This window comes from Corapipo altera, unplaced genomic scaffold, assembly GCF_003945725.1.
Source record: "Corapipo altera isolate COAL_440 unplaced genomic scaffold, ASM394572v1 66, whole genome shotgun sequence".
Classification (NCBI taxonomy): Eukaryota; Metazoa; Chordata; class Aves; order Passeriformes; family Pipridae; genus Corapipo; species Corapipo altera.
Window position 1 is genome coordinate 1,972,471 of NW_020884924.1, and position 72,089 is coordinate 2,044,559.

Consider the following 72,089-nt stretch of genomic DNA (forward strand, 5'->3'; position numbering starts at 1 on the left):
AGTACATACACCTAGGCTTTGGGTCAATTCTGTGATCACATCACCCAAATATATACTCAGACTCTGTCATGTGTCAGTGGAAAATTGATTTTCCTTTAAAGACTGAATTAAAGCCATCAGCTTTACATATTACCTGAATGTCAATGGAGTTCTCAAGTGCGTGTCTAAACTCAGTTCTGTCTGCCTTCTTTACTGGGAGACATGAAATATGTGATGAATTAAAATGATGTTGACTACCAAAATTCTGTTGCATTCTCAGAAGTCATTTTGAAAGAAAGATGTTTGAAGCTAGTAAGACAAACTTGGGATCAAAAGAAATGATAGCTTGCTTGCATTAGACAGGTATTGTGCTGCCAGATCATGACACTAACTACTGCTTTACTAAAGAAAACCACTGCTCTCACCATCTTTACTCATGTAGAGTTTATGGAACTGTGGAAATAAGTAAGTTGTCATTGAAGAAAATGCATCAACATCAGAAGGGATCACAAAATTGATGTGGTCAATCTTGATTTCAAAATAAATAGTAACTCCTAAGTATCTTTCTATGAGTTTGTGGCCTCGAATTCTTTGCGAAAAGGCTAGGTAATTTGTCAAAGATAAATGATTTTGTGTTTATATGACAATGGATAATCTAATATCATCTGACTTTTTTGACAGTTATTAAGTCATCTCTGTGATCTGTGGTACCTATTTCATCAGCCACTCACAAAATACAATTTGGTTGCTCTTTTCAATGATAATGGATAAAAAACATTGGGTTGCTACTGTCATCACTTCCATTCTTAGTTTAGGGTTAAGGGACACCTAATATGGTATTTCAGATTCTCATTATGCCTCAAACCTGGCCTGGTCAAGCTTTGTAAATTCTGAATGCTTTCTTAAGCATATTTCACTCCCTATTGCAATCCAAAGTTTATATGTTAAAAGACATGTATCTGATTAGAACTGATTTGATTTTTCTTTTTTTTTGTGTTTTGTTGTTTTGGGTTTTTTGTTTGTTTGTTTGTTTTGTTTGTTTTTTTAATTATGATAAGATTGTTTGGATATAATGAAGAAAAGAACTATATTATTGTGTGTCAGTACAAGCATACTCTGTCTTTGAATGGGACCAAGACATTTCTTTTTTCTATAATTTAATCACAATACTAAACTCTATTTTCTATTTTATTTTCCACTGCCTTATGGGAGGTGTAGTTTCTTTGTCATAAAGAAGCATGTAAATCTACTAGCCAGAAATTGAATGCAAATTTCACAGCCAGGGACCTTAGGAGTACTATTTTCTAGAAAAGGATGATTAGTTGTTGCTCTAAACAATAGGATCATAACTGTGTGATTCATTTCTCCCTATAATAATAATTAGAAATCCAAAATGCAACTGAAAAATACAAAGACAAACAAAAGGAACAGAAAAGCAATAGAAAATTCACAAAGAAAGCAAATATTGCATAGAGATTTGGGGCTTGGGTTTTATATTTTCTTTGTCTCAAAATAGAAAGGTACAAGCATTTTCTTTCAAATGTATAATTATTTGAAAGCTTTGCTTTTCTGCAACTCTAATTCTTTTAACTGGCATTTGAATAAATATGTATGGTTAAAGGCTTTTCGTACAATTGATACCTTCTATTATTTTGTGCCACACTTCCATGTTTTCATCTTATTTTCTCTTATCTTTTTAAATAAAATACTCTTTCTTACTTGTGCTTTCTAACACTTCTAAAAGCAGATGACACCTGGTGTAACAAACTGTATTTCCCATAGCTTGTCAGCAGTGAGTCTTGAATTTTACTGATCTTCAGCTCTTCAAAAGCTATCAGTATTCCATTTTCTTATATCTAATGAGAATTTTTGTTTGTAAAAGATTATTTTTATTTCCTATTTATAGAAATGCATGTAGTTGAGAAAATTCTTTTGAAATTATTTTAATAAGAATATAAAATTAACAAGATAGAAACTTTTTCATTGAGAAAATGCTTTCAAAACACTTAAATGGGAAGAAACAATAATTCTGTGATTACGAAGGAAGCACAAAAATGCATAAAATTGATAATATTTAGGAGAATGCACCTTTAGCTCTCCAGTCTCAATGTCAGAATAGTTCTTACTTTTCTACCTAGTTTAGAAGAAAGTATGTTCATTAATTTTGTTGAAGATTTCTGTAGATGAATATGATACATAAATATTTGTATTTTATAACTGTTTCTGCAGTAGAATATTAGAAACAATGAATCTTAAAAGAAAACTATATTGTGTAAAGAGCAAAAATTTACCAAATAGATGCAAGAAGTAGAAAACACTCTGAAAACATGCTTTCAGGGAGAAAATACTCCTGACACAAGCACAGTGATCTTTTTTATCCTACAACTGTTATGAACTGTCAATTTCCTTGGAATTGATTGCAGGTGAGGATATTCTTAGTTGCAGGTGAGGATATTATTTGCATTATTTTAATGGTAAATAAGATTAAATTAGTTAAATTTATAAATAAATGTTCAGGTCAATATTACAAAGAGTGTATGTATAGAAAAGATTTTAAAAAGTGTTAACCTGTGTATATGTACATATGTGAAATTCTCCTCTTGGCACTTGTAGAAGCATAGTCCTGCTGCAAGACATTTCTTGACCCAGTGTTCAATTTCCTGTCCCACTTTGGATAAGAGTACAAACTGAGTATATACTATGCTGTAAATGGCAGTAAATAAGTTTCCTGACAGTTTTACCTAAAAATACAATGCCCATATAGAATATATCATAGTCTGGAATGAAACTGTCATTAGATTCTCTGATTTGCCTAAGGGAAGCACCATTCAAGAATAAGTAAATCCATCTCGGTCTCTGCCAGTAAATAAAAACACTTCTACCGCATCTGAGTCTTTATGTCTGCACTTATTGACTGCCTTCTTTAACTGCTAAATGCTTTGAACAGTTAAGAGGAAGAAGCAAGGCAGACAAGGGGCAGGCATAAAGAAGGCTTTATAAGCTATTTTTAAGACCTTCAATTCAGCTGCTGCACTGTGCCCCAAATGTTGCAACTAAAAGCTATTTCCATTTTCTGCAGACAGCCCTAAGAGACCATCAAAAGCAAAGAGTTGTTTGGGAACTTCTTCCTTCTGAAGGTCCTAATTAGACAGATCTTTGCATTACCAGGCTGCAGCAAGACTATCCCTTGTTCTTTCCCTATTAAAAAAAAAATAAAATACACTGCAATAGAGTAAATGTATATGGTGAAGTATCAGGCAGCACTCTAATTGGATTTTGGAGAGTAAGAGCAAGCATACTCCCAACCTTTTTCCATTATTTGTTCACTGAGTGCACAAATTGCACTGATTTGGTCAGTGAATTTTGTCTCAAGGTACAAATTTTAGATTGTATTTTAGCATGTGAGTTTAAAAATGTTACTGAGGGAGTCTAGAAAAACAAAATCTGTGCAAAGCATAACCAGCATTTCCTACCCTATTCACTTTTTGAATCATAGCAGTTGTTAAGAAATAATAAGACCTCTTTACTGTAATCATTAATATATCTTTACATCCTTCCAATGAAATCATGTAACTGTTCTTGTTAGCTTCATTAGTAGAACTCACACACAAAATGGCTAAATCCAAAATTTCTCCCACAGCTGTTAGGGTTATGTCTATACTTAAATGTATGTGCTCTTTTTGACTGGGGTGGAGTGACTGGGTAGTGCTTAGTTGACAACTGTAGCTACACCATAACAATATATATTGCACAATACAGTTTACCTAATTTATATATCATTTCAACTCTGTAACATTTAACATTCCTTGCTTGAAAACAATTTTATTTAAACTTTTTTTAAAAATTTTAAATAGTTTTCAAATAAATTTAAATTTATTAATATTTAATTTGAAATAAATACTAAATATCAAAATGTATTAGTTACAACTAGGCTTCTGCAAAGTGTTATAAAATGTGTTAGATTCATCTCTAAAAAAATCACTTTTGAGCAATGAATAAAATATCTTTCATTAAACCATAATTCTGTAAGACCACAGAAGCATGTGTGCTTTTTACAACACCTATGGACACATCCACACACACGTGTATACACACACACACACATATATAAAAATATAACCATTTACTTGCAGCAGGTAAATATCACAAAATTAGACTCATATGGAAGGAAGTAGTTTTGAATTTTTTTTTATTTGTTTCTTCTTTGTTTTTCTTGAAGGGGCACAGACTTCAATAGCTTTTCTACTTTTAGAAAACTTGTTCTTTGCTGACAGTTGGGCTATAACTATATTTCACAAACTCTAAAGCTCACAAGTTGCTGGAAATAAATTGATTTTGTGAAAATATCCGACACATAGGTTTTCAATATGGGTCCTGAACAGCCCGTCCCTAAAGTAGTTATTTCCATTTACACTCCTGACCTGCTGGTGTCTTTGGTGGTGCTGTAGTTTTTCATGTACTTCAAAAGTCACAGATCTGTTTCCATCCTTCTTAATTTAATATAGGCTGCACATGCTTCTATCAGTAAGAACTTTCATTTTTATACTTCTTCGATTTCATGACACCAATGGTTCTATATTTCACAGTGTAGGGAGCAGAATGAAATTACACTGTTCTCAGACTTCAGCAATATCTGGTTTATGTGATTCAGGACCTCAACACAAAGAAGAGGTCATTCTCAATATTTCTGTAAATGGTTCTTTCTGAGGGAATATGCACAGTAAATCTGGCAAAGTGTGATTTGGTTGTTGTGTATAAAGTGGGGCAAAAGCCTCACACGCTTCTGTGAGTGTAATAAAATGCAGCTGCATAATTCAACACTAGTTAGGTTGTTTTGACATAATTTCAGCTTTTTGGAAAGTCTCCTTTTACACTGGAGAGTAGAGGCTGGCCTTATGTCTATATATGTTCCACTAAATGACTGTTGCTATATAGAATGTGAACTATCAGATTAAATTTAGAAAACTGTTTTTGTGTACCTAAGGAAATTGATATTTGTACTGAATATTTTAAGTTCTTCAGTGTGTACTTTCTGAGCTCAGGTAATACCTCAAGAGTCTTTACTATAATTGGTTCACTACAGAACTGTGATTTCTATTGTTTCAATCCCCGCAATTCTCATAGAGATTTCCATCCTCACTCCAGCCATTGAACCATTGTGATTCTGACAAATGAGTTATTTCTCTCAGTAGACTGACTTATGCGATGATTCTTCCACTACAGTGACAAAATAAACAGTGAACGCAATACACAATAAGAAAAATATTGTATCAAATATTGGCAGGAACCTATCCGTTAAACAGAAAGGGTGAATTAGTCACAACACCACTGAAAAGGCAGAGGTTCCCAATGCTTTCTTCACCTCCATTTTTAATCTCTCTTGCACTGAGGAACCCGGAACTGGACACAGCACTCCAGATGAGGCCTCACCAGGACAGAGTGAAAGGGCAGGATCTCTTGCCATGCTGCCAATGCTCTTCCTAGTGCACCCCAGGAAACCATTGACCTTCTTGACCACAAGGGCACACTGCTGGATCATGAACAGCTTGTTGTCCACCAGGACCCCTAGATCCTTCCCTACAGAACTGATTTCCAGCACGTTGGGCCCCCAGACTGTCCTGGTACCTGGGGTTATTCTTCTCCAGGTGCAGGACTCTGTATTTGTCTTTGTTGAATTTTAGGCAGTTCTCTGCCCATCTCTCCAACTTGTTGAGGTCCTTCTGAAGACCTGTATAGTACTCTTGAGTATTGGTCACTCCTCCCAGCTTTGTGTCATGAGTGAACTTGTTGAAGAGGCATCCGCCCCATCACCCAAGCCATTGATGGATAAGTTAAACGATACTGTACCCAGTATTGAATCCTAGGGGTCGACCAGTAATAGCAGGCCAACAGCTAGGCTGTGCCGCTGATCACAGCCCCCCGAGACATGGCCATTTAGCCCATTCTCAATCCACTTCACTGAACACTCATCCAGTCCACACTTCCTGAGTTAGCCTATGAGGTTATCATAGGAGACAGTGTCAAAAGTCTTACTGAGGTCTGAGTATACAGCACTCACTGCTCTTCCCTTATCTATCCAGCTGGTTGTCCCATAATAGAAGGCAACCAGTTTGGTTTAGCATAATTTCCTTTAGGTGAATCCATTCTAAGTATTCAGTCTTTTATGCAATTTTGTTCTAAATCTTGTTCTTACACACTTTTCATTTTCACAGAAACACAGAATATGTTAAGTTGGAAGGGACCCAAAAGGATCATCAAGTCCAACCCTTAGCCCTGCACAGGACCATCCCCAAGAGTCACACCATGTGACTATCATCCAAATGCTTCTTGATTCCTGTCAGGTTTTATGCTGTGACCACTTCCTTGAGGAGCCTATTCCAGCACCCAACCACCCTCTGGGGGAAGAATCTTTTCCTAATATCCAACCTAAACCTCCTCTGACACAACATCAGGCCGTTTCCTTGGGTCTTGTCGCTGGTTCTGGATCCCTTTCCCCACCCACGACATGGGGCGGCCCAGTTCTAGTTCCATTTCCAACTGAAGAACCATTCCGACGCCTTGAAGGATGGGGAAAGGGAACTCCAGAGGTTTATTCAGGGGGCTTTTCAGGCCCTGAGCCTGGAGGGGAGAGGTGCTCCTCCCTCCCCCCCACGCACGTGGTCCCATGGCCGGCAGGGAGAAAGGACACCAGGAGTGGAATGGAGGCAAGAGAGAGTTTTATTGTTGGGGATGCTACATTTATAGGGTTTAGGAGGATTCACAGAGTAACCAATTAGAAGTCTCAAGGGGCTTACAGGGACACCCAGTCACAGGAAGGAGTTAACAAAGACCAATGGGAAAGACCTCAGGACACCTTCCCAGGACATTCCTGAGATAACATTACCGTGGGGGGTGTTGGGAAGAAGGGGCAATGACTCTGCAAAAAGGTAAAAGCCATTTTAAAACCTGTTTAAACCACAGTTTTCCCATATAATCAGGTTTAGTGCTACAGTTGGTCACCACAGAGAAGTGCTCAGTGCCTGCCCCTTCTATTCCTCTCACTGGGAAATTGTAGACTGCGGTGAGGTCTCCTTCAGTCTTCTCTTCTCCAGGTTGAACAGACCAGGTGACCTCAGACACTCCTCATACGGCTTCCCCTCAAGGGCATTTACCATCTTGGTTGCCCTCCTTTGGATCCTCTCAAACAGCTTAATATATTTCTTTACCAGATGCCCCCCAGGACACGGTTGGCCCTCTTGGGTGCTGACTTATACTCAATTTGCCATCGACCAAGACCCCCAGGTCCCTTTCCATGGCACTGCTTTCCAGTATCTCATTCCCCAGTCTGTATGTGCATTTGGGGTTGCCCCATCCCAGGTGCAGAATCGGTTGTTTTCCCTTGTTGAACTCCATATGGTTGGTGATTGTGCATTCCCCTAATTTGTTGCCGTCTCTCTGCAGGGCTTCCCTGCCTTTGAGGAAGTCAACAGAGAACTCATCTGGCTGATTACAGTGTTAGCTACACAGATGCCAATAATCTTCTGTTAAACTCCAATAAGCCTTGGGGCAGCAGTGTTTTGATCTTTCTTGAAACTGAAAGGATTATACTTAAATGTCTGATTGGAGATAATATTGCATAACAAAAAAAATTTAGATAGAAATTCTACCTACATGTGCAAATTCTGAAGGATAATTTCACGTTCCCCACACACACACACAAAAGTAGCATCATTTTTTTCCCAAGCCTTTCCCAATTACATTTCTTAAGGTAGGTCAATGGAGTCCTTCCAGGCACAATTCTGCATCTATCATTTGTCTATTTGTTCACTACCCAGTGTGCATTTAATGTTCTCAGTGCTCAAAATCATCTGGTTGTACCTTTGACGTTTAACCATTTTTCTATTATTTCTGTCTTTCTGCTTGCAGAAGCTCATTTGATATTTTCAGAGGTATTGCTGCAAAATGGGCAGTAATATTTCATGTAGTAACTTCCACTGGACTTATGTCAGAAGTTTCTGGAAACCCAAATGTTACATTCATGTAGTGATTAGTGGTGTCTGGAGAAGGGTCAGTAGAAACAATTGCAAAATTAAAAATGAAGTTTGAAATCAGAGTGGATTCCAACGTCATGAAGGATGTTAGCACTCTTAAAGGAAGAATGACATTTCAAAAAGAAAAAAAAATATGTTTCATCTTAATATGTTCTGGATAAGCAAACTGAGCAGACAAAACACCAAGAAATATGGTGGTCATACTCTAAGTGTATGCCACTCTCGGTTACAAAAAGCAACCGGTTTTCTCAACACCCATGAAGACAACCATTTTTCATGTTTTAATGGAGATTTTTAATAAATAAACTCAGAAATTTGATATCTAATTATGAGAACGTCTTCCAGTCTTGTTCAATACACTTAATCTAATGTAATCTCTCTCTCCTTGATATAAAAATACATACATCAAAATAAGAGAAAGAATCTTTTTCACATATTCTCTGTCATGAAAATGATAACTTTTTATCTGATATGAGGCAGTTGTGCTCTCCAGTAAAAAGAAGGAAAATATTTATCTTTTCATTTCATTATGATCCAAAGCAGAAAGTTACCCAGGAAGATTTTGTTGTTTGCATTAATATTTATTCATATAATCATGATCTTGGTGATAGGTTTAGCTTATGTTCTCAAGGCACAGTTTTAAAAAAATTCTATTAGTAAAGTAATTCCTTCTAAATTTTTCTTCTATTAATTAAAGAAATTATAAAAGTGACTGTAATCAATCTTATCCATTAATAATCAGTTCTATTTCAAAAGTATCTCAAAGAAGAGAAAATTTTTACCACATATATTTAATGAGTTTCTTGTTTCATTAATATGTAATGTTGGATCCCTATAGAAATCAAAATACACTGAAATGCAGTCTATCAGAAATGGTGTTATATATACTGTTTTAAATTTCTGTCACTGAATCACAGAACCATGAAATGGTTTATATTATAATTCATGGTATGGAAGAAGAAAGGAACAAAAATAAATAATTGTTGCAGGCTTCTGAAAGGCTTCTAAAGTATGTGTGATTTGTAAAATGTTCTGGCATAAATTTATGACTACAATTGAGTTACTTTTTTGAGAGAAGACATAAACAAAGGAAGAATAACTGGCATTTCAGGGTCCCTCTTTAATCTTCTGAGATATCTATTCTGAAAGAAGCTTAAGAATATTTTGTTGGCAACCTCCACCATGATGAAGGTCAGCATATAAAGTCATTGAATAAGTTAGTAGGTAAATAAGAGAGAATGCATGTCTCAATTTCTATTTTGAAACTTCAAGGACAGTTATGATGTCTTCAAAGGTAACCATTGATATTCCATTTGCATTATATAATGCAGTCAATAAAACATGAGCTTAAATAAGTATTGTGACCAAAGCAAGGAGTAGTTCTCTGAAGATTGCTTCCATTGGAAAGAATGTAACATGCAGAACAGTTTCAGCTGCAAAGTGAACAACTCGAGAAAGAAATTACTGGCTGATAACTGAGAATGGAATTAAGTTTTGAGATATAAATTAGCACTTTTGATTTTATTGTGATATTATACAAATACTTCAATGAGATGTTTATGTATTTTTTTTACTATTCTTATTCCCAAATCTTCTCTATATGTAAAATCTCTGTATAAGTGAGCAGGTGCTGGACACTACTTTTCTGAGAACAGTATTTTCACACCAAGTTGTATACTCACCAATTATCATGAACTGTTAGGAGTTCTAGTATGGTGGACTGAGATCTCATCCTCATGACAGGACCAGTTTGGGAACTAACAGCCACAAATTTGGAGAAGAAATAGGTGGTCAGAAAAGAATGTCTAGAACATAGGCATGCATTCACTAAAAGGCATGCATTCATCACAAGCACACGTCTAGAAATTGTCTGTTTTAATATAGAATCACATTATTTCAGTTGACAGATAGAGATGGCTTGTGGAGGACTTGCCATTTTATGTTCACAGTTAAATTAAAAGAGCTGATTCTACTCATATTGAAGTTAACAGCAAAATTCCTGCTTATTTCAATGACAGCTGTATTGGTCTATAAATGTCCCTTTGTTATGCTTATTCTGCTCTGCATAGTATGTTTTCCTTTAACAACATTCTGTAATTAACAACAATTTGACAGACTGTAAGATCCCACTGTTTTGTACTTGTTATTGCTCCACAAAGCTGCATTGTGGGTTTTGTTGATAGAGGGAAATTGCAGTTAAGTGAAATGTGCTCTCTTTCCCACAAAATAGCTCTTTGAGTATAACCGTATGATGCTCATACAAAATAACAACTTACTGATTATATATTCATAAGATTACCATGCTAAAGAGTTTTTACTGTGCAAACAAGAGTATCCAGAATTTGCTGAAATTGGCAAATTCTGACTTAATTATACGTTTAAAAAAACCCTTAACATTCCCTCCTCCACTCAGTCTTCATCATAAGTTCACACTACGTGTTTTTTCTAGGTGTAAAATTAAATCCTTTCTTTGGATAACTATTCTATTTTGTCTACCTGGCAGGTCAAACTACCATTTATCCAGTCAGAATTATTTAGACAATTAGTGATTGAAAAAGTTAATTTAGTATCTTTTTGTTTTATTTCTTTAAGACATCAAGGCCTTGTTTAGAAAACCTTTACCTTGTTTGGAGAATGTATTCAAGAGCATTAAAAGGAACCAACTGACAAGGATTTATTAGTATGGATTTCTTAGTACAAGTTTTTTTACCTTTTACTTGAAATATGTTTTGCTATATTTAATTCAAAAGGCTATCCAATATAATTTTCTTTCCTAATATATTTACTTGCAGAACAAATAAGTAAATTACAGTCCTCCACTCATATTTGAGCACATCTAAGTCTAATTTGTTGCTAAAAGATTTAAGAGAAGTTGAGTGCTTATATACTCATAACATTATATGAAAAAAGGCTTAAGTATCAATATATATATTTTGAAACATCCACCATTTGTTTGGATTAATTAATCAGATTAAAATGAGTTTAGACACAAATTTTCAAGCAATCCTTATTATTAAAGATTAATAAGTACTAATGTAATTTATGAAAATACAGAGGAATATGAGATATTTTTATGAGTATACAACTGAAAAATATTGTACTGTAAATCTACATATTCCAGCATTTGGTCTTAATTGATATAAATCAGAATCCAACACTAATAATGTCCCTTACTTCTTCATCCACATGTTCCATTCGGTTCTTTGAATCAGGCCTAGTACCCTTTCAGTTAGCATAGGGAAAAATTCACAAAATTACCTAGTTAAAGCATATAATTTATTTTTTAAAGCACCTTTCTAGGGACCATTATGGTCAATATGAATTCATATTTTTGCTGTTGATAAAACAGGAGAGAGAGAATATATAAGGTGGTATGACATGAGAGAGTAAACACCAATAACTGACTGGATTTAAAGAAGTTTCTGTTATTGAGCTTTGCCATTAAACACCAGAGACTCCACCCAGATAATAAACATTGATTACACGAAAATACCTACCTCAAATATAGAAACTCCAATAGGTAATAAGCTAGATATTTGGCAGTTCCACTCTTTCTGGAGCAAAAGTCATTAAACAATGACTTCCCTGCTCCAGAGGGAAAAAAAGTCTGAAATTTATCAGAAGACTAGTTTTCTACTGTACAGTAAAGTATGAAAGTGGAAAGCTTTGGTTTTGAAAATGAACTTTTTAATTTCTTTAATTTTAATCCTCACAGATAAGAATTTGGGAAGATACCAAGAATGCTAAGTCAACCTCTAATATTTATTCAAACTGCACCTTGATTAAGAAACAGTCAGCTTAAGTAAACGTTTCAACTTATTTAGGTACATTTTACTCTAAAATAGAGTCCCACTCAAGCTTCTGTTCAAATCTGGAGAGGTGTTATGCTTTGCTCCTGAAGACCAAACTCCAATTGTATAATGAGAGAGCTCTGTACCATTCTTTCTGTCAAAACACCAGTGAGACTAAAACCAAGCCTTTTTCTCCTGAGAGAATGTTAACATTTAACAACTCAATGATATCTTTCCTCTTCCAACATTTTTAGAATCATGAGGATAATTTACCATATCTCATTCATATTTGTCAATCTCGTGTCTTGTTTCTCAAATGTTCTCTTCATCTATCTTCTCTTTATGACTGTCTACTCTTGCAGAGCAGAGTAGATAACATTTAGGCACTCTTGCAGAGCAGACAGTGCCTAAATGTTTTGGTTTCAACTAAAATAACTGTGTTTTGTGCAAATATTTAGATTTAGGACACTCCAGGTCAGCCAACCTGACCTTGATTACTGGGAAGGTCATGGAGCACATCCTCTTCAAAGCCATTTCCAAACATGTGAAGAACAAGGAGATTATTAGGAGTAGTGACTATGGATTTATGAGAGGAAAATCATGCTTAAATAGACAGGTATTCTACAATAAAATTGCTAGCTTAGTGGAAAAATGGAGTATCCCAGGCCACTGGGTCTAATACTGTTCAACACCTTCATTACTGAACTGGACGAACCCTGAGTAAATGATACAAAACTGGGAGGAGTGGATGATACACCATACAGATGTGTTATCATACAGAGGGACCTCAACAGGCTGAAGAAATTTTTCAGTGACTGATCACTTTCTCTGTGAAGAACCTTTTCCTAATGTCCAATCTGAACTTCCCCTGATGCAGCTTCATTCCATTAACTCATGTCCTCTTGCTGATCACCAGAGAGGGGAAATCAGAACCTCATCTTCTGCTGACACTCTTGAAGAAGCTGTAGACTGTGATGAGGTCACACCTCAGCCTTCTCTTCTCCAGGCTTGAGAACACACACAGGTGACCTCAGCCCCAGCTTGTATGTCTTGCCCTCAAGACTTTTCATCCTCTTGGTCTCCCTTCTTTGGACACATTCTTATAGTTTTATATGCTTCTTATATTGAAGCTCCTGAAACTGCACAGAGTACTAGGGGTGGGGCCATATCAGCATAGTGTGGGACAACTACCTTTCTTGACCAATCCCTGACAATAGTGAGTGAAGAAGACAGAGACAGCCTGTGGTGTCCTGTGACAGGAGAAGAGGCAATGGGTAACAATTGAAATATAGGAAACTCCATTTAAACTGAAGCTTAAACAGTTACTGTGAGGATGGTCACATATCTGAAACAGGTTACTCAGAGAGGCTGCAGAGTCTTCAGTCTTAGAATTATTAAAAAAAAAATAAATGACTGCTCATGGTTCCACTCAATCTGATTTAACTGATCCTACTTTGATCAAAGGTTTTGATTAGATGGTTTCTAGAGCTCCCTTCCTATTTTGTGATTCTGATCTACAGGTCACACTCATTTTGAACAAATTGTATATTTCAAGGAAATTTATACAACCATTTTTTTCTGTGCTAAATGTCAAGATACATATAATCTAGGTTTGACTCCGATATTCAGAAATTTAGTATAAGACCAAAAGTATGACTGTTCTGGGGCAGACCAAAGATCCATCTCATTTCCTGACTATTGTTGGACAGTGAGTAGGGTCTGAAGCCAAGCAGAAAAGTACAAGAGCAGTCAAGACTGCAATAACACTTCCCTTGGTATAATTCCTCACACTAATTTGCTATATTCTCTTTTTTTTTTTTTTTTTTTTGACATCTGAAGACCCTCTATAGATGCTAGATAGGATTTAGCCCACAGACAGAAGCCTAGAGGTAAACAAGAGATTGGATAGAAGTGAATCAAAAGACTAAGATGACATACACTTTGAAACATTGATAATTCAAACTGTTGCATGCTATGTTCTTTGATGGTGGTTTTCCATCATCTGGAAATCCATTTCCTGCACAGTTGTGGAATGGGGTTTACTGAGCCTCAGGTGAGTATCCTAGTGAATCAGTCTCTGCATGAGAAGGGTGTTTCTTCTCTTTTGGATGCTGGAGTTTGGAAGCACCATTTCTTCCAAGGAACATTATCCTTTATTCCCTATCTGCATGGTGAGTCTACATATTTTAAATGGAAGAATGATGTCATTATGATACCAGATTTGGTGAGTGCAGTACTAGGTTTTAAATGCTTATGATATAATGTAATTCAGATTCAGTAGTCCCAAAATTTGTGTTTCCTGACTTGCATTTACTTGCAGAAACCTTATTCTACAGTGATCACTTTACATGCAGACTTTCATCTTTGTAGATAAAAGTCAGACAGGGTATGTTAATTCTGGTAACAATCAGATTCTATTTAAGGATGTAATACACTCAAGTTATTGTAACAAAGTCTGTGTATGTAGTACTAGAATGCTTACCATTCAACTCCAGTTATACCCCAAGGGAAAAGAAAAGCAAAACTGTAAGACAAATCTTTGAGCCTCACTGTCATGGATCACAGAAATGTCTAAATTATTTATTTTGTCTAACTTAAGCAACTAGGATTGGATCTACTTGATAAGCATATAAATCTACTTGAATTGCAGTAATACCATATTGCACTCTGCGTTCAATAATCTCAGCCCTGAATCAGTGCTGATCTCTAAAAATTGTTCAAGGTACACACGTTGCTAAGTGCAGTTTTTCTGAATGTCATGGGAAATGTTAATCCTTCTTCCAAAGGCAGAATGATGATGCTTAGGCACATAGTTCTTTATGTGGTACCATGATGAATGCAGCAAAAGTCAAGTATAAAGCTCAAGACACAAAGTTATGATTTTGGATCATAATCATAAGTCATTGTGAGTTGTGGTGGAAGTACTGTTTTCATACCAACATGTATCTGCTTCCCCTTTCCCTGTAGAAGACATCTAAAATGATTATTCATAGGGAGCGAGTATGTGTATGAGGAAGTAACTGTTTCCTGACATATGGGAGTAGCTTATTTGGTCTGCTGTGCATCATTAACACCTTCATAAAGTTGCTTGTATGCCATCAATTATCTAATTGCAAATTGGCATTGAAAAGATTGATATCATGAAGCCAAGTAGTATGTTAATTTCCTGTCAGATAATGTAATGATGATACACATTTCTAGACTTAAAGGCTCTTCTTTCCTAACATAAATCTTTTTAGTACAAATGTTTTCCAAGTACCCTTTAAATATAAAAATACTAAAATATATATCAATGAATTAATATTCACTATGAAAGGGTGCACATTATTAAAGAAAAATTTTAGAAGTTTTGCATCACTGCTATTAACAGATTTGTCTGCAAGCTGATTTCCTTCTCAAATTCCTGAAGGGCAGCATAGCTGATTGTAAATAAGTGGAATTATTTCTGAGTAGAATTACAAAGCTCATGGCAATGTGTACTTAACATGAAATATGAATGCCTCAGGAATTACACTTCTACTACCCTGAGGCACTGATACTTAGTTCTACTACAACACTGTAAGGAAGAAAAAGCAGTGTATTCTTTCTTAACTTGATCCTTTAAAGTTTGTCTTTAAGAGTTTTCAGCATGACAGATTTTCACTAAAACAACTTGGCAGCTCAAAAACTTTAGAACAGTTTTAGTTGCAAGCAAAAGATGGAGATGTGAAAGAAAGTACAATTCCCTTCTCCTTTGTTCACATTGTGACACATCCTTGCAAAACACAAACTTTTCAGAAAACCAACCATGTTCCTCCTAAACCCAAATTGTTACCCTGTCAAGGCAGTCAGTTCCACTCTTCTCAGCAGAAACTCCAGAGAGAAGATAAAATATAAACAGAAGAAAAAACATTACACTCAGTTTCTTTTCTATCATGAGAGCAGTAATGTGTTTCATGCATTATAGTTTTTTAATATCTGAATACTGAAAATATGTCTCTCCTATTTATTCTGGATTTTAAACTCCCAGTTCCAGATGACCTCAAGACGAGGTAATATATCTTCATTAACCCACAAACACTCCGATACTTTTCGCCTAAATTGTTTCTTTCATCTAGAAAGTGCATCAAAGTATCCTTAGTGATTTCTGAGGAGTTGTTAAGTGAGATGTAATATCTCTAGATTGCAAAAGAATTTTCTCTTTAGGGCTAAAAAAAACCCCAACCCAAAACTGTGTTCATCTAACACCTCAGAATACCATTGTACCTGCTCAAAAATTACAGAACTTTTTTTTTCCCTACAACTCAGGGTGCAATTATCACTTTTGTTTATTACATACATCAGTAATCTGAACTACTGTGGTATGCAGAATGTATATCCAGTGTGTAAAGACAGATACACAATTAAAATACTCATATTTTCTCTATGATTAAGGGGTTTGAAAAGGTCAGTCAAACCTGGCAAGTCAACAGATGATTAGAGGACTGGTACCACAGTGAGGGGTTAGGCTAGTTAGACCAAAGGACTCACTTCAAGAAATACAGTCTACTGGGGACTGATGGAGTCCGTCTGTCAGAAAGGACAATAGCATCTTCAATAATAGGCTTGTTGAGCTGGTAAAGAGGGCTTCAAACTAAAGTTACTGACACTAGGCTGTGTGACGTGTTTGACACACTGAAGGGAACTGACGCCATCCAGAGGGAATTTGAGAGGCAGGCCTACTCAAAACCCATGAACCTCAACAAGGACAAGTGCAAGGTCCTGCACCTGGGCTGGGGCAATCCCAAGTACAAATACAGGCTGGGCAGAGAATGGATTGAAAGTAACCTTGAGAAGAAGGACTTGGGATGTTGATGGATGAGCAGCTCAGAAAGCCAACTGTATCCTGGCCTGCATCAAAAGGAGCATGATGAGCAGGCTGAGGAAAGTGATTCTACCCCTCTGCTCTGCCCTTTTGAGACCCCACCTGGAGGACTGTGTCCAGCTCTGGGATCCTCAATATAAGAAGGATGTGGAAGTAAGAAGTAAGAAATACCTACATCTATCTGTGAGGGCAGTGAGACACTGGCACAAGTTGCCCAGAGCACTTGTGGATCCCTGGAAGTGTTCAAGGCCAGGTTGGATGGGGCTTTGAGCCATCTGGTCTAGTGGAAGCTGTCCCTGATCATAGCAGGATGGGGCTTTCAGCTAGAGGACCTTTAAGGTCCTTTCCAACCCAAACCATTCTATGATTAAGAAAATTCAAAAGCCAAGTGACTTGTAATCCGGAAACTGCACAGCAGTTAAGGAGGGTACTCAGACTGATGCTGGCTGTTGTCCTGCTAGCTTTAACAGTAGGGTAAATGATGATGGAAATGGCTCAAAAAATCATCTATGCAGGGATAGCTGCAATTTAATATTTTAGATGAGAATACACGAAGGGACTTTGCACAGATATTTTTTTTCACTCCTACCAGAGAAGTAATGAGTTCTCTTGGGATGGATTGGGGCAGAAGACTGTGAGGAAAACAACAGAGGAAAAAAGGGAGAAAAGAAGTCCTGGACTCCTTGATTACATGTCAGTGCCCAGGAAAAAGACATAGATCATAGAAATACTACTGTGTGAAATTCTTCCCAGTAAATTGAGAATGTGTATTCATGGTCTGGTTTGGGGCTGTGGTAGCCTCTCTTGCTCTATGGGGAACCCTCATTCCCCTAGAGAATAAGTCAATTGCCTTCATAATTCAAGATCCGCTAGTATCTGCAGCTGACTGACAGGCTGGCAGAGAGCTGAAGAGCCAGCTGCCCTCTGCTGCTGTTGAACAACTTGAGAGGTGTTAGAGCTGATATTTGACATCTGGGGACAAATCTGTCTCAGACTCAGCTGCAGATGTCCATCATGGCATTGATGTTTAGTTTAAATCTCTGCTTGAGAGGTTCAGGAAAATCTAAGATTTATACAGGATCCAAGGATGCGGGTAGTTTCTTGCAAGACTCACTCTCAGAGATCCTCCAAAGAATGGGTGGTAAGGACAAGCAATAAGTGTACAAATTTCCTCCAGAAGTAGGGAGGAAATTTTGAAGAGTCATAAGCATCTTGAAGTCTTTACACAAGAAATGTGGTGTTCCTTGTGGGAACCTGTTCTACCTCACTTCTGGTGTACATGAAGAGCTATGTTTATAGATGTCCTTATGTCACCCTACGTCCTTCTCTGGACAGGCAGGGCAGCATGGGGCACTCAGTGGGCATTCCTAGTTCTTGGGACACCCAAGGTTGGAGTTTGTCACATAGCAAGGACTGTGGCTGCTTACACCGTTGCTACAGATGGTACCATACAGCCGCAGCTCACCCCAGGGAGGTGAGAATTGTTCATCTCCATACATACAGTGTGGCCTCCCAGATCAGGCCCGGGATGAGGCCCTGCAGGTCCCAGATCCTGCACTCCAGGGCTGGGGGCTTCTGTTATTGATTACAAAAAATCACATTGTACCACGTTGCTGGCAGTATTCGTACTGAACTGATGGTCCAATGCTCCCATCCAGCCTTGCTCACTCCATCCTGGCCAGGTACCACAGCAGGACCTGAGCTGCAGGGTGGGACCAGGTGAGAGGGAGTCAGGAGAGGCTTGAACAGTGCTTCTTCCTGTGCTTGGAAGCCACCTCAGGATCTCTGGTCCTTGGCCTTGCTCAGCTCATTGGAGTGTAGTAGCACTTTGCCCACTGGGGAGCAGAGGGCACAACTCCTGCCAGCCCATCTGGTCTATGCTCACCTCAACACCTAAAAGGAGTACAAGTGATTGGTGCCTTATAGACAGAATAATATTCGTAAACACCTGCTGCAAGAGGGAAAAATCACAGTCTTACATTACACCTCTAATTTTGCTTGCTGAGAGCATAGCTGTGAGCATGTACAAGTCAGAATCAAACACGCATTTTTTTGCCATATTCCTGAGCTAGTTTTGCTGTATGTTGAATCATAGACATACTGAGCCTGATACTACCTGTTACATTAACTGTTTGACAGAGTGGTGATATATTGCACTAATTTATTACTTTTTCATGGAAGTTGTGGCAGTAGCTTAGGAGCAATATACCATTTATAGCAATATACCTTTTAAGATACCAGCTCAAGGAACAGAAACTTTATCAACTTGTAGTACATATGGGATAACTACCCCTACCCACTCTTTGCTGCCAGTCATAAACTTCCTACTGGGAATTTACGTTTAACTCAGAATTTGTAATGACAGAAAGATGGATGAAGTAACCCTGTTGCAATGAGTCATGGCTTTAGTGACCTCAGAGGTGGACAGAGAAGCAGGATGTATAAATAGCTATCCAGTTGTTTCTGTTGAACTGATTAGTGGGATTGAAGGAAAATAGAAACAGTGAACTGGACCATGCCTGAGTTTAGCTAACTTGTAGCAGTTGAAAACAATTATTTTTTGTCACCACTAATTGCTAGTCTGCATTGACACATCTTTCTGATTGTTTTAGTCTGTCACATACTGTAAATATATCTTGATGTCTTGGACTGTTTTACCTGTTTTGCTCCCTAGACTAAGAGAGTATCATGCCTCTTATTATGTCTGCTGCTGTCACATTCAAAGTACTAAAAATTGTATCTAGACAGACACCACATGACTCAGAGCTTAATACCCAAAGAAAAATTTTCTTTTTATTCTGTTAGTATACAGAAGATAGGGCCCTTAAAGTCTTCAGTTATTAACCTAGATGTGTGGGGGGAAGTGGCAGGTCCACCGAACCCCTGGAGTTTGAGGAGCTTGAAATATTAAGTGATATAAAGCCTTTCCCATGAGAACAGTGAGGTTAATTAAACATTCCCATGGACACAGCAGCCTGGAGTATTAGGAAGTTGGCTAGAAGATGATAAGCAGTACAAGGACAGGCCTGTTGACTGTGTTTTGGAGTGCAGGTGTGAATTCCTGAGTGTTTTTGTAAAAATATATTTACAGCAAGTGTGTGGGAATGTCGGGGCCAGCTACCTGAATAAAGCTACAGGCTGTGCTTTATTGAGACCCTTGTCTCATCTCTATTTGTGTGAGTGTGTCTTCTTTCTCTACGGACCAAAACCTAACGATACGACAGATACCCTGCGACATCAATGTGTATAGGAAAATTATGCAAAGAATTTTAAAAAATACTCTAAAGAAAACTAAGTTTGTAACAACAAAGTCTATATTTCTACTCTACTTTTAAAAGCTACTAAAAATAGAACTACGGAATTGTCAACGAGGAAAAATTCAGTTACTTCTGGACTAAATTATTCTTTTTTATTGTCAGTTAATAATTTACAGAAAATTCAAACACAGGTTCCTTATTTTATGTCAATGGAAATTTATTGTCTTCTGAGATATGTTATCAGGAATAATTCTGCAAACCTACTACCTTCAACGGTCTTCACAGGAGTAGATTGATTGAAACTTACAGGACAGGTCTCTTGCTGAAGGAGGAAATACACAACTGAAATTGTTCTCTTTTAACTGTGCTGAAAAAAAGCTCGGAACAAAAAGCATTAAAGATTCTGCAGATGTGTTTTTGCTTCTGAAATCAGTTAACAGTTCTGAGTAGATATCATCACTTAGGTAATGATAAGGTAAGAATGTTTTAGATGAATATCATGTCTCTCTACAGTTTCATTAAATCTTGAATGTTCTCTTAATTGCAGTATTACAGATTATTTCCTCATTTCTAAAACTTTCACATTAGTCAGTCAAATGTACATGTTGTTCAATTCTAGGGACAGGAAAGCCCCGTAAATTTTCAGGCAGCTTCTTAAAGAAATTACATTTCTAAGATTAAAAAAAAAAAGAAAATAATTATATATTTATGAATTTCTATAAATTTTAAACTCTAAAAGCATATGGATTTACTCTTAGAGAATGAAAAGTAAACACATCAATTTCTAAATAAACAGAAAAGTGATTTCTTCTAATGGTGTCATTTGAAGTTTTATTTGCTTATTTGAATCTTAGTGTACCTTGAGTTCTCAGTACATTAATTTATTTCAGTCTAATAATTCTGCATTGATTGAAACTTTGACACTACACACAGAAAAGAATAACTCTATTTACAGTAGCAGTGCAATTTAATTTAGTTGAAATACTTAGACTGTTGATATGAATTTCAACAGTATTATACAAATTAGCAAATAATTTTTAAACATTCATAAATATACAAGAATGTGCTTAATTTTACATGAGATGTGTGGATAGTTATTAACATATCAAATTCTAAATTTAATTATATTTGCAAATATTTGTTTCTGCAATGAAAACGTTTTACCAGAAAGGAAAGAAGTTTGAAATAATTGAGAAAGATAAAATTATTACTTCTGTCACAAATATGCTTTGAATTATTTAGATGATATATGGAAAAGCAAACCAAAGAGGAAAAAAGAATCATAGATAACAAAATATATTTACTTCCTTTTCACTGAAGCTTAGGATAACTCACACTGTAGGGGACAAAAGTCTTACTGGAGTAGAGGCTACCAAATCCTTCTCATCTGCAGAGAGCTATTACATTTGCTGTGTGTCCTCACCACAACACTGCTTTGCTACTTATTCTCTGATCTTGACTCAAAAACTCTCAGAGCCCATGTTTTAGGGGCTGCTTTACTCTCTTTCTCATATTTTATTGCCTGTCCTTTCAGAAATTTCTGACAAAGTAATTTTGTTCTTGAGAAAACTTTACGTTTCCCCTCTTTCTTCTTCCCACGTCCCTAAAGTGAAATTAATTATGTTTTGAAGCACAAATTCTGACAGCTGTCTAAGGAAAGAGAACACAAAAAAATTAGCTTAATTATCTTGTTATTTCTTGATGAGTTACTGTCCTGTTGTTCATGCAAATAATGTACTTATAGTTATTAGTTATTGAATCTTGTAAGTTTTTCATTTTAGTGTCTGATATGTGTTTTGAAGGTTTTTTCCCATATTTTTGAGACAATAAGATATAATCAATTACTAGGATTAACCTCTGTGTAAGCAAAATAGTGGACCTTAGCAAAAAAACCCTTTTTCTTTGGACTTTTCAGATACCTTAGAACTTCTTTTTATCCCTTCTATTTTCTCTCCTTGTAGACTGCAGTAATATAATATATAATTTTAATAGTTGCATATGCTAATATTCTATTAACATAAATGTAACTGATCTACTGAATTTCCATAAGCAATGACAGAACAGAATATAACCATGGAAACACCCAAGACTTCCTTCAGATATGCTTAAAAGGAATAGATTTCCTCACTCATTTAGCTTTTCTCAGTATTCCCTTGTGTCATCTCAGTTCTTTGCAGCTTTATTTATATTACAAGTAGAGAGAATTGATAATGGAGAAAAAGATTTAACATAGAATATTTGTCATTTTTGATTGAAGACCAAGGAATTAGATAATGAATACTGCTATTTATACATTACTTTATTCATTATATAATTTAGAAATTAGTTATGTGATTTCATTATCATAAAATAATCTCAAAAAATTTGAGTCTCTCTATAACAAAGCTTTAAACTTCAGGAAGAATAAAAACACTGGATTGTACTGTCTTTAAATCTGACACTCTTCAGTCTATCACTGAAAAAATAACCCCTTTGAAACTTACAAGCTTTCTATTGTAGGATTTAAATATAACTTACCATTCACACTAATGTGAATACTACACTTGCTTTCTGGTGAGTTACTGTGATGGTGTTTTTTTCTAATGAAGAAAAGACCTATTGTTTTCATATATACATTTATTTCTGTTCAACATTATTTGGTTTTATTGTAGGCAATTTTTACTATTAATCAAAGACCTGGAATTTATAAAGCACTGTGTAAATGCCTAGTACATTCTTATCAGATAGGTCAATAGTATCATACTTATTTTTAAAGACAAGAGATTACTGAGGAAATGTTTCAAACCAGTAGACTCATCTTTTTCGAGTCTTGATTAAAAAAGAAACAAAAAAACTTTGTTCTTGATCAATTTTAAAAGCAGTTGAATGTGGATCTTGAATGCCAGTGTTAAAGACAATAAATCCCAGGAAATGGAAAACATTTATTCTTGTTTGGGCTATCACTATAATTAGTCTGTTTTAATAGGAAGATTCCAAATTTTTTTTATGTTATATTTATTGGTTTTGCAAACTATCTTAATCTAATTTAATTGTCTCTTTTGCCAAATTTGTGATTTTAATCAAAGTATTCAGCCATTTTGAAGCTGCTCCTTATCTTACTGTAGATTACTTTTGTACTACACAGGTATAATTCTTTCTGTTTTCTCTACCTGTACTATGCTACATTTGTCGTTTTGCATGCTTTGTATTTTTGCAAGTTTGATCTGCCTTTCCATCTGCAATATTCCCCTTGAAAAAGTTCAGGTGCAAATCTTCAGCATTATTTTTACATAAGAACTCACTAAGGGCAAAATATTTTTACAATTTTGTCATCATATTATCTGTCCTGTATGTCCAAAGTTGTCTATAAAGCCTTCTATTGTATTTTTAGGCTTTCACCCCTTCGGCAAATAAATGCAGTTATGTCTCACATTTATATTTGTATGAATTATGTCCTACATTTTTTCCTTGAGAATGAATCAACAAGTTGGGGACATTTAACCATTTTCTTTTGTTTCAGAAAATGATATAATGTTGTTTAGAAGTGAAAGATCCTGTATCATCTCAAAGATTCTTCTCTGAGAGAAGAGAAAAGCTTTGCAACCAATTCAAGTACATATGTACAAATATTTTTCCAATATCTACAAAAATAGGAAGTGAAATAGTAAATACATTTTCCAGTAGAAGATCAGGGTTCATGGTCAGAAAAGGGGGTAGGGCTTTTCCTTTCTGCAAATAAATTGAGGGTAAATAAACTTCCAAGCTACAGTAAGTGACATAAAGCTCTTAGAATCGTAGAATATTCTGAGTTAGAAGGGACCCACAAGGATCACTGGGTCCAACTCCTGGTCCTGCACAGGACAACCCCAAAAATCACACTGTGTCTGAAAGCATTGTCCAAACACTTCTTGAACTCTTAACATTATACTCTATGAACTACTACTAGGCAGCTCAAATTACTCATTTTCAACCAGCCCAGGTATGTTATGCTTTCACTGGTTCTTTTTCACAAATCCTAGGACACAGCGAAGAAGTAAAAAGGAAAAAACAAAAAAACCCTATACAAATAACCATGCAAATTTCAGAGCCCAGAAGGTTCCTTTTCATTGGTTTACAGCCAGAAAACTGAAAAAGATCTATTGATCCAGAGGATTCAAGTATATTTTCATATAACTTTCCTGAAGATCAGCAGCCTAAAGACACATTTTTCTAACACTTTGTGCTCTGCTGTTGTTTTAGCCATTGTTGGGTAGAGCTTACACATCATAAAGACCTTTTCCAATTCTCAGATGGCCCTGCCAACCATTGGGCTGGGGTTGCAGAAAAAGTTGGGAGGGGACACAGCCAGGACAGCTGATCCCAGCTGTTCAAAGGGAAATTCCGTACCATATTGCTTCATGTTCAACAATAAAGGCTGAGGAAAGTAGGAGGAGGTGAAGACATTCTTAGTTATGCCATTTCTCTTCCCAAGTCACCATTATGTGATGGAACCCTAGTTTCACGGAGATGGCTGAACACCTGCCTGTCCATGGGAACTGGTGAATGAATTCCTTGTTTTGCTTTGGTTGTGTGCATGGCTCTTTCTTTCTTTTCTTATTGAACTGTCTCAACCCAAAGTTCTCTGACTTTTACTGTCTCCATCACACCAGGAGAGAGTGAACGAGTGTGTGTGCTTACTGGGGTTAAACCACAGCAAAGGTTTATGTAATCCACATACAAAGTCAACACTGATGCTCATCAGACCCATGCAAAGTTAGTGTTCTGTTGTTCCTTTTCGTCTGAAGCCATCTTAAACTCTATCCTGCTCAGTGACAAATTTACAAAGTGATATATTTTGTCTACAGCCTGCAAAGAGAAGGAAACAAAACAAAACAAAACAAAAAGACCAGTACGAGTAACACTAGGGAAGCTGTCAGGTACTCTGTTGCTTGACTTTAATAGATGGCAAAGTAGGACACAGGAAAAAACTTCCTCTCATTACTGTTTTTTTCTTGAAAAACAAAGTAGAATTTTGATTGAACAGTTTGAGTGGAAAATTGAAAACTTACCAAATGAAACAGAAACCTTCTACAACAAATATTAAATGAGGATTTAAACAGAAAGTAATTTTATTATCAACACTAATTTAAATAACAATAACCACAAACCTGTCTAAATTTAAAAATCAAAGAGAAAAGCAAAAAACTGTGATGATTCAAAGTATACTGTTTTTGGAAGAGATAACATCTATCTTGAGCCCTTTTAAGTAAAATACTTCAGGAAATTGCTTTTGGATTTCTGTTAAGTGTGATATAAACAAAACAATGTCTTCAGTATGTGAAATGGTATGTGTAAGTGGTACTTGTCTGACAGCACTGTGGTAAATTAACAGGTCCAATTAACAGCAAGGGGCACCTCTAGGATTAATTGAATATCATTAGTTTATTTATTGGGTTAGTTTTAAGTACTTGAAAGTGGATACTGTATGAATTCTGGATTTCTCTAAGTGATACTGTAACTAAATGGTGATAAGTTGTCTTTTCAGTGTTTTGTGTTGTTATGGTTTATACTTTTTGCTGAAAGGTAAGATACTGATGTGCAGATTGTGCTTTTAATTGCTATGCTCCCTAAGGAGACTGTGCAGCTCTTAAGTTTAGCATACCTGCTGTAATAGAGAATGGAATAAAACAAGTCTCTTTTAAAGGCTTTGCATGGTATGATCAGCAAATGCCACAGTAATATAGTCGGTACAGGTACAAAATTATGTTTACATATGCGTGGGAACAGACACATACACAAATACGTATGTGACAATAAAGACATTTGGGTAGCAAATATCTCAGAAAAGATGTAAACTTTGTACACATAAAGTTGACATTCTTTATGTAACATGATAAACTGTATACACAGGAAAAGTCTGAAGTAACAGCAGGCACTGAAACTTGAAATTTTGAGACATGAAGGTATAACTATGCAGTAACATGGAGTTTTGGTCTGTCTTGGAATGTGTCCCACTACGTAATCATAGTAACTTAAGATGGAATTTTACTAAGAACTTCTACTTAACTGGAGCTTACTTTTAAGCATTTGTGAAAGAAGACAGTCCTGCTTTCTGGCTCCAGCCTCTAGCCTGGCACTTATTACATTCCTGTGTCTGAGCACCAGAAAGTTATGAAGCTTCTCAAATCATGGAACTGATCCCTCTCAGAATAATTTTGCTTCCTATTTTGGGTTGTTAAATATTCATGTCTGTTTATACAGACACAACAGCCGCATGAATACAAGACAAATCCATGCAGCAGCATACCATATTTACACCAGTGAGAACTGGGTAAAGAATTTCAACATGAAATGCCACACAGCCCAACCAGAATGCTAAATGTGATTAGGTAATACTTACGACTCTCCACATTTTCAAGGATAGATTGGTAGCAATGAAAGTAAATAATCATTTAGGTCTGAGATATGAACTGACAGGGAAGTGGTTATGTATTTTTGTGGCTTTATGGATAAGTCCAGAAAACACACATCTAATGCAAATTTCATAATCAGGAATTTTAGGAGCTATAACCAAGAAAAACTCAAAGTTATGGGCCCATGTGGCTTCAAAAATGGTTAGAAGTATTATCAGTGTCCATAATAATCCTGTGAAAATAATGTGCCCACAGATTTGCTTTAAGTACTAAAGTATAGTATACTAACTCAGGGGTGTTCAGTCTTCAAGAGTTAAAATGATGATTTAGGAGGTCTTGGATTTTGAAACTATTCAGGCATTTACAACAACACATTAAGGCAAGTATATGCAGAGATGATCACTACTACATAACTATAGAATTCATTAAAAATGAAATCATTAAACAGATCATACAGGGTGGTATTTTACACCAACATGTGTGTTAGGTAAGTTATTAGTTCTGGCAATGTAAATAAGTGCAGATAGTATTGAAGAAAAATATTGGGGTTTTGCATAAACTGATGTATGGGCCTTCAGCGTTACTGTTCTGGAAAGTATGAAGGCAGTGTGGCATATCTGAACCTAACTACTCTGAAGTCGCATGGTGAAACGCTGAGTAGTCATCTACAGAAAGAACTTTATTAGGTGAGAAGCACATGTCCCTTTGAAAAATACTATCTTAAAGGTGTTTTCTATCCAGCACAATTCTGTACTACTGCTATACTACTCCTTTTACATAAGGTTGCAAAAGACCCTTAAGACCATCAAGTCCGACCATTTACCAAACACTACCAAGTCCACCACTAAATCATGTCCCCAAGTGCCACAGGTATACATCTTTTAAAAACCTCCAGGATGGTGACAACCACTTCCCTTGGCAACCTGTTCCAATTCTTGGTAACCCTTTCATGAATAAATTTTTCCTAGTATCTAATCTAATCCTTCCCTGGAGTTCATCAATACCTATAATCCAAATACCCAAATATACATCATCCTATCCAAAATTATGCTGTCAAAAAAAAAAATAAATCTGAAACCATGTGTTTGAAAGATTTACATTTGAAATATACAAATTGATATACATTTGAAATATTTGTCCATATTTTTGTTGTATCTTCCACTTTTAAATCTCTTTCTTTCTTTCATATTCCTTTGTATTGTAAGTGTCCTCTTCTGTGGAAATAGAAATATCACAAAAATTAAATTAACTATGAAATAGAGGTAATCATTAAATTCTTACTATTTGTGTATAAAAGCACCTAAAAGAGGGCAGATATTTTTTGTTAAACAAGTAGTACAACAGGCTATAAAAATACTGAAGAATCTAAAATATATGGAAAAATTATTTAATGCGCACCTGGTATTTGAAAGTCCAGAAATATGGCAAAGGAAGAGGACTATTGCAGTAGCTGATGATTACAATGGTCACAGAATAATGAATATAACTCTGAGAACAAAAGATTGGTATGGTAAAATTGTAGTAAAATTTTGGTGAGTGATTTAATTAGTTTCCAAAATAATTTGCTTTGTTGAACAATGAAAGGGTGAAGTTACTTCTAATTTGGCACTTTATGTCCCACGTTAGCACTACCATAGTTTTCTGACCTCTATGTTAGAGAATATGAACCACGAAAATAAAAATATTAATGGTTGTTAAATTCATCTAGTGAACTTTTCACATACTGTTATCTTGGAATTTGCATTCCAGTATCTCTGTTTGAACAAGGAAATCTTAAGAATGGACCTAGGACCACCTAAGTCACAAATATAACAGTCCAATGATAGTTACCAGCATGAGTTTCCTCCAAATGGGTCCACAAACTGTCTGCTTTACCTGACCTTTTACTTAATAAGTTGAACACACAAGAGCCATCACAGTCACCTATATTTAACCATCAAAAGTTTCAGGATCACAGAAAAAAAAGCAGGTTGTCTTAAGGCATTCCCCAGATCACAGTTTCCTGAAATTCCAAGGAATAAAGTTAGAAGAAAATTTGTGTATATTCTATACCATCTGTGGTTCTCTTCCAGTAAATTGTAAGCCAACAAATAAAGAGAAACCAAGTATTTAAGATAGTCACTAATAGAGAGACAAAATATTGGTATTAAATTTAAAAATAAATAAATAAATAAAAGCTGAAATTAAATAAAGTAGAAACTGAAAATGAACTTAGAGAGCATGAGCTTCCTAGATTGTATCACATACATACACAAAAATGTATTTGACATTCCCCTTATGAAGCCAATAAAGTAATATTATAAATGAACTGGGTATCTTTTAATAAAACCATTTAGATTTCTGTGCCCAGTTCCTTTTAGACACAAAACCAATACTAGAAGTCTAATATTAGAGGCATACTGTTCTCACCAACCACACTATATCACTCTACTTTCATGCAAGTTCTGTGTTCAATTCTGGTAATTTTTGTCTTACATTTAAAATATGATACACACCAAAAAATTATACTGTTTGATGAAATGCTGATGGTACTTAGAACATTAGCACAAAAATTTCATTCACTTTAAGTGGAATTTTACATTCACATAACTAGATATATTTTTAGGGAATCTAGAGATGTGACCCAAATAGAGATTTTTGTTCAATAAGAGAGGAAATTTATTTTATTGTTTATGAACCACGAAAAATTCCACTGGCATGTTTTTTGCCTGGAAAGTAGACAAAAATTCAATGATTTATCTTACTCTTTTTTCCCCGTGCGGATTTTTCAAGCTAAAATAAAAATGCCCCTTAAAATTTTCAATCAACGAAAATAGCTTTTATTGTTTTCCAGCAATTAGTTCAGAGAACACTGAAGAAAGATTCATGTTAACTCACTTAAGCTGAAATAACACTGTGAAAGAAATAAGCACCGATGTTTACCAATATTTACAAATTTAAATGCTTATCAAAACTGTTGCTAATTAAAACCATAAAAACACTGCCAAAATACTCTTTTCTGTCTTTTTTTGCCCCTATTACATAATTTCCACATAGTTAAGAATTCTGTGAGCAGACTAGAAGAAAACAAGTAAGCAACTAAGATACCAGATTTGTGCAGGCAGCAGTAGATACTATTTTAGAACTCAAGTAATTATAGGATAGCCAATGGCAGCTAGGTTTTACTTCACAAAAGTGATGTTGTTGTACATCAGCTCCGGCATGCAGTGAGGAAAAGTTCACTTGCCTCAGGTGTCCTAAAGGTTGTTCGTCATTTAGGTCACTCTGGAGGTTGGTTAATTCACTATTCACTCTCCAGAGGCCTTCAAGGAACTATTACTACAGGGAAAATTCAACCCCTATTAAGTTCTTTATGAAAATAAAATCAGTGAGGATGGACAACTTGGAAGATTTAAAACCTATCATTTAACAAGCACATTTTATAAAGAAATTAGATTTCTGAAAACCTTGCTCTGCATCCTGCTAGTATGTGTGACAAACTTTCTTTTATGATGACCTTGGGAGAAAATAATTCACTAATGAAAAGTCAAAATTTGTGTATTTTATGTTACCTTAAGGACATGCCCAGTGCTGTTAAGATTACTAGACCCCATCTTAAGACTTTGGATATTGTTATTCTTGATTTATATGTACCATATATTACTGCTGATTTGGTCTTTAGAAACACTCTTTCATATAATTGGAACAGCATTACATACTTCTTCACTTCTCCGGGCATTTCCATCAATCAAAAACTTTGGTCAACCCATGTGTGAAACAGAAAGGAGTAAAAAAATTGAAGATTGGGTAGCAAAGAACTTCCTTTGTTATGATGTTAATACATTTGACATATCTGCTTTATAATATTTTGTGTTCTACATTAACATTCATTGAAGGTTTACAATTTTCAGTTTTATCCTTTCCTATAATGTTCTGCTTTATGGTCCCAGTTGGAAAAGTCTTTAGGTGATCTGTTTATATTTCCAACAGAGAACTATGACTGAAACTGCAAGACGGTTGGACATACTAGCTCTAGGCTAATTAATAGAGGAGATGAGCACAGTCTCCAGAGGCAGACAATCTCAAACATTTGGAAAAAAAAAAAAACCGAAAAGGGAAACCCAGTACTGTAAGTTTGTTTTTTTTTAATCACATTCCCAACCTTTGCTTTTCCCATGGTTGGTCTGTATCATTAGATTCCACAAATGTTCAATTAAAAATCACAAATGTTCAGTTAAAATATTTTTTCAATCCCTTGCTTGTGCTTCATCACTTCTGCTTTTTGTTGCAGTGTGGAGCAAAATGGAATGTTCCAATCTGAAACCAGAAAATGATTTTGCAAATATTTCTTTCAAACTCTTGCAAAGACATTGTTTTTATTCAAGGATAAACTCTATAATGTAGGAGAAATGGTATCTCTAAGGAAAAAACCAAACTAAGTTTCTTATGTCATTCCTTTAAGATCAAAACTTCAACACAGGGAAACTCTACATAACCAGTACATAAGTGGACCCCTTAAGTACACTGAGAAGGAATTTGTGCAGTCATTCAATGCTCAAATACAGTTTCAACTTGGCCATTAGTCAAGATAAGGCATCTTGGGAGGTTTCCAGTTTCACAAAGTAACCCCTGTGAAAGCCCTTTAAAGTAACTGTGTCTTAGAAAAGATCCACATAAGTAACGCCTTGATCCATAAATCAGCAGAAAAAGTGAAGAATGGGAAGCTCAGTTTTATACTTAACAATAGTCTCTGATTCGAAAAATCAGGTTGGGGTGAATTCAGAAAAATATATATTCTGTCTCAGTATGGGACCCTTTGAAACATCTATGCTAACATCTGAATAAAAAAGATTACTTTAAAATAACCCACAACACAAATATTAAAAGATTATAAATAATGAAAAATAGCTTCTCTTTCTGTCTCAGAATTCTCTTTAAACTCTTCTAACATTCTAGTATGTTATGGTGTAAATGAGAAGAAAGGAATTCCTCCTATACTTTTCCTACAGGCTTTCTCTTCAGAGAGAGAGAAGGTTTCTGTAAGAACTGATTTTGCTTTTCTTCACATTTGTGGATGCTACTGAGAAATGCCACAAACTTTGACAGAGTTTTTACTGTGGTCATGCCAGTCTGATGTGTTTTTTCATGAAGTTACCAAAAAGGACCTGTTGTACCGTACTGCAAAATTGTATTTTTCTTGCCTATGGTCTTAACTGAAAACAAATTATCTAGCTGTGAATCCTAATTCCCCTCTCTTCATCAAAAATAATTATATAGAACTTTTACTGTGCTAAGCTAGTAGAACACAAGAAATGCTGGTGTGTTTATAAGCAAAGCATGACAGTTCAAAGGTCCATCTGAAGTCACTTAACAGCTCTGCACTTATTACACATGCAAATGCAGTTCTTCCTGTGGCTCAGCACACCTCAGCACACTTGTTTTTCACTTGTACAAAGGCTTTTTCATTGAGAGAGAAGGGTGAAGGGAGCAGTATACCATCCTCCACGATAACCTACATAGCCAAAAACTAGCTTTCTACATGGTAGGCTCTTGCTCAGCAGACAGGAAGGACTGACTCACAGGCTGTGTTAGTTGTTCTAGTGTTATACAAAGAGTGGTGGTGAAGGTGTTCTCTCCTCTTTCCTGGTATTGTCCTGAGTATTATCAAGCATTATGGACTCTAAAAGCACATGAGAATTTACTTCATAAAGAATAGACACCTGAACACTTTACTAAACCAGTAAAGTCCATTAAAATGTGTATGAAAAAAATCCTACTGAGAACTCAGCTTGCATTTAGTGTCTTCCTTTAATAATAATCTTTTTCATGCTGGGTAGCTGAGGAAACAAAAGCCATTTTTCAGTTAAATGGCATAAGTTCATGACATATATATTCTTTCCAAATCTATTATATTTAGAGAAACATACTTTTTTAAATTGCATAATATGAGGAATAAAAGGGTTAAAGTATAACTTTGATCCTCTCACATATTTAAACATATGTCCTAATACATCTGCTGGAAAGATTTAAAGAATACAAATACTATCCATTTCCTGTTGTGTAATAAAATTTTCTGGATTTTCCTGTGGAGAAGCTCTTCATAACAACTCACCTTCTTCTCAATGCCATCTCTGGCAGGAACGGTGAGACAAACTGATGTATAAATTGACCCTATATCTTCTACTGGAATCAAATACTAGGAGACAACATGTTAAATTGTGAGACAAACATCAAGAGGCAAGGAACCCTCTCATATGGCAGTTTGACAACCAAACTGTCAGTCAAAATTCATCGCTAAAAAACTTAAGTAGCAGAGTGGAAGTCCAAAGCAGAGACAGGTCATTCCCATTCAATCCCTATGTTCTGACCTATGTTCTATCTAAAGGGAGGCTTTGAGTGGTCCTATGCCATCCTTAATTTCCTGAAGTAATATTAGCCCTACTTCAAGAAAAGCAAGTAGAAGTGGAATTTAGTCTCTATCACACTTCTGTACATCAGCAAAAGAACTCAAGAACCCCAGAGAGAGACTGAGGAATTGTCATTTAAGTGCACCACCTAATTTGCTGTAAACTATTTCATTTCCTCTGGATCCCTTTCCCCACCCACGGCGTGGGGCGGCCCAGTTCTAGTTCCATTTCCAACTGAAGAACCATTGCGACGCTTTGAAGGATGGGGAAAGGGAAACTCCAGGGGTTTCTCAGGGGTCTTTTCAGGCCCTGAGCCTGGAGGGGAGAGGTGCTCCCCCTCTCCCCCCCACACGTGGCCCCATGGCCGGTAGGGACACAGGACACAGGACACCGGGCGTGGAGAGGAGGCAAGAGAGCGTTTATTGTGGGGGATGTTACATTTATAGGGTTTAGGAGGATTCACAGAGTAACCAATTAGAAGTCTCAAGGGGCTTACAGGAACACCCAATCACAGGAAGAGGTTAACAAAGGCCAATGGGAAAGACCTCAGGACACCTTCCCAGGACATTCCTGCATGGATAACACGGGGGCTATGCAGGACGTTCCTGCATGGATAACATGGGTGGTGCTGGGAAGAAGAAGCATGTGTTTCCAAAGAGACCACCAAAAGCCATTTTAAAACCTGTTTAAACCACAGTTTTCCCATATAATGCAGGTTTAGTGCTACAATTTCCCTAGCTGTAATCCTGTTTGTGTGACAGCTATGCACAGAGTGATGTCTCTACAATAAGAAAGGGCCCACGTTCGCATAAATATTATTATCCAATTTACAAAAATTATTATACAGTTTCATAACTTAGAAAACTTCCCTTCAGATCTATATGGGTGATGACTTCCCATCCTCCCTCTGTGTTAGGCCTGCAAATGTAATATGAATGCTGAGTTTACTGCTGTTCTGTGCACCAAATTCATGGGTTTTTTGGAACTGTTAAAACCCAACACCAAGGCAGCCTAACAGAGGTTCTTGTTAATAGATCCTTTGGGGTGGATTAGAGTGAAATGACACTGAGTGACTAGTTTATATATGAGGTAGATTTATTTTAAAATGACTTGGCTGTGGAAAGGATGTATGAAGCAGTTTTGGCTCTTTCCTATAAAAACAGGTCATATAGAAACAAAATATATAAGGAACAACAACCTATTACCACATGTATGTGGACCAACCAACCTGTTGCAGCTATTCCTAAATCAATACTTTCAAATTTGCTTTCTTAACAGCATACAAGTCTGGATTAAATGAGACCATAAGATTGCTTTAGCTGCATGCTGTACAAGTACCTCATTACTTTTTAATATGTGGGGGGGGTGTTGGTGTTTGGTTGGTTGGTTGGTTGGTTGTTTTCTTTTTTCGTTTGGGTTTTTTAATTGTCTTTTCTAATAAGTGTCACAAATGTCATTCTGGGTATAATTGAATGTGTGTAACAGAAGTCTCATTACAATATTTTCTGTAGATATATTGAACACACATACCTTTGGTGAAAAAAAAAATAGTCCAGTGAGCTAGACATGATCTTGTATTTTTCCTTTGCATAAAACACAGATTGTATGTTACATAGAAAGTTGTAGAAAAACTGACAAACATTATTTTAGAGGAATTTTTTTTTAAGCACTGAACCTGCTATAAATTATAAAGAGAGAGAAAACTCGGAAATAAGTTAGAAGTATCATTTAGAAGAAATATTGACAACTAACTAATATTGAAATAGCTGTTCAACACTTTGTATCCTTTACTGATCTCAGCTAAAAAAAAAAAGATCTAGGAATAATAATAATAATAATAATAATAATAATAATAAATCAATAAACAGAACAGAACAAAACCAACCCTACCTCCAAGAAAACCCTAAAGGATTTTATCTCTAGATAAATTAAAAAAACCAAAAACACTAACAACAAACAAACCAAAACCATCAGTTGTTTTCTTGTGGTATGAAATTTAAGCTGCACAATTACAGGAAAACTCTAAATAAAATCTTTTTTAATTCTTTCAAAAACCACTACACTAATATCTTATTTTCAAGTTGTTCATACATTTTCACCCTTGGGTGAATAAATACCTCTGACAAAGAAAAAAATAACTGCAGACATTAAATCACTTCTCTACCCATTCAATACTGAATTTCAATGTTGTCTACTGTCCTACATACATTGCTATTTCCATATGACATTGATTTAAAAAGATTTTGGCATAGTCATGGGTATAAGAGTCAACAAAGTCAAATCTTTAAAGCATATCATGGAAAGCATTAGGTTTCAAATAGTTCTTACTCAAGCAATATATATTTTCCAAGTACTTCCTGCTCATAAGCTTATATGCAACTCCCAAGGTTCATGTTCACCCAGTCTCCCATAGTCACGAATATGGAAAATTACACTCCAGTATTAACACATGCTGAAATCAACAATATGATAAAGTTTTACAGTAACAAAATACATTTGAATAAAATTTGAAGAAAAAAAGCTATAGGGGATTTTCTTGTCTATGCTTATATTCTGTGGGTAGACTCTATTGATATTATTGCTGACAGATTAATAGTTGACTCTTTTATAAAGTATCTCTGATGAGAGAGATTCCAGTCTTCCAAGTAATCTGTTCCACTACCTTGTCTTTAATCAGAATCCTTCTAGTTGAAATTTAATACTATTATTTCTTTTCTTCTCCATATCTGCAATGGAGAACAGATTATTTAGGATGAGAACTTACAGGAATGGGACAGATGGTAATTTTATATCTTCTTATTTTGCATGTTTTGCTCCTTTCAAGAGAGGGATTAATTCAGATAGTTCTCTGTAGACAGAAGAGAGATGTTTCTTAGGAAGCAACAGAATCTGGCAAAGACCAGGGCTCCTGGAAACTGCATGCTGTGGCAAGCAGAAGAGAGTGAGAAAGTCACTTGAATTATGTAGAAGACTGCAGGTGGAGGAGAACCTGAGCTACTGAGAAGAAACAGGGAGCAGACAGCAAATTTTCAGGGGTGTTGAAAAGGGACCATAAGGAACAGGGTTTGATTTGCTGTCTTAGTCACTGAACAGGCTGCCAGTAAAGAAGCATGAGTTAGGAGAGGCATCATTGCATATAAATCCTGTATATTTCTAATCTGCCTGTAGGTTAAAAGCTAGGAATTCCAGTTAACAGTTTAATAATCCCTGGTTTTTCTAAGTTTAAGAACAATTTATACTTCTTTGGGGATTTCATTATAAAGAAAAAGAGTAGGTGTAGGCTCATTACAAAAGCCTGGCTGACTTAAGGTCCTGCCTTGGGATCTTCTTTAATAACTATCATATCTGTTGCTACATTATAATTTTCACAATAAATGAACATATTTCCTGAAGTGTGAGATGTGAAACTGTGTGTACAGTTCTAGCTGAGGCCTTACCGATGTGCATAAACTAGGAGGACGTGCAAACATCTGATTTATTACACAGATATGAATAACGTGATCAGTAGTCCCTAAGTCTGTTCATAATTTTTTATGAGATGTCTGTATTTATTGTAAAGGCATAATGTCAGTCCATTAGCAGGTAATCATTTGACAAGGTCCCCCAATCCTTTCTTCTAGAATTATCAAGTTCTAGACTGTATATATTCTATATCAGTACAGCTGGTTATATCGGTTCAGTGTCATATTTTATATTTCCACCATTCAATCTATTCCTATGTCTTTATTTCTATTTATTTTATAATGCAAGTAAATAATGGTAACTCAGAAATTAATCAGATTCAAGACATGTTCCTTTTTGCAAAAAAAATTAGTCAGCATTGGTGGTTCAGTCTTTACCCTTTTTCTCTGGTTTGCTTATGGAGATGTCATATGAAATAGTTTCTAAAGCCATCATGATGTCATAAGTCACCTGTTCTTTTCTGAATTTGAGTCTGCTAGATATCACTGACCAATGGATGCCAGTGACATCTGGGCCACCCAGGCAGTTTGAAAACTACTGCACTCCAGTTATAGGCTTTCATAATTTTCAGCCATTTGGGGTGGTGTTGCTCAGATGCCAGCCTCAGTTGTTTGCTTGAAAATCTGTTCCCAGCATATTCTTTTGGGGGAACTGCTTACCTAGCCACATTCAATTTCCCTTTTCAAGTACTTGGTTATTCCTATCACATTGTGTCATGTGTTCTTCTCTCTCTATTGTTGTTTCACTTGTGAATATCTTAATTTGAATGAACACCTTAGTTTGTTCAGGCCTATATTCACTCACCAAAATGGAACCAATCACTGTTAATATCAGGTAACATGGTCTTTAACCAGTGACTATCCTACATGATAGTAACAAATTTTTGTGTCTTCAACATACAAATTTGTTTCTTTCTCATATTCAGCTGGTTGATTTTGTTACTCGCTCCATTACCTAGATGTAAGGATTTCACTAGATAAATAAAACAACTCTTCTGTACCTCACAATTAACTTCCATCTGCATATTAATTCTTGGTTTTTAAACTTCTATATGCAATGTAAAGTAATAAGTTCCAGATTTGGCTTGTATAGCACACTTCATGCTTGCTCCCCTCATTCTCCCCTAATCAAATTTTTGTTATCCTGTCAGAAGAGGAAAACAGGTTGGTTTGATTGGATTTGTTCTTGAAAGACCTACAGACTCTCACTCATCTCCTTGTCTTTACAGTGTTTAAAAGTAGTTGCTGGCTTGGGATGCTTTATTTTTTAAAAAAATCTGGTTTTATTCTGAGGAATGAAGTCAGACTAATTGCTGTATAATTCTCCAGCTTCTTATTTTCTCTTCTTCTATATACAGGTGTTTTTTTTTCTTCAAATCATTTGGTACCGCTAAGAGTTTTTTGATTACATCAACCAGTATCCCAGGATGAAGTTCATCAGATCACACTGATTTAGCTTATCTAAACGCTCACAACTTGTGTCTTTCCTATTCTGTGTTGAGATCTTCTCCTTTTGTTACTGATATTAATTATGCTAGGCACTTCTCCTTAATGGTTGTTTTTACTGCAGATTGATGCAAAAAAAAAAAGAAAAGTCATTAAAAGCTTCAGCCTTCTCTGTGTTATCTGTGCATAGCTTTCCTTCTTGATTAGTTGCAGAACAATGCCTTCTTTGGTCTTCATCTTATACTTAGAAACTGATATCTTGTCATTCTTATGCCTTTTGCTAATTGCATCTCATTTGTGTCTTGACCTTTCAATTTTTTTCTTTTATACCTAGGCTTTATTTTTGTCCTCAGTAATCCTCAGTAATCTCTCCTAATTTTTAGTTTCTAAACACTTCCTTCTTCTGTTTGAGGCCAATGAAGAACTCTTAGTTTATCTAAGATGAACTACTCAACTTTCTACATTTTTCTGATTAAATACTTATACTCTCAGTATGATAACATCAAAAAGTTGGCAACTTTTCACAAATTTTCTTTTTCTTTTGTTTTATCTACTAATGGATCTATTCATTGTTGAATTTCAAAGCTTATTGAAGTTTACCTTTATGAGTAGATCGGTCTTCACAGTCCAAGGTGACTCAGGAAGAGTATTGGGTAACCATTTGTGACCTGGTAACATTTACATTATGTTTTATTACTTGACAATGAAAATATTAGAAATAATGCTCTTTAAATGCCTCACATCCATTCAAACTTGACATTTTTACAATGCTTTTCTTTTTTGATTCCAGTTATTTTTACTACCATGATTTTATTCCTTTTTTATGAACTACTAAAACCATTAGGCAAATTTTGTTTTCTAAAAAAGATGTCACCAACTAGAACAAACCTTGATGGTTTCCAAATTCTTTTTCATAAGGAATATGAATATCTCCCATGGGAATACCTGTTATGACATCACATCAGTTGTGAGCACAAAGGTGTGTTAAAAAAAAAAAAAGAAGGCAAAAAAACCCCAATGGTTTAGACTTTTTTTTTTTTTTAAATTATATTTTCACTATAAAATTCTGCATTTGTTTCCAGACATGGATATCTGAGGCAACAATTGCCTAACTGAATGTTTGTGATCAACTTTTTTAGAAGGTTGGCATATATGTGTAGTGGAACTAGCCAATAAATCCAATATATCCAAATTTTTGGTATTAATTTATTGAATCTGTGCTACTTATTTCTGGATGTTCAGTCCTGCTTTGTCAAGGGGCCATAACAGGTTCAGAAAATAATTAAAAAAAAAAAACAAAAAATGCAGGACTTTTTCAACACACTATAAAGAGAAGAAAGGATTAAGAGAGCAGATGTGATATCAAGGTTGTTCTTGCCCAAGCGGCAAAATTTTTCATTGATACCTCTCCTCGGAGATCTCCAAAGTGGAAAATTCTACTGGAAATTATATGACAAAGACCACAAATTATTTTTTTCCTGTTAGGTGCTCATTTTCCTATGATACCTTATGAATACTACAATGACAGAATCTCCTTTGCAGTGAATCTGTTGAGAAATTTTCCCTATTGCTTCCTCTTAAAGAGGGCACGGAATATATAATCTATATTTGAAAATTGAGGTTATATTTAAATAAAAACTACTAATAAAATTGGAAGTGTTTGATTTCAGGCTAAGTTTCTTGCTGCTTTTTGTGAATTACAAAAAACCTTCATCCAGTTTCTCCTGATCTCCTGACATGAAGACTTCTGTCCATTCCCTTAGAGGTCTGGCTGTGGCTTTTCCCTGTCTGCCACTGCACTCTCTCTGTTTGTGCTACAAGACCCCTTCTTTGAGTCCCTCAATACTCTTTTTGAACAATTTGCACTCTGGATCCTTCTCCCCCAGACTCAATTGTTTACCTGGAAAACAGTCTCTCTTCTAAGGCTCAGTTTAATTTATTCTCTCTTTCTAACAAAGTATAACAGGTAAATTGAGCTCAGACCAGTCAAACAATCTGTCACATCACCCAAACTCTATTAATCTCATTTAGAAATTATCAAGTCCTTATCAGTACTATATGTTCTGATTCTTGTCTGATCATAAAGTATAAATGCCTACATGACATTACTTGAAGAAGGAGAAAAAAAAACCTACAATGAAATAATTCATTTTAGTGGACTGTTCATGCTGCAGTACATGGAAAGGGATAAGGCCCACTTAGAAAATCCAAGGAACCATTGAGTAGTTAAGGTGTTATATCTGTTTGCATATGCTTACTATCTATTCTTGAAAGTTTTCTGTAAGAAAACAAGGGTATATAGAGGGTGACTGTGGATGAGGACTCCAAAGAACCAGAGAGAAAAGCCTATCAGTGCTGGGCTGTGGTATTGAAAGAAGTCGCAGAAGGCGAGGAATGGATTTGAAATAATGGACTTGTTTAACTGAGACTGTTGAATGGAGAGAAATTAAATGTTTATGGTTGTTTCAATGTTTTTTAATAATGGTTTGTCCCTATCACCATGTTGTAATGGTTCGTTCCTACAAGAGGTCCACTCCCTTCTCGTACATATTCTATTGTTAACCCTCCCCTTTATACTCTGTACCCAATCATTGTTCCTCCTTCCCAAAAACTCCTCCCCTTGTTCACCATACTCTGGAAAGTTCTCCCACTTTCCCTATAAAAGGGGGAGCCATTTTAATAAACTGGTTCACTCCTTTCCACCCTACAACCTGTGTCAAACTCTGAGTGAACTTCCCCGTGTCCCTAGCTGGGCTGCATTAGGTGATCAGTAGCATAGGAGTTACATTTATCTGATATAAGTTCTTAGTCAATCAAAGCAGAGAGGGAAGGGAAACAAATTTATAAACACAGAGGATGGAATTAGGGCTGTGTAACTAGAACTTAACTGTTTTAGCGTAAGGCATATGGTGCAGTTTTTCAAAGCTCTTGAGAAAATAAGAAATACTTAGCTACTAGATTAATGTTGAAATCTTTTATTTGTGAAGAATTTTGTGAGCTAAAAGGGATTATATGAGGCTGAGAACCCATAGATACTGTCACTTACTCAAACGATGTAAACTCCAGGTAAAATCTAAATATTTGGGCAGAATGTGATCTTTTTCCTGAAACTGAAAAAATCATCCCTGTGAGGATTGGGCAGCTGTCTCTGTGTTTTCATCTAGAAAATAGCAAAAATAGTAATAGAAACATTTTACATGTGAGTTTTTACAAGAGCAATGATGGTAGGGGCAATATAAGTACTACCTTCATCCAGGAAAAGAGGTGAAAGGAGAGTGTGATGCTTCTCAGCAACAGGGCCATCAACTGAGAAAGAAAAGATGTCCTCCCAGCATGATAATTTGATTTTTTTTAAACAGCATTGAACATGTGAAAAATGGGGATTTTTTATCAAGGGACTACACCTATTTTTTCCTAAGGCTCATTTAGTTAAGGTATGAGGAGCCTCACTATCTACTGCTTTGATCTACCAATCTTCTCCTTAATTACTTGATAATGCAGGTGTAGTCCTAAAGATACAATACCTGAGAATAGGTGAGGTGGATGAAAGGGCACAGGGTAGTGTTAGCTTGGGAGAACTAGCATTGTCAGCGGTCATGACTGCACTCACAAAACCTCATTTATCTAATTCATAAGTGCACTTAAAATTAATTTGGTATTTCTGACGTACATTTCACTGTTCTGAAAGTGCAGGTACTTGCACAAGACATTCCTACTCACAGGACTGCAGCAACTCGTTTAAGAAAACTTTGTTTCTGAGGCCTCAGAGACGATCTGAAGTGACACATCTGAATCATTTTAGATTTTCTGTCAATCAGAATCAATTAACACCTCTTTTACTTCATCACAGAGCACAGCCCCATATCAAGCATTGCAAACCTTGTTTTTCAGCTATGTATGGAAAATAAATTAAGAACTGATTGGCTAAAGTAATGCATTGCTCTGCCTTGAAACATGAAAGCAGCACTGAATATATTCATATTAGTGAGAAGAATGTTTTAAGGGGATCTCACGAGCTCTTTATGAGAAAGCTCTCATTTGAGGCTTTTCCCTTCATTAGATCTGATTATTTTATGTTTAATTAACATGGGTTAAGTGACAGTTAAAAATTAAAACTGGTTATATTTAACAGCAATAGAATGAAAAAATAGCATTGCTAAATTAAATTTTTAAGCTGACATTAATGTTGAGAAAAGAATAATTCAAATACCTAAAAACTAGCATGTATCATTTTCACAAGGGAAACAAATGGTGTGATATGACTCTCATTGAGTCATTTACAATTTATAGATTTATTTTTAAACAGAAAAAGAAAAATAAACTTCTTTCTATTTACTGCTGAAAACTGTTGTTCCTCACCTTAGTTCTAGTAACATTTTGAGGAATAGTTCCAAACAGTGTGTAAGATGAATGTTATCTTTACATAAATATTTTAATATATCTTAATGCTTAAAATTTCATAGGTCTGTGGTAAATAAACAAAACCTCAGTCGTACTAAACAAAATACTTTTACTAACAAAAATACTTTTCTCATTTAATTACAAAGGGACATTTCAATGCAATAAACATTGTGTACTTCAGTTGTGAAGTTCTAGTCAATGAGAAATTCTAATATATTTTTTCTTATCATTGGTAGTTTTGCTCTTCAAGAGTAAAGCATAACACTTAGTGATATACAGTAGAGTCAGAAATTGTGTCACGACAATTCTTTCATACTAAAAATAACCTACCTTACCTTCACTGCTTATCTATTAAGATTTTTACCTTCTTCATTTGTGGGAGATATCTTCTCAGTGCTTTTGGCTAAAGATAATTGCAGATTTTATTCCACTTCGCTACCTGATTTTGCAAATGCTAGAAATATTGTGTGCAAAATACATATATATAATACAGAAATACATTTTGCCTTACAAAAATAAAAATCGCTAGCACATGATAAACAACCTAATCAAATAACTTTCTAGTAAGTTCTGTTACTCTGAAAACCTTTCCAATCCCTTTGAGCTTCTTTCTCACAAATAATAACCCCTCCAAAGAGATTTGGTCAAAAGATAAATCTTTGGGATGTAAAATCAGGCTTTGTTCTTAGGATATTATTGGTTCTTACTTCCCTTACCATCAATTGTCTTCAGAAAAATCCTACGTACACTTCCACCAGCAATCTCATGTGTTAAAACTTTACCTGATTATTCATGTGTGTATTTGAATAACAGGCTTCTTTTAAGGATTATGAACAACAAAATCAATTTTAATCATATAAAAAAGAGACTGTTGAGTTCTGTCTAACAATAAGATATTTGCATACTTTCTTTCTTTTTTATAGTTTGATGACATCATAATCAAGGTTGAATAGGTTATTTTTATCAAAATAAGAGTTTGCTTTGTGTTTGAGAAAGCAAAATTCAAGATGATATTTTTTCCCCATTGCTGACAGAACCAGTAGGGTCACAGCAACAGCGACTGCATGTTGAGTCAGGATAGTGTATTTGTTACATTCATACAACCAAGGTGCCTATGAGGATTTTGTTCCATGGCAATTTCCAAGACAAATCTCCTGTGCTTACCAGACCTCTCAGAATGGGATGAACTTAGCTTTACTCTTGGACATAAAGTGAGGCTCATTAAATAGGAAAAAACATGAGGAAATGTAACTCTTCAGCATCCACTGAAAATTTTTCACTAAAAAAAGTCTCTGTTCAGAAATATATATTATTATTAGAAATACTTTTCTAGTTACTTGCAGGGTTCATCACTTCTTTCCTAACAACTGGGCACATGAAATAGTCTCCTGTCATAAACTGCTCCTTTCTGCTGCTGAACATTTGTGCACTGTAAGTCTTACTGCCTTCCCAGAAATTGCAAAATACAATGTGTGTGACATAATCTTATAGGCATTAAAAACAGGGACTAAAGCAGCTGTACATGATAGTTGAATGTTTTATTTCACGCATTTTCTTTGTTTGTGTTTTTCCTGGTTTCCTTTCATTTGTGTTCATGTTTCCAACGAAACAAACATTTTCCATGAGGCAAACTCGCTGTGAATGAGGCTGGAGAGGGTGTGAAGAGCAATTACTCTTAAAAATCCAAGATTTTCAACAAAAAGCAGTGGATAGAAAAGAAATTGGAAATACCCCAGATTTTTTCTTGGAAAGCAATTGCTTGGCATGGAAATAGTCTTTGAAATACTGTTTTTACAAAATTAGGTCTTATAAAAGAAGACCTGACATTTAATGTGATGAATTATGAGTAATTCCAGATGAGAAGAAAGGGTTCTGTTTTGTTCACATATTCTCAGTTCTGGAGTTTGTTAAATTTATCTGTATTGTAAATAGTGCACACAAAAGTATGTTTGTTTTGAAAATTTTTATATTTGTCTATCTTTTCTCTGTTCATGAGTAATGGTTGTATTGTTTCTCAGTCTTTACTAAAGAATATTCGCATTATCCTAATTTAAGTATGGAAAACCAAGGTTTTGATCTTCCTGACCTTGAGGGTCCATAGATCAAGTTAATGAAGCAAACTGGTCTGCAAATTCTTTGCCAAGTGTTATCTAATGCTTCTTTTCCAGGTTTCTGATAACATAGACTTTAAAATTGTGACTGGAATTCAAATGATGGATAGGACCAAAAATTTTCTTTTTATAAGAAATTTAGCCATTTACTTTACGCCTTTGATATTTCATAGGTTACTGAGCTATCATGAAATATCTGGTAGCTGTTGACATGCATTGTGCATTTAGCCCGTGCAGGTAAGTCTAAATTATTCGGAAGAAAATTTACTTATCATGGTCTTGACAGGACTTTTTTAAATACGAGGAACTTTGGGTCTTCATGACAGATGAAACAGGTACTTAAAACAGAGGAAAAAGGCATAAAATTCTATTTGAATTTAAAAATAATGATTTCTGGATCAGATAAGTATTTAAATCTCCCAAAAATTTGACAAAGAGAGGGAAAATCGACCATTTGGAATTGTTAAACAAAGTTCAAAGAACAAAGAAAACCCAAACAAACGAACAAAACCTCTAAACAGACAAAACCCCACAGTGAATAATACAATAGTTTATAAATATACCAGAAAATAAAAAGTGTAAATATTGACTTTTTTCTCCTAAACTGATTTTGTTTTTAGCTATGCATTTTGTGTATTTCTATTTTCCTACACATAATTATGAAACTCTAAAGGAAAAATAGATTGCATAGAATGACACAATGAAAAGGAGATATTGTCAGAGTTTAGTTCCTTAAAATACAGTGAATTACAAAGCATTACTATACCATTATGATAGTAGTTATGACATTATCTTGAAGATCCAATAGTATTGATACCTGAAATACTAAATGAGGGGAAGAGCTGAAAACCAGTGTGAAATTGAAATGTAAAGAGCTTAATACTTACTATCATCTGTGAGTTCTGAGTGATTCAATAATGAAGTTGATCCTAAAAAAATATTTATCTTCATTTGAAAGAGCTACTGTAGGAGAACAAGTACTCTAGAAATACACATACATGTAAGGGATTAATTAATAAAAATTTTAAAAATATTTTTTTCGAGATAGAGCTGGTCAATTGACCTTGATTGGCTTCCAAATGCCTACCAAGCCACTGTACTATTCCATCAATAGAACAGGGGAGAAAATACAATAAAAAGTCACGGGCCAGGAAAAGGACAGGGAAATAACTTACCAACAATCATCACAGGCAAAACAGGCTCACCTTGTGGAAATAAATGTAATTTATTGACAATCAATTGCAACAGAGGGAGAAATTAAAACAAAACTAAAAACCTGCCCCTCCCCTGCCCCTCCATTTTTCCCAGGCTCAACTTCACTTCTAGCTCTTCTACCTCCTTCTCCTGGCACAGGTACACAAGGAATAGGGCTTTTGTCAGTTCACAAAGTTTTGTCTTTTCTGCTCCTTTCTCCTCCACACTGTTCTCCAGCTCCAACAGGGTTTCCTACCCATGGTATACAATCCTTCCTTAACTGCTCCAATGTCTCTCTTTCCACAGGCTCCAATTCTTCAAGAACTGCTCTGGCATAGGTCCTTTCCATGTGGTGAAGTCCTTCAGGAACAAACCACTCCAGTGGGGGTTCACCATGGGGCCACTAGTCCTACCAGGAACCTGCTTCTGCATGGGCTCTCCACAGGCTGCAACGTTCTGCAGGGCGTACCCACCTGCTCCATCAACAGGTCCCCAATGGCCTTCAGAGTGGGTAACTGGTGCACCATGGTCCTCCATGTGCTGGAAGGGGACATCCTGTCTCACCATGATCTTGGTTCTGCAAAGCTATTTTTCTGATATATTCTCAATCCTCTCTCCCAGCTGCTGTTACACAGCATTTTTTACCCTTTCTTAAATATCCTACCACTGTTGTTGTTTGGTTCAGCTTTGGCAAGTGGTAGGTCCCTCTTATAGAAGCCACCCCAAAGCAAGGTTTTGGTAGCAGTCCCCCTCAAGCTCCTGCTACCAAAACCTTGCCACATAAACAAAATACGATACATTATTTAAATAAATGTTTTCTTTCTCAGTGGTCAAGACCTTCCATGTATCTTCTCTCGCATTCGCTAATATTATTGCTCTGTTATTGTTTGTCACAAAATACTGTGATTTTTCTACCAATGCAATCTTCATAGCAAATCAGCATGGAGAAGGAAATCTATGATCAAATGTAAATATCCATTTGAGGGGAAATATGCCTTGGAATCTGTGTTGATGTATTTAAAAAATTTATAGTTCAGGACTTTGAGTTTTGAGGTTATTATAGTCATTTGCAGTTCTCCTGCTTACCGGCACTGGCGGCTGTAAGTAGCATGCTGAACACATTTACAATTATTGCTTAAAGCTGACCATCTCTATTCACCAAAACAAAGAACCTGATGACTGTCTTTTATAACACATGAATTTAAGAGTTAATAAATTAATATAGAACAAAATGTAATTTTTTCTTGTCCCATAAAGAAAATGTATTTTCTAGTTGTATTGATACCTATAATATTTCTGTGGCATTGCTATTTCTATACAAGTTGTCCTCTAAATTTATTGACAACGTTATAAAAACATTCCATCTGTGATACATCTTGCTTAGACTGTCATTCTTATTCTTATCCATTACTGGTAACTTACAGGTAGGCTAAGTTAAACATTCAAAAGAAATTTTTTAAATATATATTGTAAATATACAATCTCAATCCAAATTTGTAATGGTCTTTTGAATTTCTAGAAATGGATTTCATCTCGCTCTTTTGTTACTTATATTTAAAGAAATGTGAGGAATTGGTCCCTGAAAGTCTGACTTCCTCTTTTCTCCTCAGTCTGACCTTGAATTTAAATGTTACATTTTCACATAAGCATATCTATAAACAATTTAGCTTGTGAAGTTTTGTGAAGTTTAAGAAATCAAACCTTTGTTCCAAAGGTATTCTAACAGATGCTGCTGACTCTGTTTTAACTTAGCTAGACTCCAGCTGATTCCTTCTGTCATTTTTAATGTCTCCCTGGAATCCCCTGCAAGATGAAGGAAACAGCCAAGTGACAGCAATTTTTGTGACAGTCAGTAGCCAGAAAACAGATGTCAGGTGAAACCTCTTTACTGTGTTCTCAGAAACTTCTAGCTGTGAAATGCGTCTTCTGATTATGCTCTTCCAATTCATGGCAACAGAACCTGTTCAAGGTTAAAAGGTACATATCTATAAGCCACAGTTTGTTCTTGGCTTTGGCCCTGTACTAGAGGCATATACCAGATGTTACAGCCTTATGATGTTGCCCATGAAAATCTAGCATGGTATGGTATGCAGTAGCAAACGATAATTCATATGTCTGTGTGCAGAACAGAGCCACCTTCATATTACTGAGAGGTATAGCATCTGTTTCATAGGTCAATGCTCAATCCCATGTTTCCTTTTTGAAAGTGAACAAACACTTTCCTACATTTTAGAGAGCATCTTTTTTGTTTGGGTTTAGAAAAAAAAATAATTGTAAAACTCTTTTAGAGCTAAAATCTGAAAACTAAAAGCAAAGAAAGGAGTAGTAAGGTTCAAGGACTTGCCACCCATCCTCAAGTTCAAGTTCATATTCCTAAAAAAAATCTGGTATCTTAGAATTTTTATCTTAGATGATAAAAATAGAATAGGGAAGAATTTCAGATTGTACTAATCGATGTCTATTAAATTTAGTTTCTGTACCAAGTCCTTTGAGAAAATTTGTGCTTTTTATTAAATGTTGGTTTCAGGCTTGAGACACTAGTCATAATAATTTTGGTCTGATATAAAATTAAAGGTGTCTGATGCCTGGTATTACCTAGCAAATCAATGACTTATCATTATTTTTTATCACAGTTTGAATGCTGAACTGTATCCTAGTTTTGGCCGTTAATGCGTAAATTCTTTCTCTGGTAATGTTAAATGAACAAAGGAAGTTTAATAATTCCTCATTGTACTGATAAATGCTTTCCTCTATTATATCATCTACCAGGTTTGTCATGTATGGACTTCATATTTCAACACTGGACAGTTGGAAGTGGTGGCCTGCCTGCATCCCCACAAGAACCTTGTATCATCAACCATAATATTTGGTAACATTTCCTTTTAATATTTTGAAGCACTGTAAATCTATATAATTTCATTATATGTTCAATTCTTATGTATTATTAACTTTCGTTGCATTCCTTATCTATCTGAATACTGTAATCCAAATCAACTCTTCAGTAAAAAAAAAGGGAGGAGATTTAACGCACTGGAGGTGGTGTTTTCTTGTAGGTTTTAATTTTGCTCACATGCATTTTATCAATTTTATAAATAAAACTGAATGTTATTCTCCTACATTTATTTACAATAAGGACCTCCATCACTGTTTCAGTTTTATCAAGCGTATTTTTCTGTGTGATTCACAGAATTGCAGTAAAAATATAAAAATCTATTCTGTGTGGATTGGAAGAGAATGACTGGGTGTAGAAGCAATGAGAAAAAGAGAAGCATGGTTAAGAATGGTAGGGGGAGACAATGCCTGAAGCAGCAGGTCATCAAGATTACAAGCTGGCACATAACACCAAAACACTTATGGAAAAGCACAAGACTGCTTCCAGTTGATGAAAGTCAAGGTAAGACTTTCAGAGACAGGATATCCTAAGATATTGGTGGAAAGGGAAAGGACACAGGTGGAGCCCTGATTATGTCCTCTGTCCCTGGGAAGGGAAAAAAGAGAAATTCAAATGACTCTGAAAAGTAACACAGGGTGGAAAAGAGACCATGATCACTGTGAGCACCTCAAGGGCATGTCCAGATTCAGCATGACAGCCAACCTAAGAAGAAACTACAAAATACGAGTTGGATTAGGGTGGTCTACAAATATGACTTTGATGGGAATTCTAACCAGAGATCTTGGAGATGGATATATTGATACCTGTTAGCCTAGGTAAGTGAGTGTGAAGGTAATCAGTTTTCTTTTTTAAGATCCAGCTCCATTTGTTCAGGGTCATTTTCCTCAATTTGTTGGGTTCAAATGTGAAATGCTGTAAAGTGTGTAGTATTGTTTGATGAGCATTTGCAGGGGATAAATCCCATTTGAATCCTTACAGCTTCTTAGCTGTTGCTAGGAACAACAGTGAGGTCTACAAGTTGAGGGTTACTCCTAGCTGGAAGACACAAATGAACAATATGAATAGAGAACGGTAATTTGGATTATTTCTATGTTCGCCTTAAACATCAGTAAAGACAGACTCCTTGAAATGAAGCAAAGGCATTATGCTTTGCATTAAAATATCTTTTCTTTCATTTTAAACTGAAGACTATTTTATACGTTACTGAGGTCTTATTGTAAGAAGGTAGCTAATTTGGCTTTACAACTTCTGATTCTTTCTAGATCTTAACCTTTTGAAAAGGAAGCAGTTTGACTATCTTTTTTGAATTGTTATCCCGTGAAAAACTGTGTGGGAGCTGCTAATCTATTGAGAAAAATCTATTGCTGATATCCTCAGCACCTCAGTGTCTAGTTGTCAGTTTTGCACTTTTCCTACAGTTCCCATTTTATTCACAATAACTACATGTCATTATTTTTCTAGCCTCTTGTATTTTATCTGTTGTACAGTCCTTTATTCATTTTTATCTTTCATCTTTAGAACTTCATGCTTTATTTCTCTACTTCTCAGTAATATTTTACCATTGCCACATCATGTAGTCATTTATTCTTTACTATGAATAACCTTACAATTTCATCGTGGCAGGCCTGTGGAGATGCAACCCTTGCAATTACACCCTTCTTGTAGACAGATAGCTGTTCCTCTCGGGCAAAATGTACAAAGGATTCTAATATAAATATAATGTGATACAAATTTTAATTTATCTTTGAGCTCAATAGGGACCTTTATACTATATCATTTATACAAAAAGTGATGGTACTAGACAGTTTAATCGATTATTAAAGATGATGGTCTGGCATGCATACTTATTTCAGTCTAGGCAGCTGAATTCTTGTAAGCAGCAAAAAAATTGGATAGGCATGGTTATCTATTATTTTACCTGATCTACTTTCCAAGAATATTGATTCTAATCTCTCAAGGCCTGTAGTTTCCTTCCCTTCAGTGAAATCATGCTTTTTGTCTCTAGCTCACTTCAGATTAGGAGCCAAGGAGCATCAAGATCTTCTTCAAACCATGCCAGGAAGACTGCTATATTATTGCCAGACCTTGGACTGTAAGACTCTGAGCACAAATAACTGAGCTAATCTAGAAGGGAGGTATAAACTCCACTGAAGGTGATGGAACTGCTCAGAAGTGGTGATGCCACGCCACCGGATGCTGGCACAACTATCTTGGCACTGAATAGAACAGATCCAAAGGAAAGATGCACTTCCCCACATATGAGACTTTAGGAAGTGCTTAGGGGCCCTCTCCATGGCTGGGGGGGGGGGGCCTTGCGTGCAGAATGTGAGTTCTGGCCGAGGGGCTGCTACCAGGTGAAGGGGCCGTGCGTGGAGGTGATCAGACTGTGAAACACAAGGAAAGGTGAAAGACTGACAGAATCTTTGCAACAAGACAAGACTGAAACCCTAGCTGCACAGGAGATTGCAGCCAATGTTTCTGCTCAGCTGAATTGCAAGTTGTAAGGCCAGGGCCTTTGACTCCTGGCACCGAAGCCATCTCCTTCCTTGCAGATTTGAAACTGCAGAGCATGTATACAGTGTCCTGATAGCAGGCAATGGGCAGAAAGTCATGTCTTGGGATATATCAGAGCCAACTATGAGCTTGAACCATGGTTCTGCACCAAGAGGAAGCAGCAAGAGATAGCAGTGGGGAAACTCCTCGTGAGGAACAGAAATCCATGTTTAGTATGCTGACTTCCTCAAAGGTGGTTTGTTTCTTGCAAGGCACTCAGATGTGGGAAGTTGCAGAGACACTGAGGCTTGTCCAGCATTTTCTACTATGGTTGACATGGACATCAAGGATGCTGTTAGAAGGAGATTTAAGGTGTATCAAAAGTGTTCATGTTACTCTGTGAGCAAGTGTCAGGGATATCAGGAACTATGCTAGTGCCTCCTGTCAGTTTGTGAAGGAACATGTGGATCCTGAGTCACAACCTTTTTGTAGTTATTGTTGTCTCTGTGGGGATCCAGTAGTGCTGGGGACAGATAGGATACACCTGTTACAGTGGAGCAGGAGTGTTTTTGTCAGTAGAATGACCAACCTGCTGACAAGAGCTTTAAGCAAAGAGTGATGCCAGAGGGTGAATACAACAAGCAGTTAAATGTGGTAACAATGAATGGAATGGTAAGCAGAGACACCTAAGGAAAGAGTGATAAGACACCAGCCTTAGCTGTGTGTACAAAATATGAATACAGTCTTAGAAACAAGCAGGAGGAGCAAAAGATTCATGAGCAATTACAAAACTACAATGTTGTTAGAGTAACTGAGATATTTAAGGACAGTTTGCACAAATGGAGTACTGCACTGAATGGAAACAAGCTCTTCAGAAAAAGCAAGAAGACAGGCAAGATTGCCCTCTGTGATCAAGAACAACTTGGATATATGAACGCTTCTCTGCGATGGACAGTGGACTCATTAGCAGCTTATGGTTCAGGAACCAATCAGAGGTCAGTGAGTGTGATAACATGATGGAACTATGTTTCAGACCACCAGCTCAGAGTGCATAAGTGTGCAAAGACTTCTTTTAATTACATAAGGAAATCCTGGGATCACATATTTTTGCTGTTGGAGGGCTTGAATCTCTCTGACATCTGCTAGAAGGGCAATGCAGTGAAGACTTCTGGAGGGTGCTGGGCATAGTTTACTAATGGAGGTAGTGAAGAGGTCAAACAGAGGTAACACACATTTGGGTCTGCTATTCACTGTATGGCAAAAGCTGTTTGGACAGGGAAAGAAATCACAGTTTTTTCTGTAGTGACCATGAAACTGAAGTGACTGTGAAGCTGAAGATACTGAAAGAGTAGTATTCTGCGCATTAGACAAGCAGACTGCAGCTTGTTCAAGGAATAGACAGATCATTTGATCCAAGGTTTTTTTTGCAAAAGGGAGCCTAGATGAGTTTACCTAGAGTATGTAGTAGTTTAGTACATAACAACTGATGTTATCTAACTCAACTTCAGAAAAGCTTTTGACACTCACTCCTATTATCTCTCGATAGGTAGACATCTAACTGGCTAAGCACTAGCTCCATGGTTGGGCTCAGAGGCCTGTGGTTAATGTGTTAAAATCTACTTAAAGACCTGTGATAAGTGGTGGAGATCTGTAAGAAATGGAGTAATGCAGAGATCTAAATTGGGACGTGGCCTGTTTAACTGCTTTATCAATGATCTGGAGGATATTTTTCCAATTTTTTAGATGATAGTACTTTAACAGGGTGAGTCAACATGCACAAAATAAGAGCTGCTGTCCAGAGAGACCTAGTCAGACTGCAGGAATGGGCAGAAAAGCCTCATGAAATCCAACAATGAGAAATATCAAGTGCTGTCCCTGGGCAGGAAACATCAGTGCAAGGACACAGGCGGAGGCCTGTATGATTAGGGGTACCTGTGCAGGAAAAGACCTGGGAGCCCTGGCAGACACAAGCTGATCAGAAGCAAGCAGTGTGCCCCAGTTGCAGAGATGGCCAACAGTACCCCAGGAAGTAGTCATGGCGACAAAGCCAGGACGTTGAAGGGAGGGTGTATTCTCCTCTGCTCAACATTCATGAGATTCCATCTGCATACTCCACTCGGTGTTGGGGTCCTCTGGTATAGAAAAGGCAAACTGGAGCAAGACCATTGGAGGGCCAAATTAATCAGAACTGGAGGACTGACCTGTGAGGTCAGAGAATAGGGTTTATTCAGCTGGAGTGTGACTGCCTCGACAAGCCAGTACAGCTTACTCCTCCCTGAGAAGAGGTAAGCAAGAAGATGAAAACAGGCTCTTTCTGCAGTGCATGGTGGAAAGATGAGCCAAAACAACATAAGTTGAAACATGAGTTTTATTCAGCATTTAAGGAAAACTTTCTCACCCTGAGGACAGTCAACCAGCAGAAATGGCTACCTGGAGGCCTTTCAGTCTCCGTCCTTCAAGGTTTGCAAAAGCCATCTAGAAAAAGCCCTGGGCAACCTGGTATGACCTCCTGAGATCCATTTCAGCCAGAATTATTCTGTGATTCAAAATACCCAGTAAACCGGAGCTACTGGATGGCATTTCCTGTCATCTGTGTTCTGCTAACAGAGCAGTCACCAGCAGAAGAGTAATCACCATTTTGCTGTTCCTAACATTATTTTGCATTAGGGATGTGATGGATCCACTTTATTTGGAAGATCAAAAGAAAAACTGAAAGCTATTCTTTGACAAATACGCATATGAATAATTAATGTTCTCAGGATGTTAAGTTGTGCTACAGCAGGGAGATTTGGCAGGCAACTAACAAGATAAAATGGCTAATGCTGCTAACTTGGTAGCCAGAACAACGTTCTGTGGTAAATGAAACACTGACAATATGTTCACCTGGCAACTAATGAAATACTTTCAATTACTTCATTAATGTAAGGAGAATTGGTAATTTTTCTTTGTCACCTTTAAATTTCAACTCAGATTTCATTGCAAGTCTTACTGAATTTAAGGATTTAGTTAGTCTTCCCTTTGAAAAAAAAACCCATTGTGTAATGAGCAAACAAACTCCCCCTTCTAGATCTGCTTTCATTCTAACAAAGGTGTACTGGGGCTTATGGATAAACTACAATGCTCACTGATTGCAAAGCTAAACAAAACAAAGGGAGACAGTGTGTCTTTCTAAGGGCTGGTTTTCAAAAATTATTGTGGTGGATATTCACAACTGGAACACTGTAAAGACAATCAGTACTGAAATTTCTTCTAGAAAATTGTCAGAAGTGGAGTCTTGACACTTCTCTAGACCATGGGTATGTTGCTTGTTACCATCCTCCCCAGAGTTTCAAAGACTTGGATTATAAACCATAACATATTTTCTTCCTTTCTGACCCACTAGCATTTACATTAGCAAGCTTTTCTCTGAACTTATGAATTCCTTTAAAAGTCAGAGTTCATAATCACCAATACTTGAAGAAACCCACAGAATACCAGGAGGTTAACATAGAAGTGATAGTGGTAGCACTGATTTTCATTTTGTAGACATGTTTACATTTTGATACTGATCTAAGGACCTGAATGAGTGCCCAAAATTGTTTACAAAATATTGATTGAAAATACTTAAATTTGTATTAAGTATGAAGCTTTGTCCAAATTAAAGAATGTCTTAAATTGTCTTAAGCTTAAAATTGGAATCTCACACTTGTGGATTGTCTACAAATTGTAATATAAACTTAAGCAGGTCTTAAGGTTTTTGTATTTCTATCTGTACTCTACAGTGTACTCTTAAAATATAGAATTTTTTGTTCCATGAGGTTATTGAATGAAGATCTATTTATAAATGCAATGGATTTTTAATTTGGAGGATTTTTTTTGAGACAGGTTTTCTTTACTGGCACATTCTTTACTGACATCTACTAGCAAATACAATTCTTCATTTCAGAAATATCTACTAGATTATTTGGGCTATAATGCTATTCATGCAAAAAAGACTGAATTCTTTTCAGTTGTGGAATTAACAATGGTTTGTTTACTTACTTACTCACATGTTGTGCAGAATTAAGTACTCTTAAAGGCCATACTCCAGCTGTTCTGGAATTAGTTCAGCTACCGCAATGATTTTAGCATTTCTTTTTGGAAATTTAAATTGTTCTATTTCAAAAGGATTTTCATTTCTTAGACAATTATTTAAAATATAGTTACATATACAAAACCATCTATGCTCTACTGCACTTGAGTTTCAGTTTTCTGTAACCTGGCTGTGCACAGGCTGTGCACAGATAGTGTGCACACTTTCAAGGTTACCAGATATACGAATTGGCAAAATGTTCAGCACTAACTTTAACATTTAAGAGAAGCATTGCATGACTAATGAGAATAGGGGAACAGTGCTAAAAGTAGAGATTAGCAGCAAGAGAAACAGAAGAGAACTGTTTCTTGGCAACAGGATCAGAATCAGTGGTATGTTAACTGGAATTTCTGCACATGAAATTTCCTAGGTACCCTTTCAGCTGTCTGTTGAAGGTAAAACAGGATTTGTTTATATCTTTTAGAAAAGTTATTGGCAAATTCAGCATGTTTTTCGACTTTAATTCTTTCTCATTTGTAAATTAGTCCAACAAACGCATGAATTTCCTGTCATTTATCAAAGGAGTAAAGATAATAATATGGACACAACCCACTCAAATAACTGATTTTACTGAAATGTGGTTGTATGTTTTTAGAGAAAAAAGTGCTATTGAATAGATTTGAAAAAAATGGAGATTTATATTTAGTGTAAAGGAGGTTAGGTTTTGTGTTCTTTGTTCTTTTCTCTAGAAAAACTATTTTGAGTGGCGAAATAATAGGATTAAAATATTATACCTTTTGAGTACCAGTCCAGCACTGGAAAGTTTGCTGAGCATATTGAGCCTCCCAAAGACAACAGGGAAAACTACAAAACCTGTTTTTAATACTGGAATTTCATACCAGAAAAAAAAATCAGAACAAAACCAATCATGAGAGATCTGATGAATATGTATGCAATTTAAACTTTTTTTCCAAAATCCTAGTATTCAGAAAAGAATATATTGAGTTTTAATTTGACTTAAAAAAATCTGAGTGGGTAAGAACAATTATTTTTGAGGAAAAAATGTTAATATATTTATGAAATCATCTATTTTTGTAGAATCTGAGACATCCGAGCATCCTTTCTTACCACAGATCTGAAACAATCCTATGGTAATGGGACCAAGGAAAATAAAACTTTTCTGACATACCAAAACCAGAAAAGGCGTAAATTAAACCCCAACCTCTTCTGACTTTCTTTTTAAATATTACAACATAAAGAAGCTTCTTGAGATATCACTTCCTTAGAAAACTATCTAGAAATGAACAAAGAACAATTAAAACTATTTGCTACTGCCATTGCAGCTCTGAAATCTGATTCAGTTCACACTACTTGCAAGAAAATGTGTACTAAATTAGTATGTAACCAGTTGCAATTTGAATCAATTTAATCCATCTCTCAAGATAACAATTCTGCCTAAAAATCAGTTTCACCTGCTAAGGTCATTAATGAGGTGAATCTCATCATTATTCATTAGATATGATTCACCATATTCCGTAAGAACTCTTATAACATTAAATGGGTGATTAGACTCCACTGAAAGATATTACCTGTGAAAGAATCATTATGATTCATTTCCCCTTCTATCTCTTCATTATGCCTTCTGTCCACTAATATATCTGTGAGGCCGCCCTCCTTCTTAATTTCAGCTTCATTGTACCATACACACAGTATGCTGAAAGGAACACTATTTCAGACCAGTGAAAAGACAATAAAAACTTTCTCTCTTCATTAACCAAGATGAAAAAAAAAAAAAAAAGAAAAACCAACAAAAAAACCCCACCCCAAACAACCAAACACCAACTTCTCTCTCAATACCCAAAAAAAGTCAAGCAGCGTTTGTTCAACTGCCACAAACCTATATACAATGCCAGTGGACATATTCATTGTCAGTGATTCACTGATAATGTTAAACATTTTGATAATACTGTCAAGAAACAGATATTTAGACATAATGAGATTTTCTGAGTTATCATTTTGAGTCTACAACACTACTTAAAGCTCATGACAGACCAGTCTGAATGCCATACAGAGGTAAAAATTCAGTATTGTAAAAACATCACCTACTCTTAAACAAAAAGTAGGTCGTACAGCTGAAGGACTATCTCATGTGTTGAGTAAACACTTCCAGGTATTTCTGTAGAAAATCAAAGCTGCAATGAATTGCAGTTTTTAAGAATTCCAGCTTTTATTTTTGCATTTGGACTATCTCCAAAAGAAACAAGGTCTTTATACTGACCACAACATACAAATATCTGATCTTTGTATACACCAACATCTTCTACTGCTGCATTTTTATTGTGATACTTTAAAGAATATAGCTGTCAAGAAATACATTCCTAATTTGTGGAACAAAAATATTCACAACACATCAAGTTATCATGGTTGATGGATGAAATAATGACAAAGAGAAAGGAAAAATGTTTGGTTCGTTCACCTTCTTTAAACTTGGAAGCAGAAAATTTCTCAGATTGCATTCGCACCAATGTTAGTTGTGAAATTTTTCTGGAAACTAGTTACGGTACTGGATTCCTAGCATGCTTTTCTATCACAGGTATTATCTTACATAGAGTTTAAAATGAACATGCTGAAAAAAGAAGTGAACAATTTGCATTTTGACACTGAAACCATTGATGTATTAGTAATACTTAAGTTTTAAATTTCAGGGCTTTTTGTGTATACAAATACATCTTAGAGTGTTAAAACTTATTTTGAGTTTTACAGTCTGATTTGTTCTTGTTTTGATCTCACTTATATTTGAATATATCCTCAATATTCAAACATACCAATGTAAAACTCATGGCAGTAAGCATTTATCTTTGAGAAATTCTATTTCTGCTTATCTTTCAACATGTTGCATTTCATTATTCCTTAAAGCAGGCTGTTCAGGTTTGCTTAGCAAAGGGATTTTTGCTGTGACTGTTTTATTATAAGTAACTGTGTCTGAAAGCTGTAATTCCCCCTACTTTAAAACTGTTCCCACTCTGACTAATTGACAAGTGCCCTCATCCAAAAAAACCCATTTTTTTTCATATATAAAGGCACCATGTGTAACTGTAAATATATACTGTAAGGTTGGCAGATTTCTAGGGGTTCAGTGTGAATGAGTTAATAAACAAATAACCCCCTCTACTAAACTGTCTGTGTTTTTTAAATGTTGAATACAATTTGGTGTTTTAAAAAATGTCATCAACGTGTTAGCTAATGTATTGATTGCATGTTTTGCTCTTTACATATGCCAGTTGCTATTCTATTATGTTGTGTCTCAGGTGAATGAGTCAACTGTTTCTTTTCCCTCAATAGATAACTGCAACTTCAACACAGTGTGAGAGATTGACACTGACTCTTTGGACACCCTAGGAAAAGGAAATGGGAGATGATTCCATTGTCAGAAGGAACTGTTTAGTCACAGATATTATATGATCTGTTTTAGTTTTTAATCTTAGATTTTATTAGTTATAGTTTTGTCTAATCCTTCAAAGCTATACTTTTCTCTCTTTTTACATGATTTATATATGAAATTAATCTCTTCCAGGTATGTCCAGATAATATAAAAATTTGGACTTGGTCTTCCCTGTAGTATTGTGACCCTCTCTATGTGCATTTACATATTTCTTGGGGGATTGAAGTTGTACTCCCTTGAGGCAGTTGATGTCTTAATGTTGAAAATGCATCTGGAAATACACTGTGTTTTCAAGATATTGAGAATTCCTTGGCAATATTTCTGATAACTTCCAGGTATATTTCTTGAATTTTTTTCCTCTTGCTTTGACTTTTTTCACTGGTAACCCTGGTGACTCTCAGATAAACTAGATAGAAATAATAGAAGAACTCTCATGTTAGAAGAAAAAACCATGCATATGCAGTCCTAATTACAAATATTTTCTTCAGGATTTACAGTATTTTTGTCAGTTTTAAGCCATTTTTTACGAAGCAAGAGTAATTTTGTTGTCCTGTGATGTAAGTGCATGCCCAGTGATTAAAAAATAATATTAAGGAAAAGAAAGTCTCCTTTATTTAATCTTGACAGTGTTTTTTTCATCTGTCATTATTTGTTATGGACTTCTACATCAAGTTATTGGAGAGTGTGTGTATATGAAACAAGAGTGATGTGACAGCACGTTTTGCATCAATGTCTGAAAAAGTTAAAAACGACAGAAAGACCAATGCCCTACAAAAAAATTCCCAAACACAGCACTTAACACAACCTTTGCTATCTGTCTTGCCTTTTCCAACATCATTCATGAAGATATTGAGCAACAAACAGACAAACAGAAGAACAAAAGGTCTTGCTGAAAATATGGGATTTCGTCTAATGTAAATTTCTTTATCATTAATTTCATTATAATACATTTATTGCTGTACCTGACAGTACCAACATGGTGTCATTATTGTATCTTATCATTTTTGACAGCAAATAACTTAGACAATCTGATACAAAATATTATCCTTTATCAAACTAGGAAAATGAAGATAATAGACTATTTTCCACCTATCTGAATTTTTTGGCACCTAAACTTTTTTTCGAATGAAGGTGAAACAAAACTTTTAGTCCTCCTGTGGAAGACTGGTGACTGCAGAACAAAAATTTAGTTTCAATTCTAATTCATATTAAACTGATTTTTTTGCTTTTCCAGTTCTAACTGCAACAGAGGATTTTCTGCATGATTATTATAGTGTTGGTTTGTATTATTTTTAAAAACTAAAGCATAATAAAATGTGAAGTTGTTTTTGTTGGTTTTTTAATGAAAGGCATAAATTAGTTTTCCTGATTTTAGGATGAGACCAAACATTCTTTGGGTATATGCGTTAAAATGACCAAAAACCTCAGCTCAAGCTCTCAATCAACAATTTGTTATTAATATACATTTTCTGATTTCTGTTAATAAGTTTTTCTTTCTCACGAGTGTAGTGGTTTGAACCTTGTTTTCCCCCAGAGGCTGAAAAGTGGTAACCCCCAGGGGTGGAAACCCCTGGAAGTTTTGGAGCTCTGTCCAATGGGCACTCCTGCAGAAATGTAAACATATCACAAGCACCGGAAGAGAAGGGTTGTAGTTTGGGTTGTTGAGAAGAGGTAGCCATTGTTGTAGGAGCCACGAGGAAAGGGGTCTGGAGCCCCTCGGGGCCTCTGGGGCCCCCCAGCCCCAGTTGGGGGCTACAGGGACCTGGAACAGCATAAAGCTGGGCTAGGTACCTGTAGTTGTGAACTGGGAGATGTTTTCTCCAAACTGGGCAGCGGCCGGAGAAAAGCAGCCGAGCTGGCACTGACCGGAGAAGCGGTGGCAGAGAACCAGAAGAGATAAGACGGAGCAACAGAGACATGCAGCACCGCAGAGAAGACTCCTGGAAGGAGAGTTGAGGAGAAGAGAGCCTGCAGCTGAACTTCAGAGTTCTGGGGGTAGGAACTGTACCAAACCCCTAAAACTCCTTTGAGACCTCCTAGAAAGGAGGAAGATGATGGACTCTTGCTTGAAAGAGCCTTGAAGTGCAGTATACACTGCAGAGAGGAGCTGAGAAGCTCAGTCGTCCTGAGAGCTGAGCCAGGATGGTGTGGGAGGTTGACCTTGGGGGCCCTCCCTTGCTGCAAGCTACAAAGAAGCTCGCAACCTGAGACAGGGTACAGAGGCCCTGCAAGGAGTTTGAATCTCCTGGAGATACCAGACCGTCACGAAGACGTCTTTGTGATATGACGTGGTGAAACGGCCTTTGTCTGGGGTTACGAAGCCCACGGAAGACCCCTTTGCCTGTGTCAAGGGACCGAGGGGGATACCCCCCTTGTGAGTGCTGACAGAGATCCAGCTACAACAATCCAGTTACTGCTGCATGCATGAGATGAGGAGAACCTACTGCCTTAGAAGAAGCTGCCGCCCTGAGAGACTGGAAAGGATCTGTCCTTCTTTTCCTCCTGGACTTTTATTTGGAGGGGAGAGGAGATCTGATCCATTGTAAATACTATATGTCATGGTAGAGATAGTTGTGATCATGTGTATAATATGTTATAGTATTTATTTGTACAGTCATTGTAATATATTCCCTTTCCCCCATTCTGAGTCTGGTTGTGTTTTGTCTGGAAAAACCCATCTCACATTAGGCTGAGATGTGGGAGGGGGGAATGGAGCTAGGGAATTGGATTTTGGGGCTATCTCAAACCATGACAACGAGTATTGAATGTTTTTATAGAAGAAAATAAATTTTATTAAAAAGACAAAGAATAGAGCATATATAAGAATACCATCAAGATGCATTCAGATAAATGACTACGTACACCACTATTCTGATATTTAATGTTTCTCTTTTTTTCCAGGATATCCTGCTTCATAGTAACTGAAATATCAAAACAAATATATGGACATAAATCTGTGTTCACTGAAGTCTCCCAGACTTCCAAACAAAGAGGTGTCTCCTAGTAGCTTTCAGCTGTTATGAAGTTTTGCAGTTACAGTACATCTCAGTGGTCAGTTTCAGAGTCAGATGAAATGTCTGAGTTTTCTGTCTACGGACTGAATAATTGTACTTTCCACTTCTATAATCCTTCTTCTTGGTGTCTGGTGTAACTCAACACAGTCACTTTAGCTCCTGTACTGATGAGAAGAAATTAAATTCTGGCACAATTTCTTTCAGATTTGTCCTTCTATTGAAAACAATTCAGTGAGAAGAAGGACTCTCAAAGAAGTTCTTCTGCAAAGATTTGATCCTTTTTTGTCATACCAGTACCTCTTCCTGACTGACATCAACTATTGCTATGATTAAGGTTCAACTAATGGTTTTGTTTGGATTTTTTTAAAACTATTTTAAGCATATAGATCAAGGGATTCAGGTGTGCACTGTGTTAAAAAACTTCAGCTCTCTCTACCTCTTTCTCATGCTTACTAAAGGAAAGATTGTTTCTGATACTACCTCCATGATTTTAGGAAAACTGATGTGGATATTACCTTCCACATTTTTCATACACAATTCCATGTCCAAGCAGCATTTGGACTGCTTTGTTTTGTAATGAAAGGATAATCAGGATTTGAGCACATAGTCTACTTTCACATTTACTCTGGTTTGTGAATTTTGGAAATATTTGCTCTTGTGGGTGAACACAGATTATTGTCACTGCACAGAGTATATACACGTCATTATGTGAACCTTTGCCGTTTTGAAGAATCCAAAGTTCTTTCTTTTCCTTTTTTTTTTAAAGTCAAGACAGATCAGTATAATTACTCCTGTGTTGGCTATAAACTCCTTTTATCCTCCTCAAAGGAACAATCTATTTCAGGTCTCAGTTTTAAGCTTGATGCTGTGAATTTATTTATTTTTTTTAAATTGCGTAAGTATATGCACATGACAGAGGAGAAAAAAATTCTATAAACTATAGGAAAAGATTAGTTATATTGCACAGACAAAAGGTTTAATCAATTAATTTTTACCCCTTCTAGTGAATAAAGACTAGAACTCAGTTAGAAGTATTGTATACCATGATGAGACGGCATGCTTCCCCCACCCCTTTCCCTACTTAATCCATAACCACCAGTGCAGGTTGTGATAGTTGCATCCAGCTTACTGTGGACTTTGGGGGAGGAATGAGAACATAGTAGCCAAGGCTGTCTGGAACAGTGACACCTTGATGGTATGCAAATATGACTATAAGTGAATCACCTTACTCCATCAGTGTGGACAACCCAGGGCTCACTGGGCTCTCCTGTATGGCAATGGGCTGCATGCTGGGATCTCCCTTCAAGTAGGGGCATCCCTCAAGGTTACTCCTTAAAGTTGAGAGATTCTTTGCCACAACGGATTCTTGGTAAGTGATTAGTAGCATGCTAAACTTTGAAATATTATCTGAGGGATGTAAAAAGTTGATTTTGCACATATAATCCTTTAGATTTAAACCACTGACCAAGTCTGGGATTAGGATTGGATCCAGCCACACTTAAGATCCTCTCCAAGAAGGAGTTTAGAACTCAAGAGGATCCTTTCTGCACCTGACTCAAAAGGAGGGTCTCCCTGACAGCTTTATCTGACCTTGTCCTCTATATGGTACATAATCACGTGTATCTTGCCACTGAATCTTATTAAAATCCTGTTGAATTTACCATTGTTTTTTTCATTAACCAATGCTTTAATAAAGTATACTGTTGCTTCTCTTTTAAAAATGAAGTGTATCACTTAATTTGCAACATGTACATGGAGTTTATGAATCAGAAGTATAAATATTGATTTAAATGGTTTCTGATTTATGGTCATGTAAAGAAGATCGTAATCAAGATACACATTATTTTCTAATTCTGTTGTAAGGGAAAGAAGAGATGGAAGAGGTTTGCTTGACAGCTTAGTTTGCACTAAATTGATTTATAATTACATTAAAACAACATGGCAGTCACTGGCATGATTTTTTTATTGACGTAGTTTACTTTCTATAAATTGTTTATAGGAGCAGCTCTGAAAGTGTTATTTACAAGAACTACAGGAGAATATTTTTCCTCTGAGTTGATAGATTCAAAATGGTTTCTCTAACAAGGATAATTAATTTTATTCATTATCTGGATTATATAATTTTTCATTGCACACTTGAGGTACATTACAGAGATTTCTAGATCAACTTTAATTTCACCTATTTTTTGTACCTGTTATAAAATCATTTTCTGAAACTCCAAAACGATTCTCATGTCAGAGTGAGGAATATGTTTTCTTTTATGTATTTCTGATATTCATTTATCCTGCAGATATATTTTCACTTGGAGAAGTACTATAAATTTATAGATCAAGTAGAGTAAGTTGGTTTAGTTACGAGGAGGAGAAAACTTCTAATCTTTCTGAGCACTAAAGTTTTGCATTCTCCTATAGAATGCTACATCATGTTTTCTGAATTAGGAATGGATTTTATAAAGTGGTTAAAAATAAAAATGTATGGGTCACAATTATATTGTGAAGGGATAGCTTCATTAGTATAGATCCAGGACTCTTGAAAGTTACTTACCCTAAAATCTCTGATTAAAAATCCTGGTATTTTTTTTTTTATGGCAGTGTTATTCTCTTCAGGTTTTCCAGTGTCCAATATTCTGAATAAACCTAGTTGTGTTGCCTTTGTCCACAGTGAGAAAGAATGTTTGCATCTCAAGAGATCTGTTTTTATTTTTGAATTCAATTTAACTAAAGGCATTCTGATCTTGAGTATACTATTGTAGGTTATTTTAATATAGTGACATTCTGCTATAAGTACTATGATCTCAAAGACAGCCAAAACTTCAAATCTGTTTTAGAGAATTTAATTTTACTAATAGAGTTTCGTAAAGGTGGATTGTGGAGGTCTGGCCTCACTGCTGTTGAAGCAAGGAGTGGTCAAGCAATGGCTAGAACTGTCTTGTAATCAAAAAGTGAGGAGATTTGGGTGCTTACATGGTTACCAGCATTAAATTTCTTACAAAATCTTTACAATCTCATTTCAGGTGTGTGACAGAGCTACCAATAACTTTAAGGACAGGAAAAACCCGGCAAATTACTGGGAACATCATAAGTTTCTAATGTCAATTCCATGCCAGCTCCTGGCAGACTTCTTGATCGGCTTTTTTTCATCTTGTGTTGTTACGCAGTGCTGCAGGAGGCTGTCATTGATGGTTTCCTATCATTGCTTGATATCTATTTCTCACATCCATAGCCATGTCTGAAATAAGATACAGAAAATAAAAATAGAAAAGACATATCTATCAAATTCTGTAGCTTTGTACTGCTGCTTACATCACATCCTGTACAGCTACAAATTGTACCCTTTCTGGAGCCACATATTGCAGGAAGAAAAATAGCTAATAGGATGCAGAAATGAAAGTGGGAGGAAAAATGTATCTTGGCATTGAGTTTACTGGAACTGAGAGCAGTAAACGAAATACATCTGGAAAGGACAGAGAATAGCAAGACTCTGAAGAAGGTTGTCATAAGTTTGGATAGACATTCCAATTCCGAGTATTTAGTCAAATCTTAATGTTTCTGTCTTTGACACTGCTCTGTTCATACTACTACTAAATACAGTGTGTCAGACTAAGTTCAAAATGCTGGTTTCTGATATAATGAAATATTAAACAGAGATCTCGATTTGAAAATCATTGTAAATATTCTGTAACTTAAGATTTTTCTTCTAACACTGAGGCCTAGGTATCACTGGAGGTATTTCTTAGACTTCCACCCACCTGCTGTTTAGGTGCTGCATGGTATGGTTGACAGCATGGACCTTCTAAATTAGATTTCCTAGGAAATGCTGTTAATGCATTGCCAGGTGCGTTACCACAACACAGCTTGTAGGTATAAACAGATTAGAATCTACAAAAATGTAATATTTCTTTTGGTCTTTTTCTTTCTCAGAATCATTAGGCAATAAATGATTTTGAAAAATAAATAAATAAAAAAAAGAAGGTGGAGAAAAGGTAATTAAGTAATCATCCCATTTTCTCTTTTCCTACACAAAATCTTGATTTTTTTCTGATTTGCTAGTTTCACTGTTAAAAAAAACCCCAAACCCAAAAACCAACCAACCAACCAAAAAAAAAACAACCAAACAAAACTAATTTGAGTTTTGCAGGTTGAAAACAAGGAATTTATAGTACTACCAGACTCCATGAATTTTAGCTAATAGATGCTTTTTTAAATTTAGTATATTGAATTGCTCTATTTTATATTATATTAATTTAAAAATTTATTATGTTATTCTCCCTCTATAATGTCATATGTGGGGAAAGAAAAAAAAAAGAATGCCTTAAGAATATCTCATTGTATCCTACCTAAATAAACTACAGGCAATAATTGCGGTTTGCACACTAGCATATCCTCTCTGACAGAGAGACCAGTTGTACTATATCTATTTTTAGGCAAGTCAGTCATCTTGTCACTGAAATATTTCAGCTTTCCCTGTCAAAAGGTGTTGCTGTTGAATATTCTTACAGTTGTTATTACAATAATTGTATCTTTCTTGTGACAAATTCTTACATCCTACAGATATGCAAAGTTAAGGTATACAGTGACAAAAGAGTTTCTAAGGTAGTTAGGTAAGTCTATATGAATATGCACAGAAAACCTTAGATATAAATATGTGGAAGTTTCTTGAGAATGCTAAGTCATGTCTTAATTATTCGGAAAGACTGTAATCCTTTTGCTGCCAATCTCCACAGTGCACAATCTAAGGAGAAACTTTTTAGCAAATTGTCCTACAAAACATTCCAAAAGGATTACCTGCTTTTCTCATGATGAAGTTCTCAGCAAGGCCTTGGTATGTAAAGGTGGAAAATACCTGCAGAACAGTTTTACAGGGAAAGCTCTCCTGTCTGTTCTGGTGACCCAGCACTTTTGGGAGCACCTCCAAAATGCCACAAGTCTGTGTACAGTTACATTGTAGATATCTCATTGAAACAATGTAGATGCAGTGAGATAGATCATACGGCTGAAGAACATGGTGGAGCAATAGAGACTACTTAGGAAGAACAGTCTGAGAAGGTGAGGAGGGTGAGTTGCCCTATGGGTGAAAGAGAAGCTGTTATGCACAGGCATCTCCTTCAACGTGTGTCAGGAGTGAGTCAAGAGTTTACAGATCAGTATTTGTGAGCAGATCAATGTGGGTACTACTACAAAGGGTATCTGTTGTAGACCTCCTGACGTGGAGGTCTACGTTACCCTGATTATTACCCTTCAACCACTCTGTTATCTGCTGGACGGACAATACCACAGGACTCAAACAATGAAGATTTCTTGTATGCCTTGATGACAACTTCTTGGTACAGGCAAGGAAGGACCCAAGGGAAGTTTCTCTGCTGGACCTGCTACTTAGAAATCAGTTGTTCAGAGATTTGTCTGCTGGAGGCAGTCTTGGCCACAGTGACCAGGAGATGATAAAGCCCAGTAACCTAGGAGGAGGTAGAAACTAAAGAAGTATGGAAGATAAAACCACCAATGTTCATAGTGTGGATCAACATTATGTTGGTCCCTTTGAAGACACTCACACACCTGTTCTCAATGAGTTCCAACCACTTATGCTAGGACACATGTGAGCAGAGAAAGCATGGTCATAACACCAAAAAAAGGTGTAGAAATTCTATTCATAACAACTTTATCTTATTGTTGGAAACATGTGACATGCTCTAATCCCTTAACCATCTTTTCTGTACCAATGTTTTATTTCATGACACTATTTATTTTATTAAATTTCAGACTTTTGAAAATTGTTGTGCAATATGTTTTAGAAAGGTTCAGACAGAAAATGATTAAAAATTTGAAAATCAACTAGTGCACTTAAAAAATGTATTACTGTAGATTTTTTTTCAGATGGTAGTGAAGGCCGAATGTTGTAAATCAGGTAAGTCACATAGGAGTCAAAAATACAATAATTTGACCCTGTTATTCCTTATAGTTCCAGGCATTCTAAAACCCATGGTGTGTTTTGTTTTTGATCACAATCTTCTTTCATGTGAATGTAACACCTTGCGAAAGCTTTACTCTTTCCACTCACCTGCTGGAGCAGCCATTATTAAGTTTACTGTATGACAAATTCTTCATTTTTACCTATTCTTTCCCACAAAAAATTCTGAATTGCAAAAGCTGTCATTCATTTCCTGTCCTTTGGTAATATAATGAACAAAAGGTGTTTTGTGCCTCCTAATGCCTCTAGCAATAGTGTGTTTATGTACTCTAACAACTACAAAGTCTGCTAATTTCTAATGGGTGTTTCCATCATTTAATTTTAATCACTAAAGACTCTCTCTCATTTTGTCTTACATTAAAAGTTACCCTTTCTTTTTACAGTTCTTTTTATAGTATCTTTTATATTTTAGTTTTCAAACTAAAGTTTCAAAACTTAATTTTAGTCTACTACTTCATTTCCTACTGGAAAATTCTTGTTCTTTAAAACAAGATCTTTTTTTCAGTGGTATACAAACTAAAATATTGTGATAGGAAAAAGTCCTGAAATGTGATGTCATACTGTAGGTACAGAATTTTATCTTTTCAAGGTAAAATTTCAGTAGAGATTCAAACTCTCATAGGTAATAATCTGCCTTTCTTATGAGACACATTGCAACTTGTCAATACTTTTAATGAACTGGATTTATTTCTCAATCTAAATTTAAATATTACAACTCTGACCTCTTTTCAGTTTGTGATGTCATATATGTGGTGGGGCTGATGGAGCTGTTGGAACCAGCTGTGTTCAGAATAGGGCAGCCCTGGCTGCTCCACACAAGGGCTGCTCCAGCAGCACAGAACTTACTTGAGGAGAAAAAAGGGAGGAAAGAAAAAAACCACACTAACTAAACTGCTTTGATTGTCACATGCGAGTGTTCATGCTTTTACAAGATTATCCAAGTGGAGGTCACCTCTGATTCTTTGGAGACTCAGCATTAACTCCAACAAGAACCTTGAACTTCCCAAGAACACAGAAGCATTAAAAAGGTGTTTTAACACGTTTATAGACAAATGTAAGAGGATTAGAACTGATTTGATGTGTTACACCTTAGAAGTTATGCTATTTAGCAGGGGTTCAGGACACAGGAAAATTATGCAAGACCTAGGAAGTGTGACTGATGAAGAATACTGGAATCATAACTCCCAAGAGGAAGAAAACAACAATTTAATACCTAGTAGAGTTGCAAACAGACATGAGGACTCAAACTGTGGAAAGGATGATTCAGATTTGCCATTCAGAAAGCATCCCACTTAAAGATAACATCACACTAGAATAAAATCTATAAGGGGTTCTGTCTTCCATTGTAATGATTTTTAAAAAATTAAATAAATAGTCACCTGCCAGGAATAACAGCCATAATGGCAAAACATTCCCTGAGACAAGGGACGTATTAATTGAATCTTAGGGCCTCTTTCAGCACTACTGTTTTACAGCTCTGTAATTAAGTAATCATTACAAAGAGGAAGTACCAAAGTTATCTTATAATAAAAAAGCCTTTTTCAGAAAAAAAAAAAATGTTAATGTGTGCAATTCGGTAAAATAGGAAAGCCTGATTTGAATTTTAATTAGGATTTTTTGAGAGGGGGAATTTTTTTTTTTACATACACATTTCTAAGGACAAAATTATTTATTTTTCAGATGTTGAAAAATGTAGTTACTTTCATATATAAATACTACTGAAATACTTATTCTTTTCACCTCAATTACTCCAAATCTAGTTTTTTTTGCCCTTAGAGTTGGTAACAAAAGGCAATAAAAAGTTTAAACTTTGAATCAAATGAACTTGTAATTTTCACTTAATAAAGCTTGAGATGTTCAAAAGAAAGTATAAGTGGTGTCTGTCGGGTTAGAGCAAGTGAACTTGGACTGAATTTCTTTATTAGGTAAAGATAATATCATTGATTGAATAGATGAATTTACAGATGATGCTATGCAGAAGTCGTCAACTCAGTAGAGGCTTTAATCAGACATAAGTTTCTAATTTGTCTGTTGACATGTTATAAAGTTTTTTTGAAAGTATATATTATGGTCTCTAAATTCATAAATAGCAGAACCCTAATTCCTGACATTTTTGGTGGGTTCTTTTTAATTAACTTTGAGGAATTGAATGTAATAAAGTGTATCTGCATTACTGTTCAGTTTTGCAGGCTGCATTTTAATTCTTCTTTGGATACTAAAGATTTTTGTTGCCATTTTAGTGACAAAAAAACTCCAAACAGAAATCAGTAGAGGTTATACATATGCTTATAAGTACATTAAAAAGGGTACATTTTTTATTCTAACTTCTTAAGTTCACAGAGTGAAAAAGAGTATTTTATGTTCCAGTAATATTTATTTAATAAAGATGATAAATAATGTAAACAAAATTCAAAACTTTATTGAATATAGAATGTAGATCTATCTGGCCTACAGGACAGACTGTCAGCTCTCACAGAAATGGTTAAAGACATCTTCATCAGATGTTTTCCTCACTTTAATGCAGCTAAAATTATTTTATTAAGAATTACTTTTGTTTTACCTTCATATTGCTTGCCTTTTGAATCGCATCTGCTATATATTATTCAGTAAAATATATTATACTACATTATGCTATGCTACACTGTGCTATATTTTACTATATCATACTGTAATACATCATACCATATCATATCATCAAGGAATATGGTTCACGATGCCGCTGTCTCATGACATGAACTTCTCATCCTCCCTGTTCTCCTTGATGTTGAGTAAAATCCCAGAGGTTTATTTTATAATTACTTCGTGCTTTGCTGTATTATATTCAATTTTTACTCCTCTGTCCATTCTAATAAAATCTATTTTTTAACCATAATTTCAAGATACATACAGTTGGAATTACTGCATGTGCTTGGATTCTGGAAATAGTGTATAGTATCATATTTAAGGTATTTTAATCTTATTTATTAAACTTATCAAGTAAGACAACTGAACTGCATTCCTCCATATTCCAAAAATACATTCTGCTGTGTTCAGAATGCATTGTTGATTGTTAGTACTTTTTATTATCTACAATGAACATAATCACAAGCAGCTGTAGTGAATAAGAACATTGAGTAATTTGAAATTATAGCCTTTTGAAAGGTCAACATCCTGTAACAGAATCAACTTGCAACAAGCTTTTTATATTGCTATCTTCCACCCAATTCAGATTTATTCCCTCTGTTTTTTACTACAACTGATGTAAACTAGTGACTCACAATAACTTTCAGCTCCATATTGATTCCCTGTTCTTCTTGAAACTGGTAGTCTTGCATAAAAATGGTACTTCTATTATTACGCAGAAATCTTTCAGCTCCTTCAGGTTCTTAAGATTATTGGGAGGTAACATAAACAAGACAAAAGTCAGAAAAATTTTTATTTATAATTTTGATGTATCTGCAGAGTAATAAATAAAAAAAGTCATGCTTGCCTTCATCTCTGTTTCCATAGAGGTAAGATTTCAAAAAAACAGGGGCAAAGATGTAGCTGCAATTCTGTTGAGGATAACCCTTCTAAGCTTGGAATATTCTTCCATATTACCTGGCCTAGTTTAAATATTCTTTATATATCTAGAACTGTGGAAAAGTGGTCTTGAACAATACATAATTGGGCCCAACATGTCTGATCTTTTATCACCTTGTATCTTCTGAAGTCCTTTATCTGTGTAAACTAAAAGTATTGTACAGGTGCAATGTTGTCTGATTGCCGATTTAGTTTTGCAATCACTGCATGAGGTGTAAAGCAACAGATAATATAATGTCCTGGGAAATGGGTATAGGGTCCCAAAAGGTAATTTCAACCAGAAATACTCTTGAATAGTTGACACTCTATTGTGTGCTGCTGAACATTATAGACTACTTAGCAGACAGTGTGGAACTAATATGAAGTCTCTGAAATTAGGGGAAATTTGTCCCTTTTTCTTTAGAGAAATAATTAGTTTTTATCTTTTTTTTTTTTTTTAAACTTAATCACTGGGCTAAAAACCAAAATACTTTTCAATGGATAGGGCATTTTAAATTAGACTGGAATGAAAAATTAATATATTAGTATATAACTATATATGTCCTTTTTTATTTATATTTCCATATATCTCCATGTAAAATGTTGATCTTAGTAATACTTGATTTGAAATTTTTTGATACATTTCTCTTCTTTCTCTTGGTCATGAGATATAGATAGATAAGAACTGCTTTTAAAAAGTGAAATTTTCAGGACTAATTTGATATATTTAGTCAATTATGCATTTGCATATTTGCATATGACAATCATATGGATTCATACTTAGTCCTCCAAACCTGTAAATCCAACATGTAACATTCTATCCCCAATCAAGGGCAAGATCCTGGGAGGGGACACACCCAGGCCAGTTGACCCCAACTGGGGGTATTTGTTGTTTCTGATGGCTGCCTGCTGAGAAACCACTTCATGTGCTGAAGCTTCTCTGGAAGTGGTCAGACATCACTCCAGATGGGAAGTAGAGAATAAACCTTCTTATTTTCCACTTCACTTTTGCACACACAAACTTTCACTTTTGCTTTAGTAAACTGCTTTATCTCAACCTACGAGTCATTTTCCACCTTATTCTCTCTCCACTGTCTGGCTGGGAAGGTAATTGTTAGAGCAACTTGATGGGCACCTGGTGTCCAGCCAAGGTCAAACCACTACAAGTATATAAAAGTGTTCCAACTTATCGAGATGAAAATTAACATTTTTGATCAAAGTCTAGTAGGAAAAGGGAAAATATAGAAGAAATGTAAATTCTTGCCTTTAATCACTTAATATCATGCAGCCAAACAACATTTATGTTCTTTGCAGAAACAAAGGTAGGAATTGTCCGGAACTTCACTTTTTGTGATCGTTACTAGTAGTTCTGTTTCAATTTTTTATCAAAAGTTTTGTAAATAAAAATGTGTAAGTCCAGT